The sequence below is a fragment of the Drosophila serrata genome, unplaced genomic scaffold (genome assembly GCF_035046125.1).
Source record: "Drosophila serrata isolate PLE 108 unplaced genomic scaffold, ASM3504612v1 contig_293, whole genome shotgun sequence".
In the NCBI taxonomy this organism is placed as follows: domain Eukaryota; kingdom Metazoa; phylum Arthropoda; class Insecta; order Diptera; family Drosophilidae; genus Drosophila; species Drosophila serrata.
Genome location: NW_028257191.1, coordinates 208,408 through 280,496, shown reverse-complemented (window position 1 = coordinate 280,496; position 72,089 = coordinate 208,408). Strand labels below are relative to the sequence as shown.

General features: G+C 41.0%; 3 protein-coding genes, 2 long non-coding RNA genes and 1 pseudogene across 6 annotated transcripts; 3 read left to right on the top strand and 3 right to left on the bottom strand.

Moving 5' to 3' along the window:
- Positions 1-6,699: 6,699 nt before the first annotated feature.
- On the top strand, positions 6,700-8,951 carry LOC147643068 (uncharacterized; annotated as a pseudogene).
- A 7,328-nt stretch (positions 8,952-16,279) lies between these two features.
- On the bottom strand, positions 16,280-17,164 carry LOC110183729 (uncharacterized). 2 transcript variants are annotated; one of them, XR_002319639.2, is made up of 4 exons: positions 16,774-16,833; positions 16,637-16,700; positions 16,507-16,559; positions 16,280-16,426 (listed from the first exon to the last, which is right to left on the bottom strand). It is a non-coding gene; the product is annotated as an uncharacterized LOC110183729 (long non-coding RNA). The 2 variants fall into 2 exon arrangements; XR_015272591.1 differs by having other exon boundaries at positions 16,637-17,164.
- A 14,128-nt stretch (positions 17,165-31,292) lies between these two features.
- Positions 31,293-33,524, bottom strand: LOC110179911 (uncharacterized; the record flags this gene model as incomplete). The annotated part of the gene is made up of 2 exons (XM_086836870.1): positions 31,293-32,677; positions 32,997-33,524. Coding segments are annotated over 2 exons (1,779 nt in total), but the record flags the coding sequence as incomplete, so codon positions are not given.
- Positions 33,525-37,589: 4,065 nt separating this feature from the next.
- Positions 37,590-39,553, bottom strand: LOC147643067 (uncharacterized). The gene is made up of 2 exons (XR_015272531.1): positions 38,961-39,553; positions 37,590-38,900 (listed from the first exon to the last, which is right to left on the bottom strand). It is a non-coding gene; the product is annotated as an uncharacterized LOC147643067 (long non-coding RNA).
- Positions 39,554-56,633: 17,080 nt separating this feature from the next.
- Positions 56,634-63,263, top strand: LOC147643066 (uncharacterized). Its single transcript, XM_086836869.1, has 3 exons — positions 56,634-56,765; positions 62,265-62,570; positions 62,733-63,263. The coding sequence occupies exons 1-3, from the start codon at positions 56,634-56,636 to the stop codon at positions 63,261-63,263; spliced, it is 969 nt and encodes a 322-aa protein (XP_086692995.1).
- A 373-nt stretch (positions 63,264-63,636) lies between these two features.
- LOC147643065 (uncharacterized) lies at positions 63,637-64,374 on the top strand. The gene has a single exon (XM_086836868.1). The coding sequence runs from the start codon at positions 63,637-63,639 to the stop codon at positions 64,372-64,374; it is 738 nt and encodes a 245-aa protein (XP_086692994.1).
- Positions 64,375-72,089: the final 7,715 nt, after the last annotated feature.

The following is a 72,089-nucleotide window of genomic DNA, read 5'->3' as shown; positions in this document are numbered from 1 at the left end:
TATCGGTGGTAACATTGGTGGTAAGCGATAGCTGGTAACATCTGTGGCTACACCGAAGGTATCATCGATGGTAAAATAGGCGGAAGCATTGGTGGTATCGCGGGTGGTAACATCGGTGGAAACATCTATGGTAACATCGGTGGTAACAAGGGTGGTAACTTCAGTGGTAACATTGGTGGTACAATCGCTGGTAACATCAGTGATAGCATCGGTGGTCACATCGGTTGTAACATCGGTAGAACCATCGGTGGTAACATCGGTGGTACAATCGCTGGTAACATCAGTGATAACATCGGTGGTAACTTCGGTGATGAAATTGGTGGTAACATCGATGATTACATCGGTTTTAACATCACTGGTAACATCTGTGGCTACACAGGTTGTAATATCGGTGGTAACATTGGTGGTAACATCGGTGGTCACATCGGTGGTCACATCGGTGGTCACATCGGTGGTGACATCGGTGGTGACATCGGTGGTAATATCGGTGTAAGCATTGAAGGTAACTTCAGTGGTTACATCGGTGATTACATCGGTGGTAACTTCGGTGGCAACATCGGTGGTAACATCGGTGGCTAAATCGGTCTTTACATCGGTGGTAACTTCGGTGGTAACATCGGTGGTAACATCGGTAGAAACGCGGGTGGTAACAACGGTGGTAACATCTGTGGAAGAATCGGTGGTAACATCCGTGGTAACAACGGTGGTAATATCGGTGGAAACATCTGTGGTAACATCGGAGGTAACATCGGTGGTAACAAGGGTGGTAACATCGGTGGTTACATCGGTGATTACATCGGTGGTAACATGGGTGGTAATATCAGAGGTAACATAGGTGGTAACATCGGTGGTACAATCGCTGGTAACATGAGTGATAACATCGGTGGTAACTTCGGTGATGAAATTGGTGGTAACATCGGTGGTTACATCGGTTGTAACATCACTGGTAACATCTGTGGCTACACCGGTTGTAATATCGGTGGTAACATCGGTGGAAGCATCGGTGGTAACGCGGGTGGTAACATCGTTGGTAACATCTGTGATGACATCTCGCTGGAAACATCGGTGGATGCATCGCTCGTAACATTGGTGGTAACATCGGTGGAATCATCGGTGGTAACATCGGTGGTAGCATCGGTGGATGCATCGGTGGTAACATCGCTGGTTATATCTGTGATTTATCGGTGGAAGCATCGGTGGTAACATTAGTGTCAATATCGGTGGTACCGTCGCTGGTAACACCGCTGGCAACATCGCTGGTAACATAGGTTGTAACATCGGTGGTACCATCTCTGGTACTATCTTTGGTAACATCTTCGGTAACGTCGGACGTAACATCGGTGGAAGCATCGGAGGTAAAGCGGGTGGTAACATCAGTGGAAACATCTGTGGTAACATCGGAGGTAACATCGGTGGTAACAAGGGTGGTAACATTGGTGGTAACATCGGTGGTTACATCGGTGACTACACCGGAGTGTCTGGCTAAGATTAGCGACATATGGGCTGGCCTTAAGATTAGGCATGTCCACGCCAGGGAGATCCCAAGGAGACCCAGAGCTCGCATCTGGTTACCAAAGGGGCAAACTGACCATGCAAGGGTGATTGCCTGTCTGAGGGCCCAGAACCCAGACATCCATACAGAGGACTGGACCATCCTCCGAGCAGAGCACGAAATGAAGGCGAGTCAGCCTTTCCTCCTGCTGATAAACTAGCGCTGTATGGCCCAGCTGGAGGCCAATGACCACAAGGTCCGGTACGGCACCAGGAAGGCCAAGATAAAGGTCTTCTTGGCCGAGCCGGACGAGATATTGGAGGAGGTCGATGACACCAACAAATTGTTGGACGACATGGTCATCGACGACAAATCTCCTGACGCCACCCCCACCAACATCGATGTCGAGAATCGTGCAGATTAACCTGAAGCGCAGCTCGCACGCTTCAGCTAATCGCACGATCCTTCTAAGGGAGAGGGATATCGACATCGGTTTGATACAGGAGTCTTGGACCAGGGACGGGCAAGTCGCTGGACTGAGAATCCAAGGATACACACTACTGTGCACAAAATCGAATGGTAGGTCGAAAACTTGCATTGTAATTAAGAATCATTTTAATGCTTTCCTCTGTCGGAAAATTATCTAGGTTTGGAAGAGGTGTTAGACTTCACCTTACATATAGAACAGAACAATTACAGGGTCGAGAACTGGAGGGTATCGACAGAACACTCCTTCACAGACCATAGATACATTTTCTTTGAAATAACGACACCAGTTAAGAAACAGGTGCCTAGAAGAAACCCCCGTAAGACGGATTGGAACAATTTCAGCTAAATTGCCCAATCTAAAGTAAACGGCAGGATGATCAAGACTATATTCACTGCAAAGGCACTAGACAAGGAGGTGAAAGACCAACAAATATTCTGAACAACGCCTTCAAAGAGACTTGTAAGCTAACATTCTCGAAGAAGCAATACCCACCGTGGTGGACAAAGGAACTAAGCGAGCTCAGAAAGAGCGCGAGAAAGTCCTTCAACAACAGCTATGTAACCCGGGATTGGGGAACATACAAAGAATACAAAAAATGTACAAGAAGGCAGTATACAAGGCCAAAAAAGAGTCGTGGCAAAACTACTGCCGGTCACTAGGAGGCATAAAGGACACGGCGAGAGTAAGCAAAATTCTCGCCAAAGGGCACACAAGCCCTACCCTGATCAACAGAGCAGGCGGATCTGCTACGACGACAGTTGAGGAGTCACTAGAGCTACTAGTTGATACCCACTTCCCAGGAAACCTAAGAGTGAGCTCGGAACCCGAGGAGGGAACGAACGCTCAAAGACATCATCACCACTGAGCGAATTCAGTGGGCAATAGATTCTTTCGATAAGTACAAAAGCCCGGGCCAAGACGGCTTAATACCGGCAATGCTACAATCAGTCAAGGATAGCATTTGCAAATGGCTAAAAGCCATTTACGAAGCTTGTTTAAGACTGACGCACATCCCACTCCTGTGGAGGGAGGCAAAAGTCATTTTCATACCGAAACCGGGCAGAAGGGGGCATATCCTAGCAAAGGATTATAGACCGATAAGTCTCACCTGCTTCGCCCTGGACGTCCACATCCGAGAGTCTCTAGAAGGGCATCAACTCTCGGATGCGCAGCATGCGTATCGCAGAGGAAAATCTACGGAAACAGCGCTACACGTAGTTGTACATCATGTCGAGAAGACATTACAACACAAACAATACACGATGGCAGCCTTCCTAGACATCGAAGGCGTGTTCAATAACGTGAACCCCGACTCTATCCTGGGCTCCCTCAACTTGCTAGGTATTGAGAGAGGCATCAGAGAGTGGATCGGAGTCATGCTAAAGAGCAGGACGATCACAGCCGAACTGAGTGGCACTCACCTCACGCGGACTGTGAAGAGAGGCACACCTCAGGGCGGGGTACTATCGCCCCTACTCTAGCTCACAAATATGAACGCCATATTGACAGATCTCAATACGGGTGGAGTCAAAGCAGTTGCATACGCAGACGACGTAGTACTGCTAGTATCAGGACCATACCCTGACGTTATTAGCGAAATAATGACGGGTGCGCTAGGTCGTTTAAACAAACGGGCAGAAACCTGCGGACTAGGTATCAACCCCACTAAAACGGAACTTATGCTCTTCACACGAAGAACTAAGATACCTCCTTTCAACATGCCCAGTATTAGCGGCATGGAGCTAAAACTATCGGAGCGAGCGAAGTATCTAGGAGTTATCCTGGATGCAACGGGCAGCGAGTGCGGGGGCAGTGGGTGCAATGCGCTCATGCCCCGCGGCTGCTCTCAACGCTATCCTAGATATAATGCCGATGGAGCTATTCGTGAAGGACACTGCGGCAGTAAGACTGAAGGCGAACAATTGCTGGAGGGACTACGGCGCCGGGCACGGCAAGATCCTTGCAAACAGCGGCATTAACACAGACGTTAAAACCGACTACATGATCGCGGAAATGAAATTCGGGAACGCATTCTCAACATCATACCCATCAAGGGATGACTGGAGTAGAGGCAGAGTAGTAGTGGAGAACGAGGTGTCCCTCTACACCGATGGCTCAAAAATGAGCTGCGGCGTAGGGGCTGGGATCTTCGCTGAAAATTGGAGAATTTAACAGGCTTTCAATCTCTCTAACTCAGCGACGGTCTTTCAGGCTGAGTTACTAGCCATAAGGTAAGCAGTCGAACTTTCCTTAAGGCAGGACCTCAGGGGCAAAAGAGTTAGAATCTACTCAGATAGCCAAGCGGCTATAAAATCCCTAGCTACCGTGAAAACGAACTCACGACTAGTGCAGAATGCAAGAAGGCGCTTAATAGACTTGCCGAAAAAAATAAGGTACAAGTAACATAGGTACCGGGACATAACAAGATCCCAGGAAATGAGAAGGCAGACGAGCTAGTCCGTGCAGGCTCGGCAGGACTAAGTTCTGACTTCGAATTACCGATCTCCCTAAACGCGATCCAGACAAGGATCCATGACCACTTTAAGCAGATAGCTAATAAAGAATGGCAAAGTAAGAGCGATCACAGAAGTTGGCCGAGGTACGCCAAGAAACGAACCAGTGAACTGCTATCCAACAGCAAGCGGGATATTAGCAGGTTCACGGCACTCACCACGGGACATTGGGCGATCTGTTCGCACGCAATGAAGTTGGGACTGCCATACAATGCAATCTGTAGAAGCTGTAAGCAACCTACAGCAAGATTTTGGTACCATCGCTGGTAACACTGCTGGCAACATCGCTGGTAACATAGGTTGTAACACCGGTGATACCATCGCTGCTACCATCTTTGGTATCATCGGTGATAACATCGGTGGTCACATCGGTGGTAACATCGGTGGAAAAATCGGTGGTAACATCGCTGGTAATATCGGTTTTAACATCGGTGGTAACAAGGGTGATAACATTGGTGGTAACATCGGGGGAACAATCGCTGGTAACATCAGTGATAACATCGGTGGTAACATAGGTGGTAACATCGGTGGTAATATCTGTGGTAACATCGGTGGATGCATCGGTGGTAACATCGGTGGTTACATCGGTAGTAACAACGGTGGTAACATCGGTTGTAACAACGGTGGTAACATCGGTGGTCACATCGGTGGTCACATCGGTGGTCACATCGGTGGTACCATCGCTGGTAACATCTGTGATTTATTGGTGGAAGCATCGGTGGTAAGATCGGTGGTTATATCGATGGTAACATCGGTGGTAACATTCCTTGGTCACATCGGTGGTTACATCGGTGGTAACTTCGGTGGTAACATAGATGGAAGCATCGGTGGAAACATCGGTGGTAACATAGGTGGTAACAGCGGTGGTTACATCAGTGGTTATATCGGTGGTAACATCGGTGGTTACGTCGGTGGTAACGCGGGTGGTAACATCGATGGTAACATCTGTGGTTATATCTCGCTGGAAACATCGGTGGTAACATAGGAGGTAACATCTGTGGTAACATCGGTGGAAGCATCGGTGGTAACATCGCTGGTAACATCGGTGGTCACATCGGTGGTGACATCGGTGGTAACATCAGTGGTCACATCGGTGGTAATATAGGTGGTAACATCGGTGGTAACACCGAAATTGCTATGGTATCCGTCTAGTTAGGTTGCAGACAGCTTCGTGATCTCAATACCTTCATTTTATTCACTTCAGGTGCAATTGATTTTAATATTCATGCTGCAAAGTGCATCCACTGGGGCGGTCACGTTAACTTGTGGATTGGAAGGCATCGTTTTAGTATCACTTAATTAATACACTTACAAAATAAAGAAAAGAAAAATGTATATATAAACAAATAAATAACGCCACATCCACTGATTTACCTTTTATCAACAGATTTTAACAAAACTGTTTATTAATTAGCACTTTGCACAAAAAATTTAAAAAGGTTTAACAAGTAACACCCCAACGTACTTATTACTCAAAAGCCCGTTTTAATACCCCTTAATATTTTAAACAAAAGGAAAGTAAACAAAATCCAAATAATATCTATATAGGGCGATAAATTGGTTTCTTGCCAAGGTATTAAAAGGAGAGCCATTGACCGCTTAATGGGTCCCTTACGGGATTACCATCGCCCAGCAAGGACGTCCAGTGAAGCCAAATGGTCTCTCTACATTAGTTCAAGGTCCACCCATTTCTACTGGAACTGAAACAACTGTTAAATCAGTATAGGGTAAGACTCATCGGATATTAGTTTCACTGCATCTACAGGCCAATTTTTATCAACTTGTTCGAGGGGAATGAGGAGTTGGATACCAAAGAATCCTACTTGATTTGGGTTTGGCAACCAAATCCGCTTACTCGGCAACCCATAATCAGTTTATATACTTTTTGATCCACATTGTTGGTGCACTATTAGGGAGCAAGAGATCTGCAAATGCTCTAATGATTCAATTGCTCCAACAACTATATTAGCAATCTGGATTGCCCTGATTCATGCTACGTCTGAGACGTGCCTGAGAACTATTGTAGATGTCTCCGAAAATACCGATAACCCCAACCAGGGGGATGATGAGGAAGGGGCTGGGTTAAACCATTTTTATACGCATTTCTGCCGAAAAGCACATGCACATTTGCATGCATTTTTGCTTTTGAATTGAATAGACATTAATACAGTTTATTTCTTATAGGAGCAGCAAGCGAACAGACAATGCCCGATGAGGATCAAAAGAAGAGGAGGCGTGATGGTTCTATAGCTTGGGATCAGTTTAAAAGAAACAGCGAAAAACGCATGGGATATGCAATTACTGTGGTAAGCCAATAAAGACGTGTGGAAACACAACAAATCTAATGGACCACTTAAATCACGTTCATGCTGGTCGGCTTAAAGTTAGGGGAACTCCTCAGAACCCAAACATATTAGAAAAGTTTGTTGAAAATCGGTTTCCTTTTATGAAAATGACTCGAAACGAAAACGTCCCCTAGACAGTAAGGTCATGAACATGATTGCTGTCGATGTTCAACCTTTTTATTGTGTTGAGGACGACGGATTTAAAGAGCTCATGAAAGAAATTGACCTCCGCTACAGGTTACCTAGTAGGTCACACCTGCGCGACGTAGTGCTTCCATCTCAATATGAGTCTCTTAAGAATAAACTCCAGTCTGTACTAAGCGATGTTGATTTTCTGGCCAAAGCGACTGATTTGTGGACATCCAAAGCAAACGAAGGTTGATTACAGTTACGTGCCATTTTGTTTTAAATAGTTTAACATTGAAGTCGGCAATTTTAGCAACAAGGCAACTTCTTGACACTACCAATCACAATGCTAGTAATATTTCTGAAATAATAAAGGGCGTGCTTGATGATTGAGGTGTCACGAATAAGGTTGTTTGAGTTGTGACTGAAAATGATACGACGATGCTTAAAGCATTTGAGTTGCTTGAGTACGAGCACTTGCCTTGTGTAGCGCACACAATCAACCTCATTGTGCAAGATGTTCTAAAATTGCCCGAAATCGACGTAATTCTTACAAAATGTAAGTCGGTAGTTGGCTTTTTTAAAAGAAGCCAGATCGCATATTCGAAATTTAAGGAAGCCCAGGAAATCAATCCGCATTCTCTTCTGCAAGAAATCGACGCTTTCTGTGTCTACAAACACAAAGGTATCAGCGTCTTTAATTATCCCTGGCATATGCGAACTGCATCACAAAATTAACAATGTTCAAGTCAGCACAGAAAAATGTAAAAACATTTTGACAGCTGTCAAGTTAAGTCTTAACAAGAGGCTCGCAAGCTATGAAACGCGTACAATACCACAAATTGCTACCATAATAGATCCAAGCTTTAAAAAGCATGGATTTTTGATTCCCTTTAATGCGGAAGATGGTGCCAAAGCTGTGCAGCAAGAACTTTTTACAAAACTACCTGGAAACCCACTACATCCGCCAACACCACCAACACAGGAACCAAGCAGATTTTCATTCCTACAAGCAAAAAGCCGAAACAAGGTGCACTCTACCTGGGCAGATGCCATTATATTGATGAGACAGCATTTCGAAAAGGAGAAGCCGGAAGAATGTGACCCTCTTGCGTACTGGAAGGTAAAAAATAATAACATATAACAATAACATATTTTTTCCAATTTATTGTATTATTTATATTTTAGATTATCTGGGCGAGTTTTTAGTAAAGCTGGTCAAATTATAAACGAGCGTCGCACCCGGCTATCGTCGACCGTTGTCGATAAGCTCATATTTTTAAACAAAAACCAGCGTTTGTTGTTGTTTTTGTTTTTAGTTTTAATTTTAATGATAATATGCCAAAGAAGTGAACCATGAATTTGCCTTTAATTTGTTTTTCGTTTTCTTTTTTTATATAATAAGTTTTTAATAAAATGGATATTTTTTGTTGAAAATTTGACTTTTAATTTTTTAAATATTACAAATTAAAATAAGGTTCAAATACACAAAAATAACTGCTAATTTTTTTTTGTTTAAATGTCGATGTCCGTGAACATCGATCTTTCTCCACCTCTACTGGGGTTATTTTGACCGGTCGACCAACTACATTGGATCCTCGAGGTTGGTTTAATTTCTTTGCAGATAACATCTTATAATTTGCGCTATGGGATATCATGCGTTGTGAACTTTTAAAGCGCAATATTGGAACAAAGTTCCGAGGTAATTCCATTGGAAGTACATCACGATTTACAACAATAGCACTGATTAGTGAGTCAGAATTAATTTCCCGGGCTTCGATTCGGCATATAAAGAGTGGAGTGTTAGAATCTATGAGAACAATAAAAAAAAACATTGTTGGTAAAAGTTGATTTTACAAACGATTTAAAATAATTAAGTCTCTAGTGTTACAAATAATTTCAGAGGGGTCCGAAATGGGAGAAGATATTATTTATATTTCAGCATAATTATGATTCCAGCAATAAAAGACCCAGCAATGGCCTAGTAGAGTCCGTATTTAAGATACTGGAACATAGTGTAGTACAAACTAAGCAGGGGCTAAAACTAGGAAGATTCATTCGTAAAATTAATGTTTTTTCCAATTCTGTGGTGCGGCAATGGCTACTCGGTGGGCAGAGCCAACCGGCCACACAGACGCATTACATCTTCAGGGACGATGAGCTTCCATTAACTTGGCCACTGAGATTGAGCAGCTAACAATGGGACAGAACACAACACAAATGATATGTCAGGTTTCGTTTGACTTCCTGGTGACCCAGTGTATTGTATATACTTGCAGATTGCAATTAAATCATAAAATTAAAAAATGATGCTCCACAATAATAATTAAAAAAAATACTTAATTCTAAAATTAATTTAAAATGTGTTAATCTGTTATTTAAGTTATGCCCTATTTTCTATTATTTTCCCGATTGTTTCTATGACTGATAAATGATACACACGTCCGATTCTCATTAACTTTAAGCCGAAATTCTGGAATAATAAACAGTGACCATATCTCAAGTTAAAATAATTTTATTTGTAAAACTGCGGCTGCTGCTCCTCCTGCGGGTGATGCTACGGCAGAGGCTGCAACTGCGCGAATAGAGCCGGACGGAGCACCTCTATAACAGCTAGCCTTGTTAGGCGTTTTTCGCTTAACCGGGAAGATTCGCGCCGCCTGATTGGCGAACGCTACCCGCTGCGTCCGGTTAAGGCCCTGCCCGTATGAAAGGCTCCGTCCGACTAGCTCCAGCAGCTCCGCGCCCTCTAAATGCTCCACGGCCTCCAACTGCTCCGTGGCCTCCAGTTCCACTCGTCCACTATCAAAGTAGTAAAATTAAAATTATATTATACTTCCAGCGAGGCATAATGTTCGTAACGCCAGGAGGCATGTCCCATACTATATTTTCGACTTTTAAAAAATTGGTAAAGCTGTAAATGAACGCGTTCTCGAACGATAGTGGAAAATATTCTCTTATTTCGAGCTCGATGTAACCGTCAGATTTTGAGAAATTCAAGTCTATCTTTTTCGACCTCATTAATAAACAGACTTCATATCGATAGGAGCGCCTCACATGCACTATCGAAAAATAAGTTTGGACTTTGGTCATTTCTTAGATTAATTGCTTTGTTTCTTATTAACATGTTAGATGATTTTTAAGTATCTAGAAGTCAAAATTTCAAAATTTTAATAATAATACACAAAATAAAATAAAATTTAATAAAAATCCTTACGGTTGCACTATGGTCCAGAAGTCAATCTTTTTGGCATAAATTCTAAAAATTACAGTTACAGACCTAAAACTTTGCACATTATGTTTTTAAAAAGATAATGTAAAAAAAATTTTGAATCTGTGCGACCACGCTCTCTATTGCCTCCCATACAAACTGATTCGTAGTATTATCATTAGAAATTGAGTATGTCGCTGCATTCAGACAATATACTTACATTTTTTTCAGGAATAATTTAAGTATCTACATATGTCTACATATATGTTATGTATGCGTTCTGTCTAAACATCATATTATTCTTCTTATTCTAGTATTATTGTGCTGCCTTCGTTCAAATCCTTATCCGAATCACAATCAGATTGCTATTCCTTTTCAAATGGGATGTTGTTCAGAGTTAAAAACGTCGGGTGTAGGATTTTTCTATACTTTCATAATTCTCCCCTTACAGATAGTTGTCCTTAGAATAATTGTAACATTGATTATAGATGCACCCCACGCTTTTAACTCTGAATTTAGTAATCTTGTTTATAATTATATACTATTGCTCTGAATTTAATAATTTTGTTTGTAATTATAAATTATTTTCTTCTTTTTAGTTCGGTTATGTATACAAGCGTGTTTTTTTTAGTTTTTTTTTTAACTATTATTTATTTATAGATTTTATTGCGCGCTTCAGAAGAATTTTCGCCTAAGCATCCTAAGGGAACTAACGTCGAATTATTTATTTTAAAACCGTGGACTAGTATTTTGTGAATCGTTGGTGACATGGGGCACCACGGGTATTTATGCATATATAGGCAAAACGTTTTCTCACAAAAAATTCGAAATTTTTCAGAGTTTATATAATAGACACATGAATTTTCTATTAATATAACGAAAAAATTATATAAAAGAGTTTTCTCGAAGCCGGTTATGGATGATAGTTGTGCACTATTTGCAAAAGCTCTTCATGCTGTATTACCGTCATTGCTGTTCCCGCTACCATTCTGCTTTGGGTTACTCGAAGACCCATACCATTCCACATTTTTTCCCGAATATATTTCTTTCGCGCACTCATTTTACTCTTGTTATCACCTTTTACATGCCATTTTTATACCCTTGCAGGGTATTATAATTTCAGTCAGAAGTTTGCAACGCAGTGAAGGAGGCACCTCCGACTATATAAAGTATATATATTCTTGATCAGGATCAACAGCCGAGTCGATCTAACCATGTCCGTCTGTCCGTCTGTCCGTTTCTACGCAAACTAGTCTCTCAGTTTTGGAGCTATCTGAATGAAACTTTGCAGTTAGTCTTCTATATACTCTCACTCGTATATATGTCGGAACGGGCCGGATCGGACGACTATATCATATAGCTGTCATAGGAATGATCGGAAAAGTTTTACAAAAAAAAAAAATTATAAAATTTTTAGTTTTCAACAGAATTTGATCAAATTTGAGATATAGGCATTTTATATTATTCTACAATTTTGTGTAAAATTTTATGAAAATCGGACTACTATATCATATAGCTCCCATTGGAACGATCGAGAAATTAATTCAATTAAAAAGTATAACATTTTCAGTTTTCAACAGATTTTCATCAAATTTGAGATATAGCCGTTTCATATTATTCTACAATTTTGTGTAAAATTTTATGAAAATCGGACTAATATATCATATAGCTCCCATAGGAACGATCGAGAAATTTGAGAGGAATGAGAATGGCGGTGGCTGTTGTCGGAAGACTGACAATCGCGGTGGCGATAACATTTTTAGTTTTCAACAGAATTTAATCAAATTTGAAATATAGCCATTTCATATTATTCTAAAATTTTGTGTAAAATTTTATGAAAATTGGACGACTATATCATATAGCTCCCATAGGAAAGATCGAGAAATTAATACAATTAAATTTATAACTTTTTTAGTTTTCAGCTGATTTTCATCAAATTTGAGGTATAGCCATTTTATATAAGTCTAAAATTTTGTGGAAAATTTCATAAAAATCGGACGACTATATCATATAGGTGCCATACAAACGATCGTTTGATGTAGAGGAAAAATGCAAATCTGTGAATGTAAAACTGCAAATATAATATGTATAGGTGAATGAAATGAAAGCAGGTATTACTTCATTGTTTTTTAACACAAGTATATATAATTTATATTGTATGGATTCCTATTCATAGAAGTTCTATCTGCAAGGGTATATAAACTTCGGCGTGCCGAAGTTAGCTTCCTTTCTTGTTGTACTTACATTTTGTATGATATATTCACTACGAATTCTGACATTTAATACTCTTCCGTCAATGATTGTAATATGCATTTCAAAGGGAACTGTTATGTTATTAGCCTCATTCAGTTTATAATAAAACGGTTTTAGATTACCTATTTAATAGTCTAACTGATTTTTTTCTATACGTATATCATCAGAAGTTTCTTTAACAAATTAAATTTTCAGCGGCGTGCAAAGTCGAATATATACATAGCGGTGTTCTGTTAACGAAGATATTTAATTGAAATGAGTCAATCATTTTTATGGGTATAAAAGAAGTTACAAACAAAGGACTGGTCTGAGACAGAAGTACAGAAGTATCCAGAGATTGCTTAAAAACATCTAATTCCATTTTAATTATTCGCTCTGCAGAATGATTCAATAGGTTTTGCCGTGACACTTGAGCAGTAGTTTCTGTAACTTCTATACCCCTCGGGCGACACTGCATCTTAGCTTCTATTACTTGATTGTAGCTTGGATATGATGTCGCTGTGATGATTTATATTCAAAACCCTAGTGTTCACATATTGCTGTTTGGTTAAAGAATTTTCCAGGATGTAAGGGCTTCGTTTGGTGTGAGCGGAGTCGGTTTTTGGATTTGAAGTTGCTTTTTTAATTCTATTGGGTATTGAGCAGGTGTTGTAATAATTTCTTTACGGGCCAAGGCCACTTTTTTGTTACATTCCTTCTGAGCAGAAACGGCTGTGTTGTGCTGTTTTTCATTCGCCAGCTCAGATGCCAATTTTCTTTTTAATCGAAATTTATTTCCATTTAATATGACAAAGTTCGGCGTCTCGGTTTTTGTTGCGTCTTACAGTTTTCATTTATTGTAACTGATATTGTAGACGACATCCATTCAATATGCTTAGACTTAAAACGTTCGACCATATAGTTGCATTTTGGAAGTCTTTTTTATAAATGATTCAAAGTTACTTGATTTTTTGATTGATTTCTAACTTTTTATCATCTTCGACGTGGCAATGACTAATTTTTTTATAAATGCAATCTAACACAGATGATATTTTGCGATTATTTCTGAGCCAAATATCGATGAGATCGCTATGGCGAAATTCTAACGTCTGTTTTTTTATTAGCGATAATTAACGACATATATTAGTATAAACTGACGTAATTAGTTTCTGTCAGCAGCCGTCAGGTCGTTAGTTTAATTAATTAGTTAGTTTTATATACAAAATACACATAAATTGAACATTAAACAAAATACAACACTACACATAAACAGACTATATTCAGTTAAAAATATATACCTTGACTTACAATTTCCATTCTACTTCAGTTCATCCTTTGTGGTAAAAATGTATCGTTTTGGCTTCGGGCGCATTAAAACAAGAAATAGTAAAGCAGTATATACATCATGTTTATTAATTATATTATTACCAATTTATATTGCATAAAAACAAGGTATAAGTTGTAAGCAAACCTTTATCGTTCACAATTATTACTTGTAGCAATTCCAAGTGTGAAATGGCAGACATTTTTTTTTTAATTTCTTTTCCTTAAGCAATGCTATTAACGAAATGTCTTTGAGTTGCATAAGGCTGCGTCCGGTTGGGACCCTGCCCTGGAAAGGCTCCGTCCGATATTCCGCGTACTCCAGCTTCGCCCCGGCCTCCGCGTCTAGCGTGACCAAACTAGTAAAATAACAAGATTGGGAGGTAACTTCGGCACGCCGAAGTTTATATACCCTTGCAGATAGAACTTCTATGACTAGGAATCCATACAATATAAATTATACATATTTGTGTTAAAAAATAATGAAGTAATACCTGCTTTCATTTCATTCACCTATACATATTATATTTGCAATTTTACTTTGAATTTTTCCTCTACATCAAACGATCGTTTGTATGGCACCAATATAAAATAGTCGTCTGATTTTCATTAAATTTGACACCAAATTTAAGACTTATATAAAATGGTTATACCTTAAATTTGATGAAAATCTGTTGAAAACTAAAAAAGTTATAATTTTTAATTGTATTAATTTCTCGATCGCTCTTATGGGATAAGTGAAAAGTGAATTCTTGTTGTGCTCGGTTTCGAACGAATGCTTCGAACTCGAACTTCGTTCGGGTGCTCTGGGGTTCCATACTCAGCCGTTTTTATGATAGTACTTTTTTGTACTGTTTGACTTCTCTATGTATTTCTTGCTTAGTGATCCGAGTGAGAGTTAATATTAGACTAACTACAAAGTTTCATTCAGATAGCTTCAAAACTGAGAGACTAGTTTGCGTAAAGAACGGAAAGATGGACAGAAGGACAGACGGACAGGGCTAGATCGACTCGGCTGTTGATCCTGATCAAGAATATACTTTATATGGTCGGAGGTGCCTCCTTTACTGCGTTGCAAACTTCTGACTGAAATTATAATACCCTGCAAGGGTATACAAATTATAATAAGTCTACACAAATTATAAGCAAATGCAATACAAATTCTTACCGTTTCTCAATGTGTTGTTCTTTTTGTCTTATGTTATGATCGTGTTTGATTATGTTTTGGTTACAATGCTAATTCTTTATTTTAAATTTATTTCCTCATTAATACGTACATAAGTTATAAAACTCACGTCAACACTTTAAATGTGAAACTTAGGTCCGTTGGTGGATTGGTTCACTAGTTCTCAGCCGGTTCCAGCTTCGGAATTTGTGCCCATCCTACAGCTATTGTAAACAAAAAACTGTGAAGCGATTTTCTCAAAATCTGCCTAAACTACTTTAATGGGACCAAAATTCACCAAATTATCCCTATTAGATCTCCAATATGCCCATAGTCCGTAGTCCATCCTCTGAGAGCACAGCTCTTTAACCTTTTTTTTTTGCTGTCCCGCTTTGTATGAAGCGGTTCCATAAGTTTGGCCACTGTTGACCTGAGTAAGAGCTCAGTACCTGGAATACCATGCATAGCGGTACTTCCTCTGCGGGGGCAGCAAATTCAAAAGAGGTGAAGACTGGATTTTAATTGAGGGACTTGCGTAGCTCAAATCTGCAAAAGCCTCAAATAAATTAGTAAATTTAATTCTTCTTAGTTGTTTATTTACGAAATAAGTTCCAAATAAAAATTATTCCCGTGTTCCATTCTCCCACCGTTCCATTGCGTAGCTAGCTCATCGACGTTAATTCGACGCACATTCTAATTGGCTCTGTGATTAACTTTTGTCCGAAAACCCTACAAATTCTAAAACAGATATACAGAAAATTTAAGAGAATTTATAAATAAATGAAAATAAAACAAGAAGGAAAGCCAACTTCACCAAGCCGAAGTTTGTATACCCCTGCAGATTGCAATCAGATAATTAATAATGAATACAATAAAGCTATTTATATTCATGTTAAAAAAAATGAAGAAATACCTTCTTTCGTTTCGTTCTATATATGCCCTTCAGTACCAATCCTTTAGGATTCAGGTCTGAATCAGGTTGGAATGGAATGGACTCCATCCTGAATCATTAGGGAGCTTTCATACAAGCCATCCAGGAATTTGCATACAGTAGGGGTTAGCAACCCTGAATTCGGACTACCTAAGGAATTTTCAAGAAATCCTGCCAGGAATTTGTCGTGAATTTCGGCACGAATTCCCCCCTGAATCAGAAGGGAATTTCGAAAGGGATTCTGAACAGAATCATCCAGGAATTTGGAACGGAATCAGGTAGTAATCGTAGCGGAATTCAGAGTAGAATCAGGTAGGACTCTCAAAGGAGTACCAGGTGGGATCCCCAAAGAATCGTAGTGGAATTTAAAGTAGAATCAGATAGGAATCCCAGAGGAAAACGTGTAGAAGATCCCCGGAACCCCCCGCCCCATAGTAAATATCTGACGCAATTTATAATAAATTTTTTTTATTTATTTATTCATTTAAAAAACTTTATAATTTGTTCAATGATTACCACAATTTTTCTTAGCATAACTTCTTGCATTTCTCCTAAAAGTATGTTTCGTGTCTCTCCTTCCGGCTGTTGCCTCGTCAATCTATAATTAAAATTCATATGTATATATGTACATATGGATATTAGAATCAAATGGACAATATTTTTCACAAATATACACACCAATTAAGAAGAAAACAAATACTGGATATACAATCTCCTTCCGTTCACACCGTCTAGGTTAAAAAAGTGTCCAGGTTCAAAAGCAATTCTGGAAATTAATTTATTAACTGAATACAAATAAGTCACTTACCCGTTAACAATATTTAATAAATTACATTGCAAAAAACTTGTGAATACTTCAGCTGTCATTAGAGCTGTGAAAAAATCGATTTCACTAACGAGACTATCGATTCTTTTAATTGCGTTCAATAATATTTTTCATCATACCAATCTAATTTCGGAACCACTGCTCCGAATCCCGTCAGAAACAACAATTAATTGTTTGGCAGTATCCGAACACAGGTAGAATTTTCATTGCCTACTTTGTTTCGGAGTTCTCTAACCGAAACCCATGAGATTTGTTTTTGTTTTTTGAACATGACACCAGGAATCGGACAGGAAAGGAATTTTGGTACTGAAGGGTAAGGACTGGTTTGCATATACATATTTGGACAGCGGAAAGGACAGATGGAGATGGCTAGATCGACTCGGCTGCAAATGCTCATCAATAATATATCGAGGGAACGTCTCCTTCACAGTGTAGTAAACTTCTAAATAAAATCCTATGCAAAGGTATAATTAAGAGATGGCCGACAATCATGACAGCTGACGTTTGCAGGCCATATTGGTAAATACACAGCCAATTAGAACTCTTGTTCGCCCGAAAATGTGTAAAGGAAAGATGATATCAATAAAATGGTGGACACTTACCATAGATTTGCCGCAATGGAGAACGAATCAAACAAATTAATCATACCCTTGAGATTAAAAATAATTTATTATTTATCTATATTTAACTTACTATACAATTGCCTAGCTGCCTCGACTTATTTGCCGTAAGGAGACAATTGATTTACGAAGTTTTTTCTTAGGGCTTGGAAATTAAAAATGTATAACTTTTCCACTTTTCAGATATAGTTATAATATTAGATATTCCAGAATTTCTTACTTAATTTTATGAAAATCATATAGGTGCAATAGAAACGATCAATAATTAAAAAAAAAAAATAATAATAATAAAGCTTAACATCGAAATATTTTCATTTACCCAGATATAAAGCCTTTTTGAATATTTGAGAATTTCATTTTTCCATTTTGTTTGACTATTTTTATACCCTTGCAGGGTATTATAATTTGAGTCAGAAGTTTGCAACGCAGTGAAGGAGGCACCTCCGACTATATAAGGTAGGTAGGTAGGTTACAGTGGTGAGGCCCATTGCTGGGGCCTCAAATTAGAGCTAAGCTCCTTTTTGTTCCACTCCCTCTGTTTTTTGTTGTTGTTATTCACTATCAGTACCATCCAGAGTCAGCAAGGAAACCTAGGATTGCTGAAACTTTCAGCTTTCCTATGCTTCTCAGTGACTACATCTGGTAGGCACCGAAGTGGCGAAATCTGATGTGGTTTAGCGCTGGGCAGAAGCAGAGCAGATGTTCCGGTGTCTCTTGCTCTGTAGGTTGCTTACAGCTTCTACAGATTGCGTTGTATGGCAGTCCCAACTTCATTGCGTGCGAACCGATCGCCCAATGTCCCGTGGTGAGTGCCGTGAACCTGCTGATATCCCGCTTGCTGTTGGATAGCAGTTCCCTGGTTCGTTTCTTGTCGTACCTCGGCAAACATTCCCTTGACCTTCTGTGATCGCTCTTCCTTTGCCATTCTTTACTAGCTATCTGTCTAAAGTGGTCATGGATCCTTGTCTGTCTTGTTCGAAGTCAGAAGTTCGTCTGCCTTCTCATTACGTGGGATCTCGTTGTGTCCCGGTACCCATGTTACTTGTCCCTTATTTTTGTCGGCAAGTCTATTAAGGGCCTTCTTGCATTCTGCCACTAGTTGTGAGTTTGTTTTCACGGCAGATAGGGATTTTATAGCCGCTTGGCTATCCGAGTAGATTCGAACTCTTTTGCCCCTGAGGTCCTGCCTTAAGGAAAGTTCGACTGCTTCCCTTATGGCTAGTAACTCAGCCTGAAAGACCGTCGCTGAGTTGGAGAGATTGAAAGCCTTTTCAATTCCCCAATTTTCAGCGAAGATCCCAGCCCCTACGCCGCAGCTCATTTTTGAGCCATCGGTGTAGAGGGACACCTCGTTCTCCACTACTACTCTGCCCCTACTCCAGTCATCCCTTGATGGGTATGATGTCGAGAATGCGTTCCCGAATTTCATTTCCGCGATCATGTAGTCGGTCTTAACGTCTGTGTTAATGCCGCTGTTTGCAAGGATCTTGCCGTGCCCGGCGCCGTAGTCCCTCCAGCAATTGTTCGCCTTCAGTCTTACTGCGCTCTGTGCCGCAGTGTCCTTCACGAATAGCTCTATCGGCATTATATCTAGGATAGCGTTGAGAGCAGCCGCGGGGCATGAGCGCATTCCACCCACTGCCCCCGCACTCGCTGCCCGTTGCATCCAGGATAACTCCTAGATACTTCGCTCGCTCCGATAGTTTTAGCTCCATGCCGCTAATACTGGGCATGTTGAAAGGAGGTATCTTAGTTCTTCGTGTGAAGAGCATAAGTTCCGTTTTAGTGGGGTTGATACCTAGTCCGCAGGTTTCTGCCCGTTTGTTTAAACGACCTAGCGCACCCGTCATTATTTCGCTAATAACGTCAGGGTATGGTCCTGATACTAGCAGTACTACGTCGTCCGCGTATGCAACTGCTTTGACTCCACCCGTATTGAGATCTGTCAATATGGCGTTCATATTTGTGAGCTAGAGTAGGGGCGATAGTACCCCGCCCTGAGGTGTGCCTCTCTTCACAGTCCGCGTGAGGTGAGTGCCACTCAGTTCGGCTGTGATCGTCCTGCTCTTTAGCATGACTCCGATCCACTCTCTGATGCCTCTCTCAATACCTAGCAAGTTGAGGGAGCCCAGGATAGAGTCGGGGTTCACGTTATTGAACACGCCTTCGATGTCTAGGAAGGCTGCCATCGTGTATTGTTTGTGTTGTAATGTCTTCTCGACATGATGTAAAACTACGTGTAGCGCTGTTTCCGTAGATTTTCCTCTGCGATACGCATGCTGCGCATCCGAGAGTTGATGCCCTTCTAGAGACTCTCGGATGTGGACGTCCAAGAGTCTTTCTAGTGTCTTCAGGGTGAAGGAGGTGAGACTTATCGGTCTATAATCCTTTGCTAGGATGTGCCCCCTTCTGCCCGGTTTCGGTATAAAAATGACTTTAGCCTCTCTCCACAGCAGTGGGACGTGCGTCAGTCTTAAACAAGCTTCGTAAATGGCTTTTAGCCATTTGCAAATACTGTCCTTAGCTGATTGTAGCATTGCCGGTATTAAGCCGTCTGGGCCCGGGCTTTTATACTTATCGAAAGAATCTATTGCCCACTGGATACGCTCAGTGGTAATGATGTCTGCCGTAGGTGTATCCATTTGAGAGCTCGTTCCCTCCTCGGGTTCCGAGCTCACTCTTAGGCTTCCTGAGAAGTGGGTGTCAACTAGTAGCTCTAGTGACTCCTCAATTGTCGTCGTAGCAGAGCCGTCTGCCCTGTTGATCAGGGTAGGGCTTATGTGACCTTTGGCGAGGATTTTGCTTACTCTCGCCGTGTCCTTTATGCTTTCCAGTGACTCGCAGTAGTTTTACCACGACTCTTTCTTGGCCTTGTATACTGCATTCTTGTAAATTTTTTGTGCCTCTTTGTATGATCCCCAATCCCGGGTTGCATAGCTGTGGTTAAAGGACTTTCTCGCGCTCTTCCTGAGCTCGCTCAATTCCTTTGTCAACCACGGTGGGTATTGCTTCTTCGAGAATGTTAGCTTACAAGTCTCTTTGAAGGCGTTGTTCAGAATATTAGTTAGGCCCTCGACCTCTTTGTCGAGTGCCTTTGCAGTGGATATAATCTTGATCCTCCTGCCGTTTACTTTTGATCCGTCCTACGTGGGTTCCTTCTTGGCACCTGTTTCTTAACTGGTCTGGACTTGCCCGTCCCTGGTCCAAGGCTCCTGTATCAGGCCGATGTCGATATCCCTCTTCCTTTAGAAGGATCGTGAGATTAGCTGAAGCGTGCGAGCGGCGCTTCAGGTTAATCTGCACGATTCTCGACATCGATGTTGGTGGGGGTGGCGTCGGGAGATATGTCGTCGATGACCATGTCGTCCAACAATTTGTTGGTGTCATCGACCTCCTCCAGAATCTCGTCCGGCTCGGCCAAGAAGACCTTAATCTTGGCCTTCCTGATGCCGTACCTTACCTTGTGGTCCATTGCCTCCAGCTGGGGCAGACAGCGCTGGTTGATCAGCAGGAGGAAAGGCTAACTCGCCTTCATCTCCTGCTCTGCTCTGAGGATGGTCCAGTCCTCTGTATGTATGTCTGGGTTCTGGGCCTTCAGACATGGTCAGTTTGGCCCTTTGGTAACCAGATGCGAGCTCTGGGTCTCCTTGGGATCTCCCTGGCGTGGACTAGCCTAATCTTAAGGCCAGCCCATGTGTCGCTGATCTTAGCCACACACTCCGCCAGGAAGCTTTGGGAGAACCCGTCGTCGCACCTGATGACCCGGTGCCCTCTGACCACGTCTGAGGAGTCGAAGGAGGGGATGGGGCCGGTCGGCATGCTGACCAACCTGTCGGTCACCATGTCGGCCAACTTGGCCTCAATCTCCTCCCACTTCTCCGACAGCAGGCGACCGTCGTCATGGAGCTCGTCCACCAGTGCCATAGCCAGACTGTCTCTGGCCACCTCGCTAAACTTCTTTGCCTGGCTGACAAAGTTAGTCGCACGCGGCTTACCCTGTGGGTCCTTCGCTCTCTTAGGTGCGCTTTCGCTCACTTCCTGTGAGCGAATTCGCTTTGCCTTCGAGGGCTGGAACGCCGCCGGGTTTGCCGCTTTATACTGCTCATATTCCGCGATCTCCGCAAGGAATTTGGCCTTGTCCTCGGCATCCCGAGGGTCAGTTTTGCCTTCAGCCTCATTCTTGGCTATCTTGCCGAAAACGAAGCGGGCTCTGTTGACCCTCGCTCGTCTCTGATGGTGAGACATTTTTGCTATTTCTGAGGTGGTGCTCAGCTGAGCCCCACCTGTGTGTTTCGATTGGGGAGTGCTACTCGCTCTCCCCTCGGATTGTGACTCTTCTCCGTCGGTCTCCGATGCAATGTGAGATGCAGCGACCAGTCTCGCCCTCTGCAACTCCTTCTCGTCGTTCGTTGACATTGTTTGGGGTTTATCCTCTCTCGGGAGTTCCGAAGCTCGGTTTTTGGAAGTCATTTTAATAAGAAGAAGGTCGACCGCAGCTTCGCCCCAAAACTGCGGCAAGGCCACTTACGACCCAGGGTTGCCTGGCCCTGGGAAGGCTCCGTGCAGACACAGCTGGCTTTACCCCTCAGCTGCGAACCTGAAAGTCAGTGTGCACGGGTCGCATCACACACCTGACTTGAGGGGAGGCTGATTAAAGACTGCCTAGGTCCGCCCGACTACAATTGGTCAGCATCCCCGGTCGAGCCTCGACTGGGGATCTGCTTCCAGCCGCCCTCGCTTGGAGAGTATAGTCGCACTACCGATGGTGTACACAGTTACGGCAGATGACGCGGTCATCCGTTTATCCCCCTGTGCACCCTTTCGGCTAACGGCGCCGACTATATAAAGTATATATATTCTTGATCAGGATCAACAGCCGAGTCGATCTAGTCATGTCCGTCTGTCGGTTTCTACGCAAACTAGTCTCTCAGTTTTGAAGCTATCTATATCATATAGCTGCCATAGAAATGATCGGAAAATGTTTACAAAAAAAATTTTCAGTTTTCAAAAAAATTTAATCAAACTTGAGATATAGCCGTTTCATATTATTCTACAATTTTGTGTAAAATGTTATAAAAATTTGACGATTATATATTATAGCTCCCATAGAAACGGTCGAGAAATTAATTCAATTAAGAAGTATAACATTTTCAGTTTTCAACAGACTTTCATCAAATTTGATACATAGCCATTTTATAAGAAATAAAAGAAATTAATAAAATTAAAGATTATAACTTCTTCAGTTTTCCCCACATTTTCATCAAATATGAGATATAGCCATTTTATTTTAATTTATTAAAGTTATAAAAAAAAACCGGACTACTATATCACATAGCTGCTATAGGAACGATCAAAAAATGAATACAATTAAAAAATATAATGTTTTCAGTTTTCAGCAGATACTCATTAAATTTGAGATATAGCCATTTTATATCAGTCTTAAATTTTGTGTCAAATTTTATGAAAATCTGATGACTATATCACATAGTTGCCAAATAAACGATCGTAAGATGTGAAGCAAAAATGCAAATCTGTGAATGTAAAACTGAAAATGTAATATGTATAGGTGAATGAAATGAAAGTAGGTATTACTTCATTGTTTTTTTAACATTAATATATATATTTTATATTGTATGTATTCCTAGTCATGGAAGTTCTATCTGCAAGGGTATATAAACTTCGGCGTGCCGAAGTTAGCTTCCTTTCTTGTTTCCTCTTCTTTTTGATCGATGATTCATCAACAAAATGACTTTTGGGAAATATATTGTCAGGAAAAACAAAAATTAAATTAAAATAAGTGGTAATTATAGTTAGATAACTTTAATAATTTGTCCCCCAATGCAAGCGCTGGCTAAGTATTGCTGTGACATCATAAGCAAGTGAGCCGCCGCTTCGGCCCACTGGCTGTGGCCGTCCGAAACCTATGAAAAAGACTCTGCGAACAGAAATTTGCACACTCATACAAACATGTGAGCGCTTGTACACATATACACATATACAAAGAAACGAGAGCACAGCGCAAAGAAACGCACCCCTGCTCATCCTTCCACGGTCGATCTGCCACTGAAAAGTGAATTCTTGTTGTGCTCGGTTTCGAACGACTGCTTCGAACTCGAAAAAGCCGAAGGCACTCTGGGGTTCTAGACATATCGTTCGGGTGCTCTGGGGTTCCAGGCTCAGCCGTTTTTGTGATAGTACTTTTCGGCACTGTTTGACACCTCTATGTGTTTCTTGCTTAGTGCTCAGATTCATCGCATTTCCTGCTGTTGCCGTTGGTGGTGATGCCTAGTTTGAATGCATGCGCGGCAGCCAGGCAGTGACTCGTAAGAATTCCCACTAATAGTCTGCAGTCTTTAAGGGATATATGCTGTACGTAGTGGCTGAGTTTGTCATTGCGCTCTTTGCACGTGATTTTAGATGTTTTGCAAGTCGCAGAGTTACCTCTCCACCTGCTTTTTGCTCGTACGTCCGCCCGCCTGTTCAACTCGCTTTGGAGCGTTTTTAGAGAGACTGGGAAGTGTTCAGTTCTATCCAGAGCCAGTCCGACTTCTTCTTTTGCAAGTTCGTCTGCGATTTCGTTTACCTCTATGCCCTGTTGACTGGGAACCCAGTAGATCCGCACTGTCGTTGTCGCGCTTAGGATATCTAGTGCGTCTCTGCTTGCTAGTACATTTTTGGAACTGACCGCTGACGATTGCATGAATCTAATTGTCGCCTGACTGTCTACGAACAAGTTTACCGCCTCACTTGGGCGGGCTATTTCCTGTGCCGCCTTCCTGATGGAAAATACTTCCGCCTGGAATATGCTGCATTGGCTTGGTAGCTTATACGACAGCCTCGTTTCGTGGTCTTTACAATATATGCCCGCTCCAACTCCTCCTTCCATCTTGATGCCGTCAGTGTATATGTTGAGGTATCGAGCATGGTCCTGAACCGTTTTTCAGTCTTCATGTCCTATGTATGTTGATGTTTTCACATCAGGGCAAGTTCTAGGCGTCATGTAGTCAGATATACTGCTCATGGTTCGACCAATTGAGCTGTGCCTGTATCCCTGTGTCGACATATTTTCTAGCGCTACTAGGTGTTGTGCAGCCTTTCCCGCGGATCAATTCCAGTTAAAGTCTGTAGAGCTTTTGTTGGGGTTGACCTCAGCGCCCCAGATATGCAGAACAGTGCCTGACGCTGGGTTCTCTCCATAAGCTTTTTGCAGGTAATTTTTTCCATGGCTTGCCACCACACTAAGACTCCGTATAGCAATGTCGGACGCACCACCGATATGTTGACTCAGTGCATCAGAGCGGGTGAGAGGCCCTATGTACTGCTGAGCATCTTTTTAGATGCACATAGCGCAATGGTGGCCTTTTTCACCCCCTTTAGTGCATTGGGTTTCCATGCCGGCCTGCTGTCCAGTACAGTGCCAAGGTATTTGACTTGTGTTTTCAGGGTCAGCCTGGTTGAATTTATTTTTGGGGAGATTCATGGCGGTACCTTGTATGTCTTAGTAAAGAGAATGACGTCCGTCTTATTCGCACTGATACTGAGTCCTACCTTGTCCGTCCACTTACATATCTCCCTGAGTGTTGATTCCATGATCTAGCTAAGGGTCGATGGACAAACTACCGTGATAATTATGCTTATATCCTCAGCAAAGGCTGTTATCTTCGGGGCCTTCCTCTCGAACCCTCTGATTAGGTCGTTGACCACTAGATTCCATAGGAGGGGCGATAGGACTCCGCCTTGCGGCGTGCCTCTGTGCGCTCCTTTCACCATGGAAGCGGTGCCCCAATCTGATTGTACCCGTCTGCAACATAGTAGATTTCCTTTCCAATTGCTGATGGCGGGGTGCGTGTTAGTGATCTTTGTGTAACCTGGGAAGTGCCCGTGCATAATTGCAGTTAGGGCCTCTTCGGTGCCCTCAGTCCACTGCCCGTCGTCGCGTTTGAGCTGACTCTGTATGGTGGGTTGCTTTAAAAGCAACTTTCGTAGTCTAGCCGTTTCTGGGGACGACTCTTTGCTGGAGCAGAAGTTTCTCGAAGAGCTTCTTTGTGCCATGCGTATTTCCTTCTTGTAGTTCCTTAGCAGGATTATGTATTCCTCGTTGATTATATCATCCTCGCCTGCTTGGCGAGTTTGAAGAATTCTCTGAGGTCATCGCGTTGGAGCGAGAGGTCCTTGTTCCACCAGGGTAGTCTGTTCCTTTTCTTGCTGCTTGAAATCGGGCATGATGCATGATATGCATCCAGTAATTCCTTTGAGGGGGTCTCTAGGGACTTTTCTATATCTTCATCGGATTTTACTGTGCCCGGACAAGTCGCGAGTTTACGAGAGATTATTTCTTTAAACTTTCCCCAGTTGGTGTTTCGGGGATTCCTAAAGACTGTTGGTTTTGGAGACTAATCGAACTCGCATTGGAACTGTATGTACATGTGGTCTGAGAAGGATGGTCTCTCTAGGACTTTCCAGTCTGATACCATTGTACTTTGTCCAGTTATGAGTGTAATATCTGGCACGTTGGACAAGGTGGGGCCTACAAAGGGGAGCCCCACGTTTGCTATATATAAGTTGGAAGAAAGAATAAAGTCTAAAAGTGACTCACCTCTGTCGTTTACGGGGCTTCACCATCCGCTGTGGTGCGCATTGCCGTCTGCACCCACGATCAGTTGCTTGGGTTCTACCAGGCTCCTGAATTCTTCCGGTGGAGCTGGCCTATAGTGTACCATGTAACAGGAAGCTACCAGTAGGCGCTTCTTCTTGATTTCTAGCAGCACCACAATCAGGTCGTCGGAGCTGTAATAAGACATAAAGTTAGCTTGGAGACCCTTCCGTACGAGTATGGCGGTTCTATATCTACTTACCGATGGTGTGTAGAACGCGTTATAGTGTGAGGATTTTAGTCCGGCGACGGCATTGCCCGAGGCAATCCATGGCTCTTGGACTAGAGCTACATCGGCGGACCCTTTCTTTATGGCAATGAGCAGTTCCGACGACACGGCATTGCTCTTATGGAGATTGAGCTGCAGCAAGCTTAGGGACATGGGTACCGGGCTTAACTCCATTCGACGGGTTGACTACTAGCGTCAGGTCACCGTCTTCCTCCCCTTCGGACTCATCCAGTAAGTTTCTGGGCGGCGTCGACAATGGTTTCCAGACCTAGGTCTTTCTTCACCTCGCCTGCCTTCAGGGTGTGGTCATCCTTATCCCTGGGATGGCGCTTTTTAAGGCGCAGGTATACGCTACCCATGCCATCTTCCCGTATCTGGGATACAGGATGTCCTCTGCCTCCTTGTTAATCTGGTTTTGGTTTTCGCCGTCAAAGAGGGGCCTGCTTCCTTGGGCACGCGTTGCCGCTTGCTCGGTTGCTCGTCCTTTATGGTACTCTCGGCGAAGCGTTGGAGCGTTTGGTGGCAAGCATCTCCGCCACCTTGTTGGCGAAACAAGCCGTTGATGCCATGCTAGGAAGCTTGGCGAAGTGCAGCCTACTCTCCTCGATCCAGTTAAGCTTTACCTTCTCCTCTTCGGATAGGGCAGCTTTTGTCCGGAGCCGGCTCTGGATTCGAAGGGCAGGTTTATACTGCGTCTTAGCCTTCTTCCCCTCGCTTAAACGCTTCGGCGCGTTCCTGCACGGGGAGCTGGTGCCTTTTTCTGGAGAGCGAAGAAGGCTTTCTTCCTCTTCTTTTGAAAGCTGCACGCTCTCCAGGTCCAAGTCTGTATAGACAACGGCACCCGTGCGGCTAAGCCTTCTTTTCGTCGTTATATTGGCAGTAGCGTTGACCTGCTCCCGTCAAATCAGAGGTGTGACCGCAGGCGACACGTAGAGAGGATTGCTCTCCTCCGCGCCTTTCACCGACGTTTGGGCTGACATCCCAGCCCCGGTTGCCTCTCCCGTCTCCATCCTGTGAAAAATTTGTTTATTTCCGGGGAACCACCCACTTGCGTTTTATGCCTGCCGCTAGGCACCTCCAACCATGGCGTTTAGGCGGGAGAAATTGAATCGAAGCCTTAGCTAGACACTGCATTACCCCGGACGCAGCATGCGCCACTGCATTACCTTTGTACGGGGTAATACAGTGCCCATTGCCCAGCCGGCTCCCTCGTGGAGGGTTCAGCTAGAGGATTTTTACCAGCCAAATCCAAAATTGGATTAAAAAACTACTTAATATTTTAAAGTCAAACAAAATACATTACTAAGAAAATTTATTACATGATTAAATAAAATGTATTCCAATTCAATTCTTCATCACGCTTCGCGGAAATCAGAGCTTAAACTGGTTTCTTGCAAATGACTTCTACGAATGCAGTACATTTTAGTGAATATCTTGAAAATGAACAAGGGACCAAAATCGATCTTAGCACCAATTATGGTGCTAACTAAGAGCTATAAGTTTCAAATTTTGTAAATTTAAAATAAAGTCTTGGCACATGTTTTTTTTTTGGTTTAAATGCGTACGAATGTCGCATTCGACATCAGAGAATTAGTCATATATACTTTTTAGGGTCAGAAATGTCTCTTTTACTGCGTTGCAAACTTTTGACTGGAATTATAACACCATGCAAGGGTAAAGTCTTTCGTTCCGCTTCTTTGACAAAAATTTTACACTGAGTGGAAGAATTTGTCATTTCTGACTTATTCGTTTTTTTTTAGATCGGTTTCGAAGTTAAAATGGTTGGGGAATTAAAAAATTTCCCATTTATTTGGTTTAAAAACCACTAGTCAAGGCTCAATGCAGTCTCTTATAGGCCGGTCTTAGGAACAAAAAACTTACAACATTTTACGACACTTTGTTGCGAAGCACGGAAATTCTAACGGCTCATGACGCATTTTTTAATGTTGAAGAAGAGGTTTTCAACTTGGTGCCCTTGTATGGCACAACAACAGGAGAGTAAATTTTTAATGCCATAGAATTCTCCGTTAATGAAATTGGAGTGTTTGAAAAATTGTGCAGATGTGCACCAATGGAGCACGGAGTATGCGAGGAGAAATTAAAGGGCTCAAGGGACCGGTTAAGGGGGTAGACCACCCTGACATTATTTATGAATCAAATTTTTGTCTTACTTAATTTTTATGCCGACATTCTTACGGTCATTTTAAAATATCGGGCTCAAAAATATCTCATTACTTGTGGATTCTAAAGCCATTAGAAGTGAGCGCTGCAGGTATACCTTAGAGTACTTTTTTTTACCTTCTTTTGCGTTTTTCTCAAAATTACGTTTTTTAAAACGGTGTACATGATTTTCACAGCTTCTCTATAACGTCCTCTATGGCATGACGTACGATTTTTTTTCTTAAGATATACATTTTTAAAACAAAAATTTTGTCTGACAAAAAAATTTTTTTTTCAAAGTGCTCCCATTTGCTCAAAAAATGTTTTCCCAAAAACGGCTACGTCATACTATAGCCATATGTATATAGCTTTAAAAATTTCGTTTTTGAGTTTCAGATAACAAATGTGGTGTGCAGCATGTACACCATACCACCATTCGTAAATTTTTTTTTTCTTTCAATAAGTATTTTTTAGTTTAACATATGTACTTTGATGTACTCATAAATAAAATGTATTCTTAATAAGTTTGTCAAAATGAATTTTTTAAAACCCTCCAATTTTCAGGCGTTCAGGGTGGTCTACCCCCTTAACTTGCGTAATTCACCAAGAAGCACTCTGCGCAAAGGCCTTAAATATTAAAGACACTATGGAGTCTGTTGTAAAAATGACTAATAAAATACGGGGAAGTAATAACGCCTTGACTCACCGTAAATTTAAGTTCATACTACATATAAAACTGTTTACCAAGGTTCGTTGGCTGAAAGGAACGATGTGTTAATATTTCTGAAGGACGAAGTGAAAAGTTCGGAAGAACTAATTGTCTAATTAGAAGACCCACAAGTTTCTGCAAATGCAGGGAATGTTGCCACAGTTGTGGCAAACGTCGTTGGTCATGGGAACATGTTAAGAGAAATAAATAAAAAGGAAATGAAAAGGGAAATATTATGTCAACAACTAATTTAATTAAAAAGAAAACAGAAAGAGTGTTGGCCACTCTGGCTTTCGCAATAGTAGGACGTGTTTTTGGTGCAGTCATCAAGAAAATATAAGTAAAAAAAACCCCAAGTCTCGTGGTAAGTTTTTTCCCTGTAGGACTACAATTGTCCTACCATTCTTCATGAAAGTACTAGTAAAGTAAATCTACTTTACGTGATTTGCTGGTGGTTTACTGACATCTACGTGGCAAACAGCTTTTCGAGCTTTAAGCTTTCGACCGACCGGCTTTGCATTCTGTTTCATTTCTAGCAATTTCTCAACTTAATTTGGTAAAGCTGGAATCGATGAGGAGTACCGCGGGAGCTTCTCCTGCCGAAATACGAACTAGTCTGCGTGCTGATGGAGGGCTAACTACAAAGTTCTATTCAGATATCTTTAAAACTGAGAGACTAGTTTGCGTAGAAACGGACAGACGGACATGGCTAGATCGACTCGGCTGTTAATCCAGATTATATTGTCGGAGGTGCCTCCTTCAATGCGTTGCAAACTTCTGACTGAAATAATAATACCCTGCAAGGGTATACAAACTGAATTCATGGCATTATTAAAAATATCCACGGCCTTTGCCATGTCAGTACACATGTATACATAGATCGGACCAATTAAATTCTGAAATAAAACTGACTCTCGCCGGTTCTGAGACAAAACAAAGATCAAGCAAGCGCTCTAAGGAATTTCGTACATTGTTGACTTGAAACAGCGAAATATCAAACAAGCCAGCAATAAAATCATGTTGGGTAGACGTTAGGCGGGTATTGGTCTCTCTCCAAAGTCTACTGGAAACCAACTGAATATCGAAAAGATGGTCCAATAATTAGGAGGTTCTGACAATAAAGGTATGTACGAACATGTAATAAAAATGAAGCAACCATTAATAAATAGCTTCACACAGGAACAGGTAATAAAAATGGAGCTACCTTCACACAGAGGAGTTCAACATCGTTGCTTTCCTCGAAGGTTAATAATTCTGAAGTGAATGAGGAGTTCACCGCTATAAGAACTCCACCCTCGCGTCTGATAGGGCGATCTAGCCGATATACTGTGAAACAGCTGGAAAAACTTCTTGCATTCTGATAGGAAATACCTATGCAGTAGGTTAGTTTTTTGGGTCGGAATTGGAAGACGTGAAAGGCGCAGTGGTATGATCAGGCCTGGGAAGAGTTATTCCTACAGGCCGCTTTTTCTTTTTCTTCTCCTCGAACTCCTTAACAAAAACGTACCTTTGCCAGAAGTTGGTAAAGAAAATAGTGTTAAAGAGCTCTTTGTGGAAAGTCATAATATTGAGAGAACGGCGGGGGTGTTTTCATTGTTTATTGTTTAAGTTTATGTTTACTCCCTATCCCTACTCCTGCCACACATACATACTCATGCTAAAATGTTGCGGTTACCGGAACGGTCATCGGAACGAAATGTCTGATCACACCTTTGAAGGCTTGACCGTGACCTAATTCTGCGAACAGTCTTGGTGGCAGCGCTGCCACAATCCTAAGGCTTCCGGTTCCTGTTCCAAAACGGTTCTAGGAACCGCAACATCGGCCCGCCCTCCCTTGGGAGGCTGCAAGTTCGCTTTGTGGGTTGTCTCCCTTACTACCTTGGCTTCATGTGACCGGCCGCTTTTCGTCCTTCTCTCGGCTCATGCCAGAGGCTGCGCACGGCCAATTTCGCTCTCCCCTGCTCGCGTCTCAGCCCGTGTGTTGCCTCTGCAAGGGCTTGGTTTTTCCGTTAAGGGATGCGGATCTGCATATATACATATGTGGCCCTGATTAGATGTTGGCTCTGACACGATGTTGATCTGACAAGATGTTGCCTATGCCGATCGTTGACTCCGCCCCGTGTGTTAGTTCTGTCGAGCTGTGGCTCGGTTGATCGTTGGGCTCTGCCCTGTGTGTTGACTCTGCCTCGATGTAGGCTATGCCGATTGTTGGCTCGGCAGATGTGTGTTGGCTCTGTCGCTCTTGTGTGTGTGTGGACTTATTTCAAGTAATATAACTACCTTAAATCTATTATTTACATATTATAAGTAACTTACATCCACTATTTACATATTATAAGTATCTTACATCTACTATTTACATATTATACAGTATGGATTGTAACTGCGTCAAACTCCCCCCTCACTTCCGGGTGGGGTACAGAAACACAAGGGCGCGTCCGTCTCGGTTTAACTGGATTCGGAATCTTTGCCCCTGCTCCTCCTCCAGGTATCTGAGAGCTCGGCGCCAGTTACCTCCGAGGCGCTGCTGTATCCGTCGGATGAGTGGGGCTGGCAGCGTCCCGTTCGGGGTGACCCATCCCGGGGGCGCTGGTACCCACTGGGTGTGCACTCGGGGACCGTCAATTCCACCGACGGCCTCGCTCCGGCCTGATCGCTCGTCGTCGGATGAGTCGGTGTCCACCCAGTGTGCACTCCGTCGGCGTCCTAGTCGGATAGGCGGCCGTACCTCGGTTGGCCACACGGATGGGGTACCCAGCTCGTCACTCAGCTCCTCAGCACGGCGGCGAGCGGTGGCAGCGGCGTATTCGCTGGGTGTGGGTAGCGGTGTCCGCCTCGGCCCACCCCTCACCCTATATGGGTCCTGCCCAAAGATCCCTTCGAATGAGGGTGATGGTGGCCCCGCCGAGCTGGCTTGATCTCGGGGCGACCCGAGATGCCGGCAGGGTGACTCATTATCCCTGAAGGCCCAAGCCATGAGTACGGGAGGGGACATCCGACCGTGAGGGCGGGGGACGTAGTCCTCCCGGGTGGGGTCGTAGACCTCCACCACATCGCTGTCGCTGCTATGTCCGTGGGCGGCGTTGAGCTCCTTGCCGTCCTCGTGCTGAGGTCCAGTTTCGTCGTCGGAAAGGCCCGGGAATTCGGGCGACCGGGTTCTCACCTCACGGGCCATTTTCTCGAAGAGGTCTCGCGGCAGATCCCCAAAACACTCCAAGAGCTCGGTCATTATGCCGCTCGGGTAGGCGGGCGGAGGGGATCCCTCGACCGATCCCGGCTGAGGGGAGTAGCCGCTATTCGATGGCTGCGCGATAAGCGGTGGCGGCACCCACGGTATGATCTCGGCCGATACCATTTCTTGTGACAGTGGTCGGTCCTCCGGCCACTGGTAGTGGTTGGCCGCTTGGCTCTGGCGTGCTTGGTCCTCGGTCATTACAGGGGTGGGCGTAGTGGCGTTGACGCTGCTGTGTGTGGTTAGCGGAGACCCCTTGAATGCTGGCGGCGCTGGTGCAGACGTGGTTCGGTGTGTGTAGACGGAGCTGGCGTAGCGATGGTGCAACGGCGGGTCGGCGATGGTTGGCGGAGCTGGCGTAGCGACGGATGCTGGCGGCGATGGTGCAGCGGCGGTTCGCAGGCGTGGTATAGGCGTGATCTGTTGAAAAGAAAAAAAAAGTTGCGTTAGGAGTGCCTCTCGAAGAACCCTGCCTAGGAGTGAGAGGAAGAGAGTACCAATGTTTAAGGCGTTGGACAGGCGCGCCTGTCAGCAAGTGCGTGACGCGTGCCGCACACATTAGAAAATGAGCAAAGATAAATAGAATATAAGAGAGAAATTAGAAATTATAATTAAATAGAATATAAGGGAAAATAATAAAGAACTTAAAAAAATGTCAGGAAACAAAATAATAAAATAATTTTATGAAATTAATTAATTAAAGTCGCAGCGGCGGGCACACTAGAATATTTTAGCGCTAAAGCTGCGTCCGCTTGCTGCAGAGGCGTATATTGGCTGCAAAGGTCCGGGTGAGTCCTCGGCATGTTCCGTTGGCTAGTTTTACTTGGATCCTGATGTCCCGCATGTTCCTTTTGTTATCTAGTTCCCTGGCTAGATTTTCGCTTACGAAAACATTAATAGCTCCTGTGTCCAGGGCGGCAACGAATCCTCGTCTTTCCATGGTGAAGACGGCCCAGATGCGTCCCAGGTGCTGGTGGACGCAACCTCCTATTGGCTGCATGGGTTGGCTGGTTTCCTCGGGTGATTTCACGTCACACGAGACCCTTACCCGTTTCCTGAATCTGGGCGTCGGCAGCAATCGATGGCCCTGAGTCCGCAATCCCAACAGAAAGTTTTGGGATACCGCATTGCGACAGGCGTCGCGAACGTAGACGTGCGGAAATCCTGCCTCCGGACGAACAATTGGTACTTCGGGAGCATGTTGTCGTAGATCCGCTCCCGCTCTCGGTCCGAGGAAAATCCTGCTTGGCGCATCTGCAAGCGAAGATCAACCAAATATTCCTTAAATGGTTTGTTGGGCTTCTGGTAAATGGTCCAGATCTCGTCCTCCAGCCGCCGATAATAGCGCGGCGGCAAGAAAAAATCAAAGAACTCGTAACGGACTTCAACCCAGCCGGCTTCTCGAAGGTCACTGCACAGTGGTTGCGTCCATAGGCCAAAATTTAAAGAATATATCAAACAATATTGAATCAAAATGTAAGCAAATCACCTCGTAATTGTCCATATTTTTTTATTGGCATAACTGGTTTGGAATTCGAAAGGGACTTTCTAAAAATAGAATAGAATGTGTCAACACATATTCAACTTTACAGCACAGTGACGTTAAGTTGGTTTTTCGTCAAATCAAAACTGCACTTTATAGTGGTCAGGCATAAGCAAAAAATATCTCCGATTTCACTTATTCAAAATGCATTTTAAAGTATTGGGTATTAATCTTCTTAAATTAATTTTATTTAATTATAATTGGTTGTTGTGTATTTTTATTTTATAATAATTTTTTGTATATTGTGAACGTCATTTGGCTTTTTAAATAGACTTTTAGATATGTTATACTCCGATCCCCCCTTTATAATATCAGTGTATTTTATGTAATATCAGTGTATTCGTCAATGTTTTAAAGTAATAAAAATGTTAAATGTAGCTGCTGATATTTGCTGATTTGTGTATATGTTATTCATTAACAATCTCAAGCTGTCTAGCTGTTGTAAAGGTGAAATTTTCGAAGCAATCTGCTGCTCATCGTATGTTTTTGTGATGTTTCTATAGTTTTCGTTTTTCGTGTCATTTCTGTTTGCCAAACATTTTGCCTACTATTATTATTTTATTATTTTTTTTTTCTTAATTTTTATGTTATCGTTTTTTTGCGCTTCATTTAATTTCGTATTTTCACGCATCTACATCTTTTTTCAAAAGGGGAAAAATGCTGAAAAAACTCGTATTGAAACCATTATAATTGAGTCTCTTCAAAAAAAGGTTTCAAGTCCTGAACGTGGACGGCCCAAAGTTGATTTTGCTGAGTCCTCAAAAAGTATGAAACGTCGTCGGAGAGCGCTGCTATTTTGCTGCTATTTTGCGTTCATCCGATTTTTCACTGATTTTGAAGGCATCTGAAGCTGATATTAAAAAGGTTTTATCGCTTTTTATGTACACTGGATTAACGAAACACCAATACTTGCTTATTCGTGAATTCGTAAATAGTAAAGCTTCTGCATCCGTGTTGCCAAGCTATGAACAAATTCTGAAACTTATTCTTCAAGATATACCAACAACATAACAGTCGATGAAACATGTGCAGAAGTGGAGCTGCAGAGTCCACTAGACAATACAGATACAAGTATTAACGTTAATTGGAGAATGGGGTTTTGGTGGCAGAACTGGACACAGTGAGTACAGCAAAAGTTTTCAAATTATAATGACTTTGATAGATGTGTATTTGCAACATCGTACGTCCCACTTTAACTTATCATATAGCTGAAAGCAACTCCAAAATAATATGGAAAAATCCTAGGCCATCATCTACACGTTATTGTAGGCCAGCCAAATTCAATTTAAAAAGGAGTGCGCCACACTATCCGTTGAAGAAGACCTGTATATTAAAAACAAATTAGAGCACTTCAATTTAAAATTCCCAATTAGAAATTAGTCATAAATTATAGACTGCAAACTTACTTGGTAGATGGTAAAGGCTGCAAAGCGTCTATGAAATGTTATATTTGCGTTGAGAAACCCACTTTTAGACTTTATTCTTTCTTCCAACTTTTATATAGCAAACGTGGGGCTCCCCTTTGTAGGCCCCACCTTGTCCAACGTGCCAGATATTACACTCATAACTGGACAAAGTACAATGGTATCAGACTGGAAAGTCCTGGAGAGACCATCCTTCTCAGACCACATGTACATACAGTTCCAATGCGAGTTCGATTAGTCTCCAAAACCAACAGTCTTTAGGAATCCCCGAAACACTAACTGGGGAAAGTTTAAAGAAATAATCTCTCGTAAACTCGCGACTTGTCCGGGCACAGTAAAATCCGATGAAGATATAGAAAAGTCCCTAGAGACCCCCTCAAAGGAATTACTGGATGCATATCATGCATCATGCCCGATTTCAAGCAGCAAGAAAAGGAACAGACTACCCTGGTGGAACAAGGACCTCTCGCTCCAACGCGATGACCTCAGAGAATTCTTCAAACTCGCCAAGCAGGCGAGGATGATATAATCAACGAGGAATACATAACCCTGCTAAGGAACTACAAGAAGGAAATACGCATGGCACAAAGAAGCTCTTCGAGAAACTTCTGCTCCAGCAAAGAGTCGTCCCCAGAAACGGCTAGACTACGGAAGTTGCTTTTAAAGCAACCCACCATACAGAGTCAGCTCAAACGCGACGACGGGCAGTGGACTGAGGGCACCGAAGAGGCCCTAACTGCAATTATGCACGGACACTTCCCAGGTTACACAAAGATCACTAACACGCACCCCGCCATCAGCAATTGGAAAGGAAATCTACTATGTTGCAGACGGGTACAATCAGATTGGGGCACCGCTTCCATGGTGAAAGGAGCGCACAGAGGCACGCCGCAAGGCGGAGTCCTATCGCCCCTCCTATGGAATCTAGTGGTCAACGACCTAATCAGAGGGTTCGAGAGGAAGGCCCCGAAGATAACAGCCTTTGCTGAGGATATAAGCATAATTATCACGGTAGTTTGTCCATCGACCCTTAGCTAGATCATGGAATCAACACTCAGGGAGATATGTAAGGGGACGGACAAGGTAGGACTCAGTATCAGTGCGGATAAGACGGACGTCATTCTCTTTACTAAGAGATACAAGGTACCGCTATGGATGTTCCCAAAAATAAATACAAGCCAATGCAGCATATTCCAGGCGGAAGTATTTTCCATCAGGAAGGCGGCACAAGAAATAGCCCGCCCAAGTGAGGCGGTAAACTTGTTCGTAGACAGTCAGGCGACAATCAGATTCATGCAATCGTCAGCGGTCAGTTCCAAAAATGTACTAGCAAGCAGAGACGCACTAGATATCCTAAGCGCGACAACAACAGTGCGGATCTACTGGGTTCCCAGTCAACAGGGCATAGAGGGAAACGAAATCGCAGACGAACTTGCAAAGGAAGAAGTCGGACTGGCTCTGGATAGAACAGAAAACTTCCCAGTCTCTCTAAAAACGCTCCAAAGCGAGTTGAAGAGGCGGGCGGACGTACGAGCAAAAAGCAGGTGGAGAGGTAACTCTGCGACTTGCAAAACATCTAAAATCACGTGCAAAGAGCGCAATGACAAACTCAGCCACTACGTACAGCATATATCCCTTGAAGACTTCAGACTATAAGTGGAATTCTTACGAGTCACTGCCTGGCTGCCGCGCATGCAGTCATGCTGGGCAGGAAATGCGATGAGTCTGAGGCAACCGAAACCTTGGAGAATCTCATCTGTAAGTGGCCAGATCTTACGCAGGCAAGAGTAAAACACCTCGGTGCCCCAGTACTGGCATCACAAGCAGATGCCTCCAAGAGTTCGCCAGGTGAACTACTTGCCTTCGCAAAAACAACCGCGATCCTAAAGGAAAAAAAACATCCGGATAAATAGGGGTCATACTGGCCTATGATTGGCCCCCTCAGAAGGGCCGTCCGATTCAACCTTACCTAATCTATATACTCTCATTCATATATAAGTCTGAACGGGCCGTATCCTACAACTATTTCATATACTTGCCATATAAACGATTGGGAAATTTAAAAAAAAAAGAGGGGAAGTTAACTTCGGCACGCCGAAGTTTATATACCCTTGCAGATATAACTTCGATCAGTAGAAATTAAAACAATACAAATTATATATATTTATGTTAAAAACAATGAAGTTATGCCTGCTTTCAATTTATTTACCTACTAGCCGGCCCGTCCCTGCTTCGCACGGGAATTAAACATTACATTTAGATTTGTCAATTTTAACACATTCGTAATAATACATAATAATAATATGACACATATTCATCCTTTTTTTTTTCAATTATTGAGGTCATAACCCTAAAAGAAAATACATTTATTTTGTTAGTGCTTCTCTGTAAACAATATTTGATGTTGTTTTATTTTGTGGCAGCAAAATAAATTGATTTTCAGGGGCTCCGACTCGCGATAGACCAACATACAGTTGACCATGAGTAAAACATTTATTTCGCAGATCGATCCATAATAATTCGAAGGTTTGGCCTTGGGACTTGTTAATTGTTAATGCGAAAGATGTTTTTACCGGAAATTGAAGCCGTTTAAATGGGATTGGCAGATCAGTTGGGATCATCGGTATCCTCGGTATATGAGCTAGTTGACCACTTGCTGGGCCAGTGATAATAGTTGCTACAATTAAATTGTCCTTTAACTCCTTAATAAGCAGCCTCCTCCCATTACACATGCTTGGTGGGTTTAAATTTCTTAAAAGCATGATTGGGATTCCGATTTTTAACGTCAATTCATGGGGTGGCAGTCCAGAAGGGTTCAACGAATTTAAAAATTCCTGTGGATAATGGACTGCATCTTCAATATTCGTTACAGTGTCGATCGATTTGTATGTTTTTGTTTGGACGGGGACTTTTTGAACAATCAGATTATTTATTTCATTGATAGTATCATTCTTAGGTGATACTATAGCCCGAGAACACAGCCAATGGAAGTCTCTTTCGTGCAAATTCTCGATATCAGGGTATACAGAATCTATTAAATTTTCCAAATTATGGAGTATTTGGCCTAGAGACTCATCCAGAAGAATGTCACAATGACCGCTTAAATTTGGAGTTGGAAAAATTCCTTCCCCAAGTTTTAGCAGTTGCTGTGGGAAATCGCTATCAGTGATTCCATGAAGATGAGCTCTCATATTTGTCCTTAATTTTAACGTTTCAATCGTAGTCCATATGGGAGACGATTTCAAGCATGCCTTGATGATATCTGCTCGCGTGCCTCTGTTAATAACGGGGAGAGTCTGCCGAAAATCTCCAGCAAATACAAAAGTAATCCCGCCCATGACTGCAGAGGAGTTCCTTAGATCCTGTAAGGTTCTGTTCACGGCCTCTATATGTGCTCTATGGCTCATCGTGCATTCGTCCCTCATAATCAATGATGCCTCTTGTAGTAATTTACCAATAGGTCAATTTTTGCGTATTGAACATGTAGATTGTTGTTCAAGATTGACGGATAGTGGAAGTTTAAAAGTATAATGAGCAGTTTTGCCATCCTTCAAAAGAGTTGCAGCATTCATCACAGCATCCCGCAAATGGATATATTCCTCGGACCGAAATTTCGTCTGATTCAATCTAAGAGGCAGACCTGATGCATCCGGCCAATAACGACATTCGATTCGAGCTGTAATCAATAGTTGGGTTATATCTGATCTTCTGCCAGCTGTAAACGCGCTTCAGCTACCCTTGCCCTGTCGCGTTCATTATTTTGAGAGTGAATCAAATCGATTGCTGCAGAACGCGACTGTCTAACTCTTAATCGTTTTCTCTCAAGCCTATCTGCTCGTCTTTCTGCTGATTCTTCCTTGTGCATCTGCATTGCTCTCAGCCGCTCAGTCTCTCGGATGGAGGCCCGTTCTTCGTCAGTTATATTCGTAATCTTACGTCTTTTTGCTTCTGTATTACGCTTACGACGACCCAAACTCTACTTCTTGGGTGGCAGGACTTCGTTTCTTACTGAACCTGAACAAAAAAATAAAATTTTTATCTCCAATTCCTTATTTCAATATGTTTTGAATGTTTGACAGGAAATGCTTTGGCTGCCTGTAGAGGGCGGTAGATGTAAGGTAGTTTTTTGTTTTTTTTTTTAACACCTTGGATTACGTTATCTTAATTTTAGTAAGGATGCCTATTTTTTTTTTAAATGAAATATAGCCTATGACACTCAGGAATGATGTAGCTTTCCAACAGTGAAAGAATTTTTCAAATCTGCCAAGTACTTTCGGAGCCTATTCAATTCATACAAACAAACAAACAAACTTACATTACCTCTTTATATAATAGTATAGATATAGATACATAAATCTCACATTTTATGAAAATCAGTTAAAAACTGAAAAAGTTATTATTATCGAAATAACGTCAGAAGTGGAATAGTTTAATTTTTATGTTTCAAGTAAAAAAAGCTGTAATTCTTATTATTCGCAATTTATATTTATTAGGTTTACAATTATTGTGGAGAATTCGGATGCCATTTTTAGTGAGTGTTGTTTTATACCCTTGCAGGGTATTATAATTTCAGTCAGAAGTTTGCAACGCACTGAAGGAGGCACCTCCGACTATATAAAGTATATATATTCTTGATCTGGATCAACAGCTGAGTCGATCTAGCCATGTCCGTCTGTCCGTTTCTACGCAAACTAGTCTCTCAGTTTTAAAGATATCTGAATAGAACTTTGTAGTTAGCCTTCTATATACTCTCACTCGTATATATGTCGGAACGGGCCGGATCGGACGACTATATCATATAGCTGCCATAGGAATTATCGGAAAATTTTTACAAAAAAATTTTTAACTTTTTCAGTTTTCAATAGAATTGGATCAAATTTGAGATATAGCCATTTTACTATACTTTACAATTTTGCATAAAATTTTATGAAAATCTGACTACTAAATCAACTTTTTCAGTTTTCAGCTGATTTTCATCAAATTTGAGGTATGACCATTTTATATTAGTCTTAATTTTTGTGTCAAATTTCATTTCAAAAATCGGACGACTATATCATATAGGTGCCGTACAAACGATCGTTAGATGTGGAGAAAAATGCATATCTGTGAATGTAAAACTGCAAATATAATATGTATAGGTGAATGAAATGAAAGCAGGTATTACTTCATTGTTTTTTAACACAAATATATATAATTTATATTGTATGGCTTTCTATTCATAGAAGTTCTATCTGCAAGGGTATATAAACTTCGGCGTGCCGAAGTTAGCTTCCTTTCATGTTTTTTCTTAAAATTTTCATTAATACATTAACAATAATCGCTTTGATCTTCTCTAAATTGTTTGCACCACTTAGGTACAAACGAGCTACAGAGCAAGAGACACTGGAACATCTGCTCTGCTTCTGCCCAGCGCTGAATCACATCAGATTTCGCCACTTTGGTGTCTACCAGATGAAGTCACTGGAAAGTATAGGAAAGCTGAAAGTTTCGACAATCCTAGGTTTCCTTACTGACTCTGGTTGGTACTGATAGTGATCAGGATCACCAAGAACAAACAGAGGGAGTGAATCAAAGAGGAGCTTAGCTTTATTTGGAGGCCCTAGTATCGGGCCTCACCACTGTAACCTACCTACCGAGGTACCTTTCTCAAAGACACTTGTTGTCTTATTTATATAGTTTTAGGAATAAAGTTTCAAGTAAGACTATAACTTTTATAATTAGAAATTTTGCTATAGCTTCCATACCTATTTTTTGTGACTACTTTAGTTATGACGTTTGCAGTGGAGTTCACTGTTTTTACATTTTGTGAATGGTTTTAAATTCATCCTGTTTAAATTGTATTTCAATTATATATGGAATTTTGTCATGTATGATATAATCATTATAGTTTAAGGGGTGTTATTCAAAAATCGGAATTAGAAAACATATTTTGTATATGCTTCTATAAGGCATTCGAGATTATAGTTTTTGTAAATTTAAAATTTGATTTTTCAGATGTGTATATTAATTTAATTGTGTCTGATAAATATATATTTTTTTACGCTACTAACTGGGCAGAAAAGATTCTGTTCAATTGAACACAGTTTGTAGTAAAATCAATTGTTATACAACGCAGTGCATTAAAAAACGAAGCCGGTGCTCGCACAGGCAAAAAGCATATTTCAGTGGTCCAGCGCAATCATTCGGGCATCTCTCCTTGTACGTCGTTAGCTTTTTTGGAAGAGGTGAATTAATATAGTGTTTGTTCGTTGAGGGTATTGCTAAGTGGGTAGATGTACTGGGATTATTTCCCTATTTCCTTATATTCTCGGTCAAAACATCGAGCTCACTTTGTAGCTTTAGATCCGTTGACTATGCGGGTATTGGAGATTTAGTATATAATAGCCATTTTAAATGCTTGTCTTGTACTCCACATCACATCTTTTTACTCCCATCGACGTTGTAATTTGTTTATAAATATATGTACATCAAAGTCAATGTCCATGCAATTTGTGGTAGTCGACCAAAGCATACCGACAAGACATACTAAAATAGATTTTAAACAAAAAAGGAAGGCACGCCGAAGTTTACATATATAGCCTTGCAGAAAGAACTTCGATCAACAGGAATTTATACAATTTAAATTATAAATATTTATGTTAAAATACTAAATCAAGTAATACATGTATTATATATTCATTTCATTCAACTATACATATTATAAAGTTAAAGTTATATTTACAGTTTACAGTTATATCTAACGATCGTATGCATGGCAGCTATATCATATGATATAGTCGTCCAATTTTAATAAAATTAAAATCGAAATTCTAGAATAATATAAAAGGGCTATATGATAAAGTCGTCCGATTTTCATAAAATTAAAAACAAAATTCTAGAACTATATAAAAGGGCAATATCTCAAATTTGATGAAAATCTGTTAAAAACTGAAAAGGTTATAATTTTGATGGTATTATTGTCTCGATCGTTCCTATGGCAGCTATATGATATAGTAGTCTAATTTTCATAAAATTTTACACAAAATTGTACAAAATCTAAAATAGCCATATCTCAAATTTGATAAAACCGTGCTGACAACTATATTTGTTGTAAAAATTTTTCGATAGTTCCTATGGCAGCTATATGATAAAGTCGTCCGATCCGGCCCGTTCCGACATACATATATACGAGTGAAAGTATATAGAAGACTAACTGGAAAGTTTCATTCAGCTTCAAAACTGAGAGACTAGTTTGCGTATTAAAGACAAAAGTTTCTTTCTTAGTAAATGCATAAAATTTAAATTAATTATTATTAATACATTTTAATAAAAACTTTATAGAATGTTTACACATTATTTTTTTATATGTATTATACAAGTAAATTTATAATTGTTATTTTAATTTGTGGGCGGCAGAATCCTGAGACTCCTACACTTAAAGACTCCTCTGACTCCCATCCACTTCCGTGACCCGGGCGAGTCTTGAAAATGCCTCCCCTCAAGTCCGGTGTTTAAAGCAGCCTGTGCCCTCTGACTATAAGGTTCACAGCTGAGGGGTAAATTCAGCTGTGTTCGTACGGAGCCTTCTGAAGGCCAGGCAATCCTGGGTCGGAAGTGGCCTTCCCGGGGCTCTGGGGCGAAGCCACGGTCGACCTTCTTCAATGCCCAAAACTCCTCGGGCCCGCCGCTGAGCAACGCGGGCGTTAATGAACATGGACACAAACAAATCCGCTTCGGACCTCTCGACGCGACGCTACCTCCGTCGAGTTCGGCGGGCAATACTAAGGCAAGCACTCCCAAAACGGAACAACACAACACAAGGAGGTCGAAAACAGACTGTCTGAGATGGTAACAGATAAATTCATATCGGAGCCATCTGGATCGACACCCTCCTTTGACTCATCAGACATGGTTAGAGGGCACCGGGTGATCAGGTGCCAAGATAAAGGTTTTCCAAGCCGACCCGGACGATGTTCTTGAAGACAAAGTCGACGACAACAAGCTGCTGGACGACTTAGCCATCGACTATGGTACCCCCAACACCACCCTGAAATAAAGCCGACTGCCGTGCAGATAAACCTAAAGCGTAGCTCGCATGCTTCAGAAAATCTTGCTGTCCTTCTCCGAGAAAAGGGACATCGACATCGGCCTAACACAAGAGCCATGGTCTAAGGACGGGCAAATCTTTGGTATGGCCTTAAAACGATACACAAATATAACTCCACAGGCAAGCCAAGGGCGGGTATAATTATCAAAAACAACCTTAACGCACTTCTATATCCCAAACTTAGCAACTCAGATCTAGCTGTGGCCAAGTTTGAACAACTATACTCATAGGCTCCGACTACATGGCCCACGACAAACCGCCAACTCCTGAAGCATTCATCAGTGCAATGCAGTGGGCTGAGAGGGCCAAGGCAACGCTTATCCTCGGGTGCGGCGCCAACGCTAGGCACACCCTATGGGGAAGTAAGGAAACAAACGAGAAGGGTGAGTCTTTTCGTTGGTATTATATGTCGTGACGCCACTATCTTTAACAAGTGCAACACGCCCACCTTAATTTTTCCAAGTACGGGAGAATTTCAAGGCTGGGAAGAGGTCCTAGACATAACTCTCCAAATGGAGCACAGCAATTATAAGGTAGGAAAATGGAGGGTTTCGACACAACACTCTTTTTTACACCATAGGTAAAAATCCTTAATATAATATAATAATAAGACACATACAAGCCAAGGATTAGCGGCCGATTGGCCGACCTCATTCCTCATAAAACCGCTGGAACGGATACTTTATATCCACATCAGCGGTAAAACGGAGAAAAGCCTTTCCGCCGCAAAGCATGCTTCCAGGAAAGGCAGATCCACGGAGACCGCACTACATGAAGTTGTACGATACATAGAAAAGGCACTGCTCTTTGAGAATTACATAGAAGAGGCCTTCAATAACGTAAACGTTATTATCTTGTAAAGAAAAACATACTTCAGGGGGGAGTTCTGTCTTCGGTGCTCGGGCTGATAACAATAGATGACATATTAAAATAACTCAACAGTGAATGTGTGAATGTGAATGTGTGTGGTAGCATACGCAGACGACGTAGTTTTACTGACTTCAGGACCACTCCCCGACGTCATCAGCAAACTGATGACAAGGGCACCATGTTTAAAAATTATTAAGATCTGTTTGTAAATCCGACTGGTAGGCCACGTACCTGTATTGCACGCAAAGCTTTACGTCATCCGCGTACATACATAAGCACTCTGGAGTTAGTCAAGACTTTGGGCAGGTCATTTATAAATAATGTAAACAATAAGGGACCCGAACAATAAGGGACCCAGAAGTAACCCTTTAAACATTAGAACAGATAACTTGAGATCCAATTAAGAAGGTCAACTGGGAAACCCATTAAATCTAATTTCCATACGAGAGAACGGTTAACAGAGTCAAATGATTTATTTATCAGTATAGATTACATCTGTCTACAAAATTATTTTGGAAGCTCTTTATTATATAAGAGGAGAGCACCAAAAGATATGTTGTTGTTGATCTTCGCTTAATAAAATCATGTTGACATGGAGAAATAACTGATCTACTAAGGTGCTGCCAGAGAGGAGTAATTATGTTTTTAAAAAGTTTAGGAATGACCGACAACTTAGAGGTTCCTCTATAATTGTTTGCATCCGATTTGCTACATTTTTGTGGAGAGGGATAATAAACGATTCCTTCCAAATAAGGGGAAAGTGGGAGGTTTCTAAGGATAATGCAAACAATTTCTGAAGGGGATGACACGGGGCGTCGGCACAATACCTGGACACAGAGCCAGGAGTTCCGTCGGGACCTGGCAAATAAACCGGCTTGACACGGTGAAGATAGAAAACAAGAGAGCTTTCGTTTAGGCTAGGACTGAAAATTAAGTTCGATTTAGGTATGACGTAGAAATAAGTCTGATTTAAATTCGAAGAGTTTGAATAAGTTGTTTTAAGGAACTGGAAAAATATATCGGCTATTGCCTGATCATTGTTTGCGGTAGTATGTTCAATTGAAAGAGAGAAAGAATTTGTTTTAGGCTTACGTTTAGTGTTAACAGAATTATAAAACTGTTTTGGGTCCTGTGAGAACTGAACCCTGCAACGAGTTATATATTTTTTATAAGACTGCGCGTTTAGCACGGTAAAGTTTGACCGAGCTGATATATTAGATAAAAGGGAAGATTGAGAACCGGTGATTTTAAATTTAGCATACAGCCTAGATTTTTTATTTTTAAGTCGGCTCAACTCTTTATTAAACCACTAAGGCTTATTCGAGATTGGCGGGTAGTATTACGGAACACATTCAGTAAAATATGAGATTATTGCATTGTAAAAAATATCCACGGCTGGCAGTTGTGCACATGTATAGATCGGACCAATTGAATTCATATATAAAATTATTCAGCCGTCGTTCAGTTCGCCTTGCGAGAACAGATGACTTTTTGGCTGGGCGGTCAGATATATTATGTAAGTCAGCCCCTATATATATAGTCATATCTATGATACGGATGATACAGATCTTCGGGTAAAATGAGTCTCGTTTGTACGGCACCTATATGATATAGTCGTCAGATTTTTGAAATGAAATTTGACACAAAAATTAAGACTAATATAAAATGGCTATACCTTAAATATGATGAAAATCAGCTGAAAACTGAAAAAGTTATACATTTAATTGTATTAATTTCTGGATCGTTCCTATGGGAGCTATATGATATAGTGATCCGATTTTCATAAAATTGTATGCAAAATTGTAGAGTATAGTAAAATGGCTATATCTCAAATTTGATCAAATTCTATTGAAAACTGAAAAAGTAAAAAATTTTTTTTGTATAAATTTTCCGATCATTCCTATGTCAGCTATATGATATAGTCGTCCGATCCGGCCCGGTCCGACGTATATATATACGAGTGAGAGTAAATAGAGAACTAACTGCAAAGTTTTGTTCAGATACATTCAAAACTGAGAGACTAGTTTGCATAGAAACAGAAGGACTGACGGACATGGCTATATCGACTATACTGTTGATCCTGATCAAGAATATAAAGACATTATTTGGTCGAAGATGACTCCTTCACTGCTGATTGAAATTATAATACCTTGCCAGGGTATAAAGATCCCGCTTGTATAAAAAATATAAAAAAATTGAAACAGGTGATAACTTCGCATCCCATACTTTGATATACATATACACTCACTTCTGACGCATCATGTTGTGATGTGTTATCCCAGGAAAGCCACCCAATTTTTTTGCGACTATAACACTGAATAATAATGAAAAGATTTATACAGAATTTTTAAGAATTCTGTGGAGCATAAACGTTTTTATTACAAATTATCAACCCATAAAATTTTTACATTTAGAACATAAAAGGATAGACATTTCACCCAGAAAGATGGTTATTGAAACTAGGAGATCGACTACTTAAAAGGAAAGGAAAATAGAGTAGCTGACCTTTAAGTTCGACATACGAAACGAGCATAACGAAAATATATTAGATATAAATATAATAGCAGCAGTCCACTCAAGTAAAGAAAACTTACACAATCATTCTTCCATAAAAGAAAGAAATAATTATTACATACAAAACTCATATTATCAATATAAACTGTAAAACAGAGGAAAATAATTAAATGGGAAAAGTATAATCTTTATAGATAAACATGATTTTTCAACAACAGGAAATATAACAAATTCACATATTCACATAAACAATCCACATCCGCAGCTAGCGACCGCAACCAACCCGTTGTTAAATTTATTCTTAGCGTCGTTCTTAGTCAACTGACGGAACATTAATTCGACTCCCAATTAATTTCACTTTATACAAACATATATAAAATATTTACAGTAACGCACTAAACTGTTGGCACAGTTGTAAACTTGAACTTTAAGTGCCACTTCCAGGCTTTTCAGATATTTTAATAGGTCTATTTTTTAACATTGTTAAATTAAACATTTCTTTATTTAAAGGCACCATTTGTTTGGTTTTTTCATTAACGTACTAAAAACTATTTTAATTTAAAAAAAAACAGAACAAATTTCGTGAAACAAAAGTCTTGGCACACTTAATCTAATTTTGTAAATTTTTTTTTTTAATTTAAAATAATTCATATTTCGTCGGTAGTCTTTTCTGTTTAATCACGTCCACAAGACGTCTGGGCATAGAATGCACCAATTTTTTAGTAACTTTTGCTAAAATAATCAGCAATTTCTCCAATAATGCCTTTTTAATGTCATTTTTGATGAAATGTTGTGTTTTTTCATTCTTCTATCGAGTTCCTACCACAAATGCTCGATCGGATTTAGGTCCGGTGACTGTGGTGGATGTGGCAGTACATGTGCTCTATAGTGAGTGAGCAACATGCTCACATCGTGAGCAGAATGCTTCAGATCATTGTCCTGCATAAATGTGACGAACTTTTGCATTTTTCACTTTGAAGTTTTTTTTTTTAAGTTTTCTTTCAAAATATTGAGGTAATATGCTTTATCCATGATACCCCCGATGAACACCAGGTTACCGACACCAGCGCATGACATGCATCCCCATACCATCACGCCTCAGCCGCCGTGTTTGACTTTTGCGCCAAGTCACTTTTATCCGGCTTAGTTCCATCATTTTGGCTATTTCGCAATACGATTTTTCTTTGAGTTACGTTCGTTTATTTTCGTTTATTCTCCATTTTCTTAAAATTTAGGCAAATGGCAAAAGAACTGTAGATAAATGTAACTTTTTTTGAAAACTTTGTGACGCCATGTGCTTAAAAAAAATCCTCTTTTACATTTCTTAAAAAAAAAATAAAGAACATAAAGGCCTTAAGTCTAAAATAAATCAAGTAAAACTAATAACTGTGCCAAGATTTTTGTGTCACGAAATATGGTCATTTTCTTTTAAAGTTTATATATATTAAAAATATAGGGTCATTTTATACATAATTATTTAATTTAACTATATTAAAACAAGAAAGAGAGCTAACTTCGGCACGCCGAAGTTTATATACCCTTGCAGATAGAACTTCCTATGACTTGGAATCCCAACAATATAAATTCTATTTATTTGTGTTAAAAAACAATGAAGTAATACCTGCTTTCATTTCATTCACCTTTACATATTATATTTGCAGTTTTACAGTCACAGATGTGCATTTTTCTCCACATCTAACGATCGTTTGTATGGCCCCTATATGATATAGTCGTCCGATTTTCATAAAATTTTACACAAAATTTAAATGGCTATACCTCAAATTTGATGAAAATCTGTTGAAAACTGAAAATGTTATAATTTTTAATTGTCTTAATTTCTCGATCGTTCCTATGGGAGCTCTATGATATAGTTGTCCGATTTTCATAAAATTTTATAAAAAATTGTAGAGTATAGTAAAATGGTCAAATTTGATCAAATTCTGTTGAAAACTGAAATTGTTATAATTTTTTATATATACTTTTTTTTATATATACTTTATATGGTCGGAGGTGCCTCCTTCACTGCGTTGCAAACTTCTGACTGAAATTATAATACCCTGCAAGGGTATAAAAATGTATTCAATAAAATAATGTATACGCCTGGAAATAGCACTTAAAGTTCAAGTTTGCAACTGTGCCAACAGTTTAGTGCGTCACTGTATAAAAGACGGAAAAATTTGATAATACTCAAATCCTTCTACAATGTGCTCCACGAAAAACTATTAGAGCTGTATGCAAATAATAATCAGTTCTATTTTATAAAATTCACAATGACACAGGACATGGATAATGAAACTGGGCCCGTTAAAAATATATCGTTTTATCATATACAAGAAAGTATGCGTTCAGGAATTCAACAAACATGAAATCATTTGAAAATCAAAATGTGTTACCCAAATTGGTTAGAATTAGTGCAAATAGTCAATCGTCATTGGTCCAATTGGACTTTGTAAGAAAATCAATTACGAAAGAAACCTAATTAGGAATAAATAAAAATAATCCAAAACCACATCAGAAAAAAATTAATTTTATTCACATAAAAAAGGGAGTATTTTTTACAACATATCGATCTAACAGTTATAGATCCATTTTCCAAACCACATAACAATAGTAGAACACATTACAAAGTTAAGGAAAAGGGATAAAATTTACCATGCATTTAATGGCATGATAATTAAGAAAATAGTAATATACATATGTACCTCACAAACCCAAATAGTCCGTCAAGAATTTCAAAGAAAAGAAAGTTTGCGAAATTCATTAGCAGCTGGCCCTTCAATAATTGCTTTTATAAAACCAATAAACTATTAAATGTAAATTCAATAGGAAAGTAAAACTGCATGCATACGAGCACGTGTAAGTATGCATACACTCAGATATACCCTGCAGTACCTGTCATCAACAAAAAAATCAACGTTTCACCAACAGTCAAGGGGGTGCTGTTGATTTTTCATCAATGACAGCCCATACAAAGTGTTGATTAATTTAACATGGGCATGTCCTAGGATGTCATCAATAAAAATTCATCAACAAAAAGTCGATGATTAATCAACAATTAATCATCAGCAAATTTCTCAAGGGCCGGGCCATGGTACTGCCGACGACTGCCGTCGGCAGAGGGTCGATTCGGTAGAAGTCGCAGTCGGCAGAGCGTCACCTCAGTAGAAGTCGCAGTCATCAACGTGCTGATGACATGTAGATGACTGTGGCCTATTGATGACACGCGGTACTGCAGGGTACATACATACATATGTAGATTCACATGTACATAAGTACATACATACGTACTCACGTAAAAGTCTTATTCAAGAGTTAAAAAACTTACTTTTCAGATATTTATCCTTGTCATCCACGACACCACCGGCAAGTCACGCTAAATTTGCAATATTCTTTTACAAATTTGGAAAAGTAATTTATTCTTCCAATTTCTACGGGTTTCTTGAACGAAGCACAGTAGAGATGAAACAACATACATGATTCCCAGCCAAAACATCGATGTTACCGATATTTCGAAAACATCGATGGCATTGCTGTTGGTATCGATGTTTTTCCACCTCCACCTACAAGGGTATAAAACTGACAGGAAGATTTTATAAACAAGAAATTAAGCTAACTTTGTTATGGCCACGTAAATATCGATAGCATTAATAGACCCACATAAGGGGTGTTATACGATTAGCTCAGGGATGCCACCCTGGCCCAATAGCTGATCGGTAGCATGCACCACCTTATGAGGAAAAAGGTTCTTGACCTGGAATGGTTCAAATCTGAAACAACGGTTCCAACCAGAAAAGAAAAGAGAAGGTGAAAAGAAACCACAAGGGGATAGAGCGGGTAATTTGTTCCAAGCTACGCGAGAAGGCGGGTCACGAAATTTTAAATGAAAAGTGAAAATAATTTTTGTAAAGTAAAGTGAAGAACTCTGTGCCGCTGCACTCAACAAAAAAAAAAAAAAAAAAAGAACGTTGAGTGGTAAATTTGAAATAACAGAAAGGCTACGAAATCACTTGGACGTGAGCAGAGGATCAGCGAGGACGGGAAGCCGGTTCGAGAAAACTCAAAAGGTAAGTGGTCGTGGTCCGGAGGTGAAGCCCTATTATCATGGCTCTCATTTCCAGGCTCGACCAGACCCAGTCCTCACAGAAAAATTCCGGCCTGTCGCAAAATTCTGGCCGTCACAAAATTCTGGCTGTCACAAAATCGGTCAATCCCATGTTTTTTTTTATTTGGTTCGGTTTGGTGGCCACTAATTAAAAGCCTTGGGACATTAAACATAACCCCGTATAAAACAACCGGTAAAGAGTCGGCAGGCATATGTGCGCCAACACCGACATTATAAATTTGTAAAAATTTGTAAATGTGTTCTTTTGTGTCTGTTTGCGGAATATTTTCGTTTAGTTTTAAATATTTATTTATATATATATTCGTTACGTTTTTCAACGATTTTAGTATTTTATTTATTATTTCTTTACAATAATTAATCCTGCTGAGGATATAAAGAAGGGTATTTCTAGTTAATGGGTCTGGATAAGAGCGGGCGATCGCTCGAGAGGTCTCTCGCCAGAAAGAAGGACCCACTAATTACAAATATACAAGTGGCCACAGAGGTGTATCACTTTTGTGATTTGCTTCGGAGTCATAAGGACGACATCAGCGGCTGATAAGAAGCTGATCTGCGAACTGTGATAAAGGGAACAATTCTACTATATGCTATATAAATTTGTGATGTAGCCATAAGTAAAAGAAGGAATAGGGAATAAGACCATAAGTTGCAAATAGAAAGAAAGAAAACAAGAAAGGAAGCTAACTTTGGCACGCCGAAGTTTATATACCCTTGGAGATAGAACTTCTATGACTAGGAATCCATACAATGTAAATTATATATATTTGTGTTAAAAAACAATGAAGTAATGCCTGCTTTCATTTCATTCACCTATACATATTATATTTGCAGTTTTACATTCACAGATATGCATTTTACTCTACATCAAACGATCGTTTGTATGGCACCTATATGATATAGTCGTCCGATTTTCATGAAATTTTACAAAATTATAAAATGGCCATACCTCAAATTTGATGAAAATCAGCTGAAAACTAAAAAAGGTGATTTAGTAGTCCGATTTTCATAAAATTTTATGCAAAATTGTAAAGTATGGTAAAATGGCTATATCTCAAATTTGATCCAATTCTATTGAAGGCTAACTACAAAGTTTCATTCAGATAGCTTCAAAACTGAGAGACTGACTAGTTTGCGTAGAAACGGACAGACGGACAGAAGGACAGACGGACAGACGGACATGGCTAGATCGACTCGGCTGTTGATCCTGATCAAGAATATATATACTTTATATAGTCGGAGGTGCCTCCTTCACTGCGTTGCAAACTTCTGACTGAAATTATAATACCCTGCAAGAGTATAAAAATAACTGACAACTGTGCCAGGTATTCTAGCCTTGGCATATTGCGTTCAGCGGAAAAGAGGAAAGACCAACTGCGACATAAAAAAAAAAAAATTAAATGCAATTAAAGTTGCTAATTGTTTTTTTTGTGAGGACCGGAAAGTTCTGCGACATCTGCCGACCCAAGGTGACGGATCGTGAGCCTTTGGAAGCGAACAGGTGAGATGGGAAGATGACCCCGGCTGCCAACCGTAGAGCAGGAAGTAGCATCTTTTAAGACGCAGGATGAGTCCGTCTGAAAGCAAAAGAAATTAATTAATTAGTTATATGTTTTCCGGCGTCAATCCAATTGATGATTTGCGCTAGTTGACGGGCCGGGCGACAGTGTTTGTATAGTTTTGAAAATAATTGTTCATTCACACACAAATAGATGGCATAAGGATCATTAAGAGCACACACACCACTCACGACCCGGGGAACAATGACCGCATTGATTTTTGTTTACTTATTGTTGATTGGGATTTATTAATTAGTTTAGCACCAGTAACTAGGCATATTCCCGTAGAATGGCTGACAAAGGTAATGCTGAGGCAGGGAATGGAGAAAAGGGTGCTGAAGGGTTGATATCAGGGTCGGTCGGTGGCCGAATAAGCGAACAACATGGGAGGAGAGTTCCACGGATCCTGAACCTAGACCCAGAAGGGACTCCACACGGGTACTCGAATATCCAACTGGACCCGATTCAGGAACAAAACAGTTTGGAGAACGCCGAAGCATACAGATCGATGCATAAGCGGGAAATGCAGGAACTGATTCAGGTTTCACAAGAACAGATCCGAGTCGACATGACGCACCTGATGGACATTCGCATCGACCAGTGCATGCGAGCAGGTTTTGCCGAAATGATGAAGAGGATGGATCAACGAGACGCAGCTTCTTCATCATCATCGAACAGGTCTGGGAACACCGAGAGGGATCTGAAGGAAGGCCAGCAACCGGAAAAGGAGCGCGAACCAGTCCTAGGACAGGGCGAGCAGCAGAGGAACTCCTGGCAAGCTTTTGGCCAGAATTCTACATTCCAGTCGAGTCAACGGCTTTAGGGAAGACCCAGCGATGGAAGGACCCAAGGAGTAGGGAATGCCCAGGGTGGATTTAACCTTGCAGGACCAGGAAACCGAGCAAGATCCCGTAGTGTTGACCAAGTTGGAGCATATGTCCAGGGCCGGAACAACGCTCAAAGCATTCCAGACGGATGCGGGTTGCCGAACACGGTGACACCCAAATGTCCAAATTGCAGGACGGGAAACGCCCAGAGGAACGCAGCTGCGACGGGCGAACCGCGTTCCACGAAGGAGCCCGAGAGGAGGCCCCGAGTCAGTTAGGAGGAGAATACCGTGAGGGCACTCAACCGAGCGTGCAGGGACCAGGCCGACTACATCTGACCCTAAGCGAGAGGGTGCGCCGATACAGGGAAGCACGCGCACGGATATTCGGGGAGAATCAACTGGCAGGGATGACGCTTGTCTTAAAAAGGGTGAAGAAAGCGAAAGACCGGTTCCGAAGAAGGAAGCAAGAGCGATTCCAAGTGCAAAACAATTAATGCAATGGGAAGATAGGATAGGGAGACGGACCCAAGGCCATATGTAGTGATCGAGATTTCCGGAAGGACCATAAGGGGTCTGTTGGACTCAGGAGCATCCGTAAGCTTGCTGGGAAAAGGTTGCAGAGAGCTGTTAGAAACTCTGGATATCATATGGAAACCATATTATGCCAAAGTTAAAACGGCGAATGGGGCAACTCAACTGATCCTAGGAAAAGTCACGATACCGATGACATATAAAAAGGACACGGTAGTGATGAATTTGTTTTTATGTCCATCGCTGGAACAAGAGTTTTACCTGGGAGTGGATTTTTGGAAGAGTTTCAAGATAGCGCCGGAGATCTTAAATCTAGAGTCAATTCAGGAGGAGATAATCCAAGAAGGAGCGAAGAAAGAGGAACCCGAGCCACATGATCTGACCAAGGAGCAGAAAGAAAAGTTACAAAGAATCCGCGAGTCCTTCTTAACGTTTGAAGTGAACGGTCTTGGAAGGACGGACAAGATGAAGCACGCTATCGAGCTGGTAGAAGGAGCAGTCCCAGTAAAGGATCGGCATTATCCCGTATCACCAGCAGTACAGTCCCTGATCTACGAGGAAGTCGACGAGATGCTCCGTTTAGGCGTGATAGAGAAAAGTGACAGCGCCTGGTGTAATACGATAACACTCGTAAGGAAGCCCGGGAAAAATCGATGTTTAGATGCCAGAAAGCTCAACAAGATTACAATAAAGGATGCCTATCCACAACAAAGCATCGAAGGGATACTAAGCCGTATTAATACGACCAAGTACATATCGAGCGTGGATCTGAAACATGCTTTCTGGCAGATTGAACTGGAAGAGAAGAGCCGAAGGTATACGGCGTTTACGGTGCCGGGACGTCCCTTGTACCATTTTGTGACGATGCCCTTCGGCCTAACAAATGCAGGGCAACGCCTCTGTCGACTCATGGATAAAGTGATTCCACAGAGGTTGAGGGAGAACGTGTTCATGTATTTAGATGACCTGTTGGTTGTGTCTCCGACATTCGAAGAACACCTGGAGGCGCTCCGAGAAGTGGCAGAACTCTTGAGTCGCATTTCTGCTTCAAGGAACTCAGATATTTGGGCTTCATCATAGGCGGTGGCGTCTTGAAGACAGACCCAAAGAAGGTGGAGGCAATCCAGAATCTGGGCATTCCAAAGAGTATGCGGGAGGTAAGAAGCTTTCTAGAAACAGCGGGATTGTACAGGAGATTCATAAAGGGTTTCACTGACCTCGCGGCGCCGCTGACGGATACGCTTAAAAAGGGGAAGAAATTCAACATGAAGGCGGAGGCTAAGCAAGTGATTGAATCCCTGAAAAAGGCGCTCATAACGGCACCAGTACTGACACACCCGGATTTTTCACGAAGATTCTTTGTCCAGTGCGATGCGTCAGATTCCGGAGTGGGAGCGGTATTGTTCCAGGAGGAAGCAGACGGCGGCGAACGACCGATAGCATAGATGTCGCAGAAGCTCAACCAGTGCCAACGGAACTACAGTGTCACGGAGAAGGAATGCTTTGCAGCCGTCGTGCCAATCAAGCGTTTCCGGCCATACATAGGCTGATGCCATTCACCGTGATTACGGATCATGCCAGTCTGAAGTGGTTAATGTCTTTGAAAGATTTGAGTGGAAGGCTGGCAAGATGGTCCCTAAAACTGCAAGCGTACGACTTTGACATCCTACACCGGAAGGGATCGGAAAATGTAGTGGCTGATACCCTATCGAGAATGGTGGAAGAGGTTCAGGAAGAAGAAGACGACTGGATGCTGGGATTCCAGACCGTAGAGTTTGAATCGGAGGAGTATCGCGAACTGCTAAACGTGGTTGAAGCAGAAAAGGAAAAGCGGCCAGATCTAAAGGCAGTGGATGGCTTTGTATTCAAACGGGTCAGGACGAGCAGTAAACCAGAACTCGAAGAAACTTGCTGGATGTTGTGGGTTCCAACGTCGTTGAGCCAGACGTTGATTGAACAAGCGCACACACCACCATCGAAGGCCCATGGAGGAATGGCAAAAACCCTGCATCGTTTAAGGCAAAGGTTCCATTGGCCGGGCATGGTAGCCCAGGTACGAAACTTCATCAGGGACTGCAAGGTGTGCAAGGAGACTAAGCCATCGTATGGAGGTCCGAGGCCAGGACTGGGAGGGGAAACCATCACGTATCGTCCGTTCCAGAAGATCTACATTGACTTTTTGGGAAAGTATCCCCGCTCAAGAAAAGGCCACGCATACATTTTTATCGTGGTCGATCATTTCTCAAAATTTGTGTTCTTAAAGGCAACAACAGCGGAAGTCATCGAATTCTTGACGAAGGAGATTTTTCATACGTTTGGAGTTCCAGAAACCATACATTCGGACAATGGGAAACAGTTCGTGGCGAAGCGATTTCAAAGCATGATCGAGCAGTACCGGATCAGGCACGTAAGGACGGCAGTGTACTCCCCACAATCAAATGCGGCGGAGAGGGTCAACCAGTTGGTGCTTAACGCAATACGAGCATACCTTGAGTGTGATAACCGAGAGTGGGATTTGTATCTTCCAGAAATAGAGGCAGCATTAAGAAGCTCGGTTCATCAAGCTACAGGGGTAACACCGTATTTTGCCTTGTTTGGGCAGAACATGTATACCAATGGGGCAGATTACCAGATAGCACGGAAGCTTCGGGCATTGGAGAACAACGAGCTCGAGGGCTTGGAGCCAGGAGATAGGTTCGGACACCATAAGACGGAATCTGCATGAGGCACATGAAACCAGCGTAAGGAACTTTGATCGGCAGACGCGAGAAGTATCCTTCCAACCCGGACAAGAGGCGTTTCGCAGGAATCGCGTGCTAAGCGACTTTGGGAGGAGTTTCAACGCCAAATCTGCAAGAAAATTGGTGAAATGTCGGATTCGCAGACCGGTAGGGAATCATATGTACGAGGTGGAGGAAGTGGACAGCACCCTAAAACCTGGAGGAAAGGACAACCATCGAAGAGGACCTGCAAGAAAGAAGAAGGTATACATCGGGGATCGGATTAGGACACAGATCGCCAGCTCACGCAGAGTAATAGACACCAGTATAATCTTCCGTCTAATTAACGGGCGGAGGAAGGGATCAAATCCAGGCATCAGTGGGTGGTCTCCCTCGTTGGGCGCTCTTTGGGCATCAGATTTGGCCCTGCGTGGACATCTTTCGGCATCAGAAATTAAGGCCAGTTTTTCACTGCCAATTCAGTTTTGGTCAATTTAGCTTGTCAGTGTGGTGTTATGGCCACGTAAATATCGATAGCATTGATAGACCCACATAAGGGGTGTTATACGATTAGCTCAGGGATGCCACCCTGGCCCAATAGCAGATCGGTAGCATGCACCACCTTATGAGGAAAAAGGTTCTTGACCTGGAATAGTTCAAATCTGAAACAACGGTTCCAACCAGAAAAGAAAAGAGAAGGTGAAAAGAAACCACAAGGGGATAGAGCGGGTAATTTGTTCCAAGCTACGCGAGAAGGCGGGTCACGAAATTTTAAATGAAAAGTGAAAATAATTTTTGTAAAGTAAAGTGAAGAACTCTGTGCCGCTGCACTCAACAAAAAAAAAAAAAAAAAAAAAGAACGTTGAGTGGTAAATTTGAAATAACAGAAAGGCTACGAAATCACTTGGACGTGAGCAGAGGATCAGCGAGGACGGGAAGCCGGTTCGAGAAAACTCAAAAGGTAAGTGGTCGTGGTCCGGAGGTGAAGCCCTATTATCATGGCTCTCATTTCCAGGCTCGACCAAACCCAGTCCTCACAGAAAAATTCCGGCCTGTCGCAAAATTCTGGCCGTCACAAAATTCTGGCTGTCACAAAATCGGTCAATCCCATGTTTTTTTTTATTTGGTTCGGTTTGGTGGCCACTAATTAAAAGCCTTGGGACATTAAACATAACCCCGTATAAAACAACCGGTAAAGAGTCGGCAGGCATATGTGCGCCAACACCGACATTATAAATTTGTAAAAATTTGTAAGGAGGGAGAATCGTCGAGGACGGCCGACACGCCTTCAGAGTGGCGATACCGAGAGCTTTGCAGCTTCAGCCAAATTTTTTTTTTGTTTTAGGTTTAGTTTAAATGTGTTCTTTTGTGTCTGTTTGCGGAATATTTTCGTTTAGTTTTAAATATTTATTTATATATATATTCGTTACGTTTTTCAACGATTTTAGTATTTTATTTATTATTTCTTTACAATTTCTTATTTATCACATATTTATTATCCATTAATTTATCTTATATTTATTTATTTATTTATTCTATATCCATATACATATATATTAAAAATACTTCAGTCAGGTGTAGCAGTGAAGTTGTTCTGATTTTGCACAATTTTTGGTTGTCTATAGGGTTTGGCTTTTTCCATTTATATTTCCCCTGCGACCCCCCCCCCCCTGGAGAGCTCTTACGGGTATGAAGGATCCGAATGTTTTAAAGGGAATTGAGTAAATTGAAGAAAATTTGTAAAAGAAAATCGAGACCAAAAATCTGCAAAAAGAGAGAAGCAATTTAACAGGTGAATTAACCTGCACATCACTTAATTACATGATACTGCCTGTAAAAATAAATATAAGATGAAGAGCCAAAGTATGAATATGGAGTAGCGACTTTAATGTGGGGGAAAGGAGAGTGAACCGGGATAATGAGTATGTAGGTGTGTGTGGGGCAGTTGCAACCAAAAAGGTTGGACTCATGCGAGCAGCTGCATGGTAGGGAAGGGATGAGCATGTGGCCTCCAGTTCATCAGGAGAAGCCAGGTCCGTTGTGTGTGTGTGAGGAACTATAGATGAAGTTGTTTTGTTTCCGCGTGTTTGAAATAAACCGCGCGGAGTATAGTGTTGTGTAAACGTCGAGTATCGACGAAATGTATTGTTGTGTGTGGCGGGCAGGGTTAGGGCAAAGACTATACAATTTATAAGATGCCTCACGACCATACATTAGTTTTGCAATATGAGGCTAATTTTTTGATTCAAACGACAATGGCGCTCTCCCTGCTCTCACAAAGTTGAGAGCGTAAAGATCTAAAAATAGAATGCGTTTGCATATATGAGTAAACATAGAACAAAAAAATTCGCATGTGTGCGTAAATATGTGTGTGCTTCTGTTCGCATGCGCAACGACGAAAAATTAAAATTTTATATTTTGGGCTGCTGACCGCTTGTTAGGTAGAGAGGGGGACGAGAACGGCAGCAAAAACAGCTGATTTATACATGTGCATATCGATGTGTTTGTTTGTTTTGATTTTAGTTTGTTTACATTTTTAAAGTGCTTGAGTCCCTTTATATTGTTATATTTTTCTTTATTATACCCTTGCAGGGTATTATAATTTAAGTCAGAAGTTTGCAACGCAGTGAAGGAGGCACCTCCGACCATATATAATATATATATTCTTGATCAGGATGAACTGCCGAGTCGATCTGGCCATGTCCGTCTGTCCGTTTTTACGAAAACTAGTCTCTCAGTTTTGAAGCTATCTGAATGAAACTTTATAGTTAGCCTTCTATATACTCTCACTCGTATATATGTCGGAACGGGCCGGATCGGACGACTATATCATATAGCTGTCATAGGAATGATCGGAAAAGTTTTACAAAAAAAATTATAAAATTTTTAGTTTTCAACAGAATTTGATCAAGTTTATTATATAGCCATTTCATATTATTCTACAATTTTGTATAAAATTTTATGAAAATCGGACGGCTATATTATATAGCTCCCATAGGAACGATCGAGAAATTAATTCAATTAATAAGTATAACATTTTTAGTTTTCAACAGATTTTCATCAAATTTGAGATATAGCCGTTTCATATTATTCTACAATTTTGTGTAAAATTTTATGAAAATCGGACTAATATATCATATAGCTCCCATAGGAACGATCGAGAAATTTGAGAGGAATGAGAATGGCGGTGGCTGTTGTCGGAAGACTGACAATCGCGGTGGCGATAACATTTTTAGTTTTCAACAGAATTTAATCAAATTTGAAATATAGCCATTTCATATTATTCTAAAATTTTGTGTAAAATTTTATGAAAATCGGATTACTATATCATATAGCTCCCATAGGAACGATCGAGAAATTTGAGAGGAATGAGAATGGCGGTGGCTGTTGTCGGAAGACTGACAATCGCGGTGGCGATAACATTTTTAGTTTTCAACAGAATTTAATCAAATTTGAAATATAGCCATTTCATATTATTCTAAAATTTTATGAAAATCGGATTACTATATCATATAGCTCCCATAGGAACGATCGAGAAATTAATACAATTAAATTTATATCTTTTTTAGTTTTCAGCTGATTTTCATCAAGGTTAGCCATTTAGTATAGCCATTTTATATAAGTCTTAAATTTTGTGGCAAATTTCATAAAAATCGGACGACTATATCATATAGGTGCCATACAAACGATCGTTTGATGTAGAGGAAAAATGCAAATCTGTGAATATAATATGTATAGGTGAATGAAATGAAAGCAGGTATTACTTCTTTGTTTTTTAACACAAATATATATAATTTATATTGTATGGATTCCTATTCATAGAAGTTCTATCTGCAAGGGTATATAAACTTCGGCGTGCCGAAGTTAGCTTTCTTTCTTGTTTTTAATTATTTTATTTTTATCAGTAATGCAAAAAATAAAAATACTTCGTTTAATTCCAATATTTAATTGAAAAACTATAAGTTCTTATGGCACAATAATAATATTAAAAATAATAAGAAAATAAAATATTGGTTTAAATCGTTTCCACACCACCATAGAGGTAGACTTTCTGGCGCGTTTTATTTATTGTGGTATCCCCAATAGGCCTAGTCTACATTCATTATCAAATCATCAAAATCATTGCCGTTTATTATTTAAGACATAAAATACTGAGCTTAGCTTGCTTCTTCTGCTTATCAGCTATCACCGTCCATTTACAATGCTTAAAATGTAAAACTTTTACAAGTTTATTTAAGAGATCAATCTTATGCACATAACATTCATTATTTATATCGAACCATAATGAGTAATCAATACTTTCATTTGTGCATTTAATGCGTTGATCCACAATAAATTTTCTAATATTAATTTGTTGTTTATTATTTTTGAAAATATTTTCAAAAACCTTTATATGGATTTTGCAGACATTAAAAAATATATCAGATGGTGCTTTTAATTTTCCAAAGTCTGAGTCGCTCGAGTAGTATATGTATAAAACGCTCGGATGGAGCTGTTAATTGCTCGTCTTCTTTAATCAGTAACGATTTGCAATTATCACAACTAGATGCCTTTGCAATATATCTACAAAAATATCTACTCGAGGTTAATTCAATGGGTACATTATTGCTCAAAAAACGATCCATATTTTGGTCAAAGTACCTCTCATTGTCTTGGACAATTTCTGAATGATACAGAACACTCTTGCTTCTGTATTTCTTTCTTTTCAATGCCAGGTTGATATATAATTGAATCAAACTCTACTGGCAACATAACATCATCATCTGATTCGCAGTTATTCTTCTGGGAAAATTAAAAAATATGCAAAGATATTAGTTTGGCAATTATTATATTAAATTCATTAACTGAAGGGTTTCTGCAGTTACCACCTTTTGCACGAACGCACGCAAATATATTTTCAAGCGGATCCTGGTTAACTCGACTAGTCAAGAAAAAAAAGTGATCCGTGTGGTCTTTAAAAAGATCTTTAACGAGTCCAAACATAGCCTCAGTAGTTTGGAGCAAGGCATCAAGACAATATATATTATTTCCTTGGTATTTAACGTTCTTTAGTTATTCCTGCATTTCCTTCAGTTTGTTCCAAACCATATTATCAATTTGCAGTGCACATTTCATGGGGTTTTTGTCAGTTAATACTCTGCTATTCAGGCAATCAAAGTAATCATTAACTCTTTGGACAAATGCAGCAGTAGAGGCTGCTCTAAGACTCTAGAGTCTAGAGCCAGCACAAGAGAACGGCTAGAGCCAGCACGAGAGCGCTCTCTCGCTGGCTTTTGAACGAAATGTGAGAGAGCCTGGAGCCAGTTCAAAAGCCAGCACGAAAAAAGCGTGTGCAAAAAAATCGTATGGCGTTACGAATCTTCCACTCTATACACCCTTTGGTGAGAGTGCGGCGTCGCTATCAAACGGGATTACTGTGTAATGACGACCACGTTAAGCTGCCACAGAGCTATGAGATGGCGTAGAAACGGCTGGTCAACGCCGAGAAGAAGATGAAGCGCAACGCACAGTTGGCGCTGGAATACTGTCGGATCATCAAGGATTATGTGTCAAAAGGATACGCTAGGCGTTTGGAGCCATATGAGAACGCGTAGAAGTGACCGGATATGGTATTTGCCACACTTTGGTGTCGAAAACCCGAACAAGCACGGTAAGCCAAAGTTGGAGGAACGTCGATAAATACGGCGTTGGACAAAGGGCCTCAGCTCTACAAGTCTTTGCCAGCCGTGCTCTTTCATTTCAGAGAAGGCGCTGTAGGAGTCTGCGGCGACATCAAGGAGATGTTCCACCAAGTGCTGATCCGATCCAAAGATAAATTCCCAAAGATTCCTTTGGAGAGATGGTGATGACGGAAGGGATCCGGATGTATACGTGATGAACGTAATGACCTTTGGCGCAGCCTGTTCGCCGAGCGCAGCGCATTACGTGAAGACTGTGGATGCCCTGAGGTTTCGTGATTCGGATCCGAGAGCAGTCAAGGCCATCGTCGACGACTACGTAGGCATTTTCGCTACAGAGCGCGAAGCTTTTAGCGTATCTACCCGAGTGAAGGAGATACACGCGGAAACTGGATTCGAGCTATGCAAGTTCTCATCCACCTCACCCACCGGTGACGGTGTTGGGACCACCTGGACAAGTCAAGAGCGTTGGATGGGGCGAGGCTGAGCAGAAGATTCTTGGAGTACGTTGGCGGGTAACCACGGATGACTTCAGGTGCAAAGTGGAGTATCACCGCGTGCAAAGCTGCGTTCTAAGAGGTGATCGAGTTCCTACAAAAAGGGAATACTTGAGCCTAGTGATGTCGACGTTCGACCCACTGGGATTCCTGTGCTGCCTGATGATTACAGCGAAGCTGTTGCTGAGAGAGATTTGGAGACAGTAGATCTAGTGGGACCACAACTGGAGGAGATTAGCAATGCCTTTGCGACCTGGCGCAAAGAAATGGACGCCAAAGGACAGTTCCGATGTCCTCGCCATTATTTTGGACACGGAGGAGTTAGAGCCATAGAGCTGCACGTGTTCGTGGATGCAAGTCAATCTGCATTCGCGGCGGTGGCCTACTGGAGGGTCTCATATGAGGACGACAACGTGCTGGTGAGATTCGTATGCGCAAAGACGAAGTGTGCCCCGATGAGAACAATGTCGATCTCACGGCTGGAGCTGCAGGCAGCAGTTCTTGGAACCAGACTGATGAACACTGTCGAGGAGGAGCACAGTGTGGACATCGATGACGTGGTGTTATGGACAGACTCAAAGACTTTGGATTTCCCATTGGCGATGGCTACCTACATCCGAAAGTGCGGCGGATAACGCGACTCGGTCGCAAAGAGAAGTGGACCTTAGTAAGGGATCCCGATAGTTACAGGGACCTGCCTTTTTAAGGCAGCCAGCAGACAGCTAGCCGGCGCCTGAAGAAGAGAATAAGCGTGTTCCAGAAGCCACTGATGAAGAGGAGATGCCCAGTGAGTTTGCTTTGGTTGTGGCAAATGCTTTTGTTATCTCATTCCAGAGGTTCTCGACCTTCAGTTGCTTGGTTAGAACCACAGCGTGGGTTTTGAGGTTTACGCGCCGGTGCCGTAAACAGAGAAGCGTTCTCGAGGAATACGGCCTTATTGCAGCAGAATGTCAGGCTGTGGGGTGCCTGTTAATCAGGCAGGTTCAATTGGATTCTTTTCCTGACGAGATGAGGTCGATGGAATGCGGAAAGGCTGTCGCTTTCGCTGTGGATGACCACAGAATTCTGCGAGCTTATGGCAGAATTGATGCCGCACAATGCGTTCCGTACAGTGCGAGGAGGCCCGTAATACTGTCACACAGGCACAGTCTTACGCAGATGATTGTCAATCACTTCCACGTCAAGATAAAGCATCAAAACGTGGATGCGACGATTGCGGAGATCCGGACGAGATTCCGGGTCACGAAGATGGGGCGTGTGATGAAAAAAGTGATCTCGTTGTGCATCGATTGCAAGTTGCAGCAAGCGCGACCGATAATGGGACCCCATCCAGAAGATCGACTGGAAGCGGTTGGATGCCCATTCAAATACACAGGATTGGACTACTTTGGACCACTGTTGGTGACTGTTTCCCGTCACAAGGGAAAGCATTGGGTCGCCTTGTTTACGTGCTTGTCGACAAGGACGATTCACTTGGAATTGGCACATGACTTGTCGACGGATTCCTGCATCATCGCAATTTGGAATTTCGGCTGCCGTAGAGGACCAGTACACAGACTGCGCAGCGATAACAGCAAGAACTTCGTGGGAGCAGACAGGGAGGCCAGGCGCTTTGGAGACGTGTTCGAGATGGAGAAAATTCAGAATGAGCTGTCAAGCGGGAGCATTGAAAGATCTTCAACTGCCCAGCGAACCCGTCTGAGGGAGGAATATGGGAGTGAATGCACAGTGGTCGGTGATGTGTGAAGATGGTGGCCAAAAATACTTTTAGTAGAGATACCGACTTTGAATTTTTTTGTATATATATAATTGCGTAAAAATATATTTAAAATATCAGCACCATCAACCACTTATATATCCCCCAATATCGAATCAACAGTGAAAGCTATACAATTTGACTTCCAAATGAACGCAAACCCTTTTTATCAGCTTTTTTTTTCAACGATTGTATTTATGAAATACTTAATATTAATTAAATAATGAACAAAGAATATTTAACAAATAAAGATGTATTATATAAAGTTAATAATACTCACGAATACAAGAAAGATAAGGACAACAATATAAAACATTAAAAAAACGAACGAAACAAAGTCACAAAAACACAAAAACGCAGAACGAGGCGGGGGTCTTCTATAACGGATTCCAAACACATTCGCAGCATATTTTAATGTTAATTAATGTTTAAAAAAAAGTTTCATTAGTAGCCGAGAGTGACTTCACAACTTTTACCTTTGCAGAAGATTAATGTTGAATTGAACGGAGCTCGAAAAATTACAGTCGACAAACATTCAATGTTATAGTTACATATATTAATAAAAATGATACAAACACAATACAATACATACCTTTATTATTATTATTATTTTTCATTAAGTCTTTTTAATTTAACTTTTATAATGTTAATAAACAAAATACTGCAAAAAAATAGTGATGCGCACACGATCAGTCGTTTGCTTCGTTTGTGCTCTCTTTCTTCGCGAATTTATGGAGCAAAACAAAACAACTTTCGAAGCTTTGTTTTATCGATTAATAGACGCGCCACACTTGAACTCATAATTCAAAAATTGATTTTTTTATTTTTGGCCTATGGAACCGGCCACTGTGGAATGGAGAGTTTCCTGATCGAGGCGGAGAATCTCGTAAATTCGCGTCCGCTTACCCATTTGTCGGTGGAAGCAGACCAGGAAGCACCGTTAAGGCCGAATGACCTTCTTAAGGGAGTAGCCAGACGCGCTACAGTGCGCATAAACGGCAACGGCCTATCTCGGACAATGATGCGATCCGTCTCTAAACTTGCAGTTTTGAATTGAGTGAAGCGGTTCTTCACGGGGTCAGGGATGTCGACGATCGAATATTGTAGGCGCAGTTAGTATATTAAGAGTGACAAAAAAATACTGATGAATTTTGAGCCCAAGTGTGTACGGGCATATTTTAATCGCTAAGTTAACCGCCAAAATTGGGCGTTCTTATTGTCGTGCGAAAAGTAGGAGGACACGCTGCGGTAAGTGCGTAAGAGTTAACTAGAATGTAAATTAAAGGTTAAGTTTATTTTTCCACAGAATAAAACGTACGAAGTGTTTCATATCTAATTGTCGTCCTCGGGCCAGGAGTCTTTCCTTTTGTTTGGCGGGAACTAGAGATGTGGAGCGGTTACAGGCAAATCGAAGTGACGCACGATAGTAGATATTGGATTTAACTTTTTACTTGGCAGCGGTTCCTTCGAACAGTTGTAGGTAGAAAAGTCTTAAATTCACTTCCTTTTTCTCGGTTTTTTATTGACTATGAACTTGTTGGTAGAAGAAAGGGAACTTTTCTGCGCGTCTGCCAAGATTCAAAAGAACTTAGAGATATTTCGACTCTGTGCTGCGTTTTTACTCTGTAGATGGCGATAAATAAATATATCACTTTATTAAAACAAATATAACGGCGTTTAAGTTTGAGTAATACAATTTTGTTTTCTTTATTTTCGATACTGTCCTATCGGCCCCTGTCGCACTCATTAAGGCCACCCCGTTTTCAAAAGCCAATGTCCCGGCTGTTGCTCTACTTGCGGCTAATCTAGCTTGCTTCCTTTCTGCCTCCCTCTTCTCTTCCTTCTTCCCCTCATCATGTCACTGTAGCAGTAGCTCGCTTGCTGGGTTATTTCTTATGTTGGATTTCGTGGTGGATTTTGTTTGAGTATTTTCTTTGACTGTGGGTCGGGCACTTCGGTGGACAACCTAGCTAATCTGCCAACTACTCTATATTTTTGGGTGGCTATGTTTTGGGTGGCTATGTTCTACATATTGGACTTAACTTTAGATGCTTACATTTACGGGCTTGAAAGTATAATTATTTATATATATTTATTTAAGAAGTGTTCTCTGTATTCTTTGAGTAGTGGGTGGTAAATCGATCTCTTGAGTGTCACCCCCGGGAGCTCCTCTCGATCCGTAGTATTTCGTGGCTGAATGGTTACAGAGTTACGCACCTAGTCGGTGGAGCCCAAGCGTTTCTTCTGGGTCATGGTGTCAAGACTTTCGTAAGGGCCTGGGTCAAACAGCTCTGTTGGTAGATGTAATTCCTGCCGATGGTGATTCTTCCTCCACAGGGATGTGCTACGGGGTCGAAGACTGACAGTTCGATCACCTCGACATGAACATCATTGCCTGACTCCTGTTTGCCTTGGTAAGCGATAGCCTCCAAATCGAGCATTAAAAGTCGGTTGCGCTCCCATTTTTTTTCTCTTGGCGGACGCAAAGGTCCAATACGCTCTTAATGAAAATGTCTGCAGATTCCGCCTCGTTAAGAAACTCACTCTCTTGCACCATGGGGTATTTAGCAGTTCATTGATAGTTGATCATTAGGATCGTTGCCGACAGCATGGCGAATTGGATCCCTTGAACTTATGGTGGCCAAAAAACAATACTTAGTTTATCTTAGATAATCTATGTCCCTATACGTGCGATCTATAAAACTATTCCTATAAAATATTCAGGGTGACTCATTGGTATTACTTATGCCAATAAAATTTTACTTAACTAGTGCTACTTAACAGAAACTTAACTACTTAACTAGTTGGCTATCTAAAAAAAACTGCAGGTGTTTACGGATCTCCTCTCGAACCCACTGACGTCAGGGTTTACTCATCGTCGACTTCGCCGTCCTTATGAATCTTGAATCACTTAGACCGGTCGTGCGTCGAGGCACAAGTATCTGTACCTAGGCGACAGGATCTTATGCTTATAGTACGACCACGCGAATACCTCTAATAGTGCGTGACAGAGCGAGAGTACCTATTATTCCACATCTTGTCGCCTTTGTCGACGTGTAGTGTCGGTCATACGCGTGTTATGTTAACTCACTCTTGTCCTTGGCAGTTCAGAACGATTTCCGAATCTGCTTTTGTAGGGGTTGACCACAGCACACCTGATATGCAGATATTTACATTTTGTTACATATTTACATATTTAAATATTGACTTAATTGACTAAATATTAAGTTATTTCGTGGAGAAAGAAAAGAATTTTGATTAAGTTTGCTGTTGTTGAATTTCCTAGAAGAAGGATTACTCAATGGTCGGAAAAGGATATGGATCTTTGTTATGAAAGTGAAGAGCAGTCTATTAGAATGTAGTGGATGTCCATCGATGAGTTGTTTCAGAAGAGGCTGGTGCTTGTTAGGGATCTATCCTTGTAATGGGCGTTTGTGACTTGTGGTTGACCTAGACGGTGTCTATTAATTATTATTTGTTTTTGTCTGTTGAGGTATGTCGTTTTAAATGAGAAGTTTGCTGGGGTGTTTATTGAGTTTTCTTTGAACCATTGGCTTGTTTGTCTTTGCAGCATTTTCAGTTTGTGGGCATAATGTTTGTTCAGGGGCTGAGTGATGTCTTTGGTGTTGTAGATGACAGTGAATATGAATGGGAATTTGTGCGTTTTCCTTTCTGCGGTGACCGCTCATTGTCGTTTTATACCGATGTGGCTTGGGATCCACATGAGTTTTATTTTTGGGAAGAGATTGGTAATTAGGTTTCTAATTGTATTGGGGTAGTAGTAGGAATTTTTGTTGGGGTTTGTAATGGCTTTTATAGAGGATAGGGAGTCGGAGCACATAGCATATTTGCCCGGTCTTGCTGAGCAGATTTTCACAGCTTCATGGATGGCTTTAATTTCGCTAGAAAGGACAGATTTGATATGTCTGTCCCCTATACTGTAGTCCCCTATATCGTTGTCCTGTGAGCCGTCTGTATAAATGAATTTGTTGTTGAATGTTTTTTACGGTGTGGAAAAGTGGTAGATTTGCAAGTTTGCCTTTTAAAAGTTGTAACCTATTTTATAGTGAGTTTGTTTTAGATTCAATATATTGTTAGATGGCATATTTCTTTATTGGTTGGTTTATTGGTTATTAGTTTATTGGGAAGCCAAGGAATGTTGTAGTGTCGGTAGTTGGGATATTACTGGAGCCGGTGGTGCCCTACAACTTCTTTTCCAACATATAACGTAATTGACGTTTTTCTAGTGAGAGTAATGATCCTGAATAAGAACCCCATTCTTCGATTTGTTGGAAAAGAGTTGTACCTTTGACTTGGTAATTCTTATATTGGTTATGCTCTATTAGATTGAATTTGTCTGCGTAGGCAGTAAATTTAAGTTCTTTTTGATGAAGATAATGTTGGTTAGGGGATTGTAGGCGATTAGAAAGAGAATTACTGGAATGGGGAACCCTTGCGGGATTTCATTATCGAGCCGGAAGCTGTAAGAGAGGTATGTGACGTTTTTTGAAATGATTTTTCGGTTTGACATGAAGTTCCATACGTATTTAATTATGCGTGGACCTAGTATCCATTCGATTTATTGAATTTTATTAAAGGCTTTTACGAACTCTAGCGAAATTATAGAAATATGATTTTTTTTATACCCTTGCAATGTATTATAATATCAGTTAAAAGTTTGCAACGCAGATCGGAAAACAAACCAAAAAAATTCAACTTTTTCAGTTTTCAAAAAAATTTAATAAAATTTGAGATATAGCTAATTCATAATAATCTACAATTTTGTGTAAAATTTTATTAATATGAGACTACTGTATCATATAGCTCCCATAGGAGAAATTAATACAATTAAAAATTATAACGTTTTCAGTTTTCAGCAGATTTTCATCAAATTCGAGGTATAGCCATTTTATATTAGTTTTAAATTTGGTGTCGAATTTTATGAAAATCAGACGACTATATCATATAGGTGTCATACAAACGATCGTTAAATGTGGAGCAAAAATGCAAATCTGTGAATGTAAAGCTGAAAATATAATATGTATAGGTAAATGAAATGAAAGCAGGTATTACTTCATTGTTTTTTAACATAAATATATATAATTTATATTGTATGGATTCCTAGTCATAGAAGTTCTATCTGCAAGGGTATATAAACTTCGGCGTGCCGAAGTTAGCTTCCTTTCTTGTTTATATACCCTTGCAGGGTATTATAATTTCAGTCAGAAGTTTGCAACGCAGTGAAGGAGGCACCTCCGACAATATAATCTGGATTAACAGCCGAGTCGATCTAGCCATGTCCGTCTGTCCGTTTCTACGCAAACTAGTCTCTCATTTTTTAAGCTATCTGAATGAAACTTTGTAGTTAGCCTTCTATATACTCTCACTCGTATATATGTCGGAACGGGACAGATTGGTCGACTATATCGTATAGCTGCCATAGGAATGATCAGAAAATATTTACAACAAAATTATAACATTTTCAGTTTTCAGCAGAATTTGATCAAATTTGAGATATAGTCATTTTATTATACTCTACAATTTTGTGTAAAATTTTATAAATATCAGACTACTATATCATATAGCTCCCATAGGAACGATCGAGAAATTAATACAATTAAAAATTATAATATTTTTAGTTTTCAACTGATTTTTCATCAAATTTGAGGTATAGACATTTTATATTAGTCTTAATCTTTGTGTCAAATTTCATGAAAATCGGACGACTATATCATATAGGTGCCATACAAACGATCGTTTGATGTAGAGCAAAGTGCAAATCTGTGAATGTAAAACTGCAAATATAATATGTATAGGTGAATGACATGAAATCAGGTATTACTTCATTGTTGTTTAACACAAATATATATAATTAATATTGTATGGATTCCTATTCATAGAAGTTCTATCTGCAAGGGTATATAAACTTCGGCGTGCCGAAGTTAGCTTCCTTTTTTTGTTTTTGTTTTTTTATAAATCTGGTTGCGAGATGGTATACATAACGTAGACTGCTTTGAACAGACTTGTCCGTTTTATATACGAATTGATTGCTATGGATTTGTTTATTTAAAAAAAAAAACCAAAAGTAAACTTTCAGCTAAGACTTTGTCGAGGACTTTGGCTAAACATGGGTGAAGAGCAATCGGGCGGGTAGGAGTTGGGATTGGTTTGGGTTTTAGGATGGGTAGTACCATGGTTAGTTTTTAGGCAAGATTCTATTTTGAAGGAAATTTAAAAAAGGATTGAGTAGGTGCTGCAGTCCAGACCTGTTGTGTTCTTTTAGTGAGTTCATTGCGAAGTTTAGTTCTATTAGAGATATGTGTTTTTCTGGTTCTAAGACGTCCGATGTTTGCTCATATTTTTTATGGATCGGTGTTTGGGTGGATTTCGGAGGTGAAGACAAGAATTTATACTTTATTAGCTTTTTATATTTGATCATGTTATCTTATTGATGTTGTTTTTGAGAGACTCTTTCAGGAGATTTTTGTAGATGTTGGCTGCGGCAAGAGAGAGGTCAATGTGAGTAAATATATAATACGTTAAATAGTGTGTAGAGGACTTGTCGTTTAGGAGTGTATATTTGGTTTTGTCTATGCATTTGCCAATTGTGTTGCCTCTACAACTTTCCCTAGAGGAGCCCCAATGTGGGTACCACCTGTTGAAGCAAATAATGGGAAAGTGGGAGGTTTCCAAGGACAAGGTAAACAATTTCAGAAGGGGATAGCACAGGGCGTCGGCACAATACCTGAGCACACAGCCAGGAATTCCGTCGGGACCTGGCGAATAAACTGGCTTGACACGATGAAGATCTAAAAGGAAAAAGCTTTCGTTTAGGCTAGGACAGAAAATTAAGTTTGATTTGGGTATGTTGTAGGAATAGGTCTGGTGTAGATACGAAGAGCTTGAATAGGTTGTTTGAAAAAACTGCGAAAATAGATCGGCTATTGCCTGATCATTATTTGCGGTAGTATTTTCAAATGAAAGCGAGGAAGGATTTGTTTTAGGTTTACGTTTAGTGTTAACGAAATTATAAAACTGTTTTGGGTCCTGTGAGAACTGGGCCCTACAACGAGTTAAATAGTTTTTATAACACTGCGCGACAGAGTCGTAGAGATGACACACAAATGCGACAACAAAACAGCCCACGCAATCCTCAAGGCCCGCACCTCAGATAACACACCGCACTCCTACGCATCTGTCATCAAGAACCAAAAGTCCCAGCAAAGCCGGAACGCAGATGGACCTCAACAACTCAAAGGATCCGGACCCAACAACCACGAAATAACCAGATCACCACCTATATCATACGCCGACATCTACCCCAGCTCCAGTAACAACGTAACCAATAAGATAACACCCTCCACAACCACTAAATTCACAAACAAATCCATAAAAATCCTACCCCTAAACACACATAAAAGATTACTTGCATCCATGAAAAAAGATGCTAAAAAACCTAAACCAAACACCAAAAATAACTCTGACGCATCTAGCGACTCAGGGGAAATGGACACATTTTAAACAAAAACAAATCAAACAACTAACCAAAACATGTTAAATATTATACAATGGAATATCAAAGGCTGCAGAAACAACTACCCAGAATTACAAATCCTCATTAAGCACCACTACCCCCAAATCATAGCACTCCAAGAAACCCACCTCACCAATACATCTTCCCTACCAATCCCCATAAACTTCTCCC

What these genes read in the sequence shown, in the direction of transcription:
- LOC147643066 (XM_086836869.1), top strand. Translation starts at nt 56,634, where the DNA reads ATGTACGAGGTGGAGGAAGTGGACAGCACCCTAAAACCTGGAGGAAAG. An exon ending in AGATCGCCAGCTCACGCAGA is followed by an intron (nt 56,766 to 62,264) that starts GTAATAGACACC and finishes TCCGATCCAAAG; the next exon opens with ATAAATTCCCAAAGATTCCT. An exon ending in CCTCACCCACCGGTGACGGT is followed by an intron (nt 62,571 to 62,732) that starts GTTGGGACCACC and finishes TCCTACAAAAAG; the next exon opens with GGAATACTTGAGCCTAGTGA.
- LOC147643065 (XM_086836868.1), top strand. Translation starts at nt 63,637, where the DNA reads ATGAGGTCGATGGAATGCGGAAAGGCTGTCGCTTTCGCTGTGGATGAC.